Here is a 72,089-nt window from a genome sequence, read left to right as displayed (position 1 = left end):
AGAAAGGAGGTACATGGCAGGCAAGTCAGTTCACTAACTTCAAGGATTTTGAACATAAAGGAGTGAAAGTGTTTGATTCTGTTTGGGCAACAGGAAGGAACAGAGCTGAGGAGGACTGAGATGTGCAGACATTCCCCAAGAAAGATCTCACTGACATCAATTCTTCAGATGCATGCTGGTTGCCAGTGGCTTATGCCTGTAATACTACTCAGAAGGCTTAGATCTGAGGATTGTGGTTTGAAGCCATCTGGGATAAGAAAGTTTGTAAGTCTTTTATGTTTTACAACTCAAGAATATTCATATTTGTTGCTAATTGCAACCCAAGGCAGTGCAATAGGATACCAAGCTGAAGAAAATTAGAAAATACCAGACAGGTATAGAGAAAAAGAAAAAAAAATCAATGAGGACCTTGGGTACCAAGGCTTACTGGCACCTGGGCCCCAGGTCACACAAGCAATCATATTTATTTGAATTCATGCTGGGAATGTTACCATGGATACATGCAAAAATGAAGCTTCTATATTGCAATCAGAGCCACCACAGTGAGTGAGAAACACTGGTTCCCTTTTTGTTTTGAGAAAGGAGAATGCAACCCAGAGAAAATCCAGACATTTGGTCTATTTTATCTAGCTTCCTAGGTTAAGTTGTCAATTCTTTTACCTCCCAGGCTTCAAGGCCTTTAAAGCACTATGGAAGGGGGCAATAGTTTAACCCTCTCCAGAGCTGTGCTTTTTTGTAAAATTGTGAAAATACCATACAGAGGAGTACAATTACATTGGCAAGATAGTGAGTACATTTCTTATCAAGCATTCTTACCTCCTCCTTTGTTTCCCCTTACCATCCCTTCCCCTCTCAACCCCCCTTCTCTCCCTCCATCCCCCACCGAAGTTGTAAAGTTCGTTTTTCAACATAACATCTTATACATTTCATTGTTGTAATGGGGTCACCTGTAACCCTATTTATATATTTATTTATTGATTGATTTTTTTATTGTGAAAATACCATACAGAGGAGTTACAATTGCATGGGCAAGATAATGAGTACATTTCTTATTAAGCATTGTTGCCTCCTCCTTTGTTTTCCCTTCCTATCCCTTTCCATCTCCCATCCCTCCCCCCATCCCTCCCCACACCCCTCCCTCCCGCTCTTCCTACCCCCCCCAAGTTGTAAAGTTCGCTTTTCGACATAATGTGTTGTACATCTCATTGTTGCAATGGGTCCACCAGTATCCCTATTTAAACAATTTGTTTTTCTTCCCTTCCTTTCCACAAATTATACCAACATCAAATACAGTGAAAGCAGGGCTAATACCATGGGGGAGGTACATATAAAGCAACAAAGAAATCATTTTATAAGTATGTTGGAAACAATCTCAAGAAAGAAAAAAACTGAATCCTTATCTTGGGGTTCATTTCACCTAACATCAACTTGTCTGACAGTTTCTGTTTGTCTCAGACATATACTAGTTATTTCAAATAACTTTGGGCCTGGCTTACTTCACAGAGCTGTGTTTTAACCTTTGCATGGTCAGCTCTCAGCTTTCTGAGTACTATTGAGGTGGTGTTCCAACCTCTCAAACCTTTTCCAGGTTCAACAGCTCAGCTCGAGTCTCCTACACCTATTAATATTAATAGTATAGATTACAAACAGTAAAAAGATAAAAATAACATTATACATTTAAACAGAAATAACTGACTGCATTCATTTATCCAGGACAAAAAATTTAGCACTGCTGTTTAAGTCACTAATAACACTTTTTTAAGATATACTTTCATGGATTTCATAAAACTTCCTATATACTCCTTAGAGTGTCTTTTTACCTCCCATTTTTATTTATTGCATTTGCATAGTAGTATATCATCCTTAAAATCATATCACCTCATAATTAAAGTTTATCTTGTAAGTAAATACTTATGAGACTCCAATAAAATATCAAAAAAGCTGAAAGTGGATCTGTGGCTTAAGAGCTATAGTACAAGCCTTGAGCAAAAGAGGCTCAGGGGCACTGTCCAGGCCCAAAGTTGAATCCCTAGTGTCCACACATATACCCCCCACCCCCACCCCAGACCCCACACACAATCAGATGATAATGTCTATGAAGTTCTTCCTTAGGATGATCTTGGTGATGTCAGCAACTGTATGAAGTTTCTATCTCTCTTCCATGCATTTGTGGTAGTAGACAGCAGAGTCACTGTAGTATAACATGTGTCTAAGATGGCATTAGCAAAGGCTATCATGTAACATATGCAACATAATGTCCAGCTCTCTTGATGGTAGATCTGCACATCTTGAGACTTGATGTGACCCATGTACTCCTAAACTCGCTTTCCCATCCTCTGTGCCACCTGCTGCAATGATTCACTATCCACACCAAATAGGCTTTCATAACCTTTCCCTAATTATCTGAATACTGGATGCCAGAGATGTCATGGAGACACTCTGTGGCTATTCCCCTCCCCTGACAGTCCATTTTACCTCCTATGCTCTCCTCACAGATGTGGGCAATGGTCTCTGAGAGACTTCGTGCCTCATCTTGGAGAGATTTAGTTTCATTGTATCCATAAGCTTTGGGAAATCATGCAGTGAAGGGTCCAGGTTAGGAACATAGCTCCTCCTTCTGCAGGTTTTCCTGTATGTTCTCTTGGCCATTGAACAGAAGGGGGGTCTCTGAAAGGGAATTTATATGGTGTTCTCTGTCTGTCTTGGTCCATATAACATAGAACCACTTTCCCATCCCTTTAATGATTTAGACATGCTCCATGTGATTTGTGCTGCACTGCTCTCAATGTAGTAACAATGTAGAGGACACAACTGGATGTTGTATGGATAGCTGTCCATACTTGGGCATGAGTCCCCTTCCAGCCAGGGCCCATAACTCCATGCTGGGAAAGTGAGAGGAAGATTAGCTGGCTTATATCTATGTAGTCTGAATGACCCCAGGAGGCATTGAGGCCTCCTTTTCATGTCCATGGCCCCTCAGCATATTGATAAAGAATGACACACCATGCCCAATCATCACCAAAATGCTCACCTGGTCCTGGGCATTATCACCACCATCTCACCCACTTCTAGAATATTCCCTTTTTCAAGGCATTGCCAATCCTCCTCCTTGCATTCTCAGTTAAAATACTGCTGTCCATGAGTAAAGAGCAGAAGACAAGGAAGCAGCTACCCTAGGGAAAGTAAATACTGGACCTCTTCCATGGTGAGAAGATAATGCAACCTGCAACTATAAAATAGCGAAGGACTTAAGATGGTTGTGCACACAGTTTGTGTAGAAAAAATGCCAGACCTAGTATGCCCTGTTCAGAGTTTCAGTCCATAATCGTCTCTAACAAAGTCATCTCAGGTACAGATAAACCAAGTTCATAGTGTCTTTCCTTCTTTTATTCTGTGCCTTTCTGGGGCTTGCAATCAGGAAATGGATACTATACCTGTAGTTTGTTTTTCCCCTCAAGTCTACTGTTTTACCACTGGAGCCACAACTCTACTTCTAGATTTTTTTTGTACATAATTTGAGATAAAATTCGTATAGGCTTTCCTACCCAAGTTGGCTTCAATCACTGATCCTCAGCCTCATGAATAGCTAGGAGTACAGGCTTGGCCACTGAGCCTGGCAGCAATACTCTTCCTTTTTTATTTCCTTTTCTTTATTTTTTTTTTGTCAGTTATGGGCATGAATTCTGGGCTTGGGCACTGTCCCTCATCTCTTCAGATCAAGGTTAGTGTTCTACCACTTGAGCCACAGCGTCCCTTCCAGCTTTCTTTCTGCTTATATGGTACTGAGGAATTGAATTCAGGGCCTCATGAATGCAAGGCAAGCACTCAACCATTGAGCCACCTTCCCAGCCTCATTTTCATTTTCTTAAAAAATATTATTAGGAATATGATGTTCAGAGGGGTAACAGTTAAGTCAGTTAAATTAAACAGTTGTCAGGTAATGAATACATTTTTGGGGGATAATTACACCCCTTCCCTTGCTCTCAGTTTATCCCTCCCACTGTGGCTTTTTTGTGGTTAACTGGAGATAAGGGTCTTCCAGACTTTGCTGCCCAGGGTGACTTTGAACCACAATCCTCAGACATCAGTCTGCTGATGAGCTAGGCTTGAGCTTTAAAGTCAGGATGACTGTTCTGAAGGTTGTTCTATATTTTCTATGGGCTGTGGGCCTGAATGGACTTAGGCAGTGAATGCCAGGCAGGTCTGTCATCTGGAAGCATGTGTCCTACTTAAGCCTGACTGGCTCTCAGAACAGATAGGTGATGCTTTCAGAGCAAGAACCAGTGTGTACTAGCTCAACAGAAGTCCTCACTATATTTATCTCATTCAACAACTACTGGGTTGCTTATCTTATCAACACTTTTTCTTTCTTAAGAATATATGTATTGTAAGATTGCAGTAACTACAGATTTGTAATGGCCTAAGAATATATGTGTGTTATCATATTTAATATCCAAACTACATAACTGCTCCAAATCATGTTTTATTTATCTTAAAGTAGTTCTTGAATAATACTCTTTATTAGTAATGATATTATTAATATAAGTATTAAAGTTCTTCAAACATGTTTCTCTTATTAGATTAATCCTTACAGTGACATTGAAAACACCTTCTGGAGCAGCAATGGAAAAGATACTTGGTGAATACTAAGAATGAGGGATGAGAAGTGTGAAAAACTAAGAGACTTACAAGTGTGACTGGGAAACATCTTCCACAGAGCAGAACCCCAGACTTTTGAAGGTATGTCAGTGTGAGAATAGGTCTTCAACCAGTTCACATGACCACATGGGTGAGTCTCAATGTTGCCACATAGATTCCTATATGAAAGACTCATGTCTGATGGGCTTTCACAACGCCAGATTTATGAAAGTTTGCTGTCTTCTTTCCTTCAATATTACTTCATACTTTAGTATTGAGTGCATTTTTTCTTTAAAGCATGAAAAAAACACCATCTTTTGGACTGAGGTGTTTCCTGTCTCCCTAAGAATAGCTCTGGTATTTAAGAGGATTCCTGACAGGTTCCAGTGCCTCACTTCTTTAATACCAGCTACTCATGAGGCTGGGATTTGAATATCACAGTCGAAGCCTGCCTTGGTAGGAGAGTCCATCAGAATCTCATCTCCAATCAACTACCAAAAAAGCCAGAAGTGGAGCTGTAGAGAAGCCTGAGCCCCTGCCCAGCCTTCAGGCACACACACACACACACACACACACACACACACACACGTGTCTTCCTGCCAGGCTTGTCCATGGGGTCCCATGAAATTGTTGGAGACCTCTCTTCAAATGGACTCACCCTTGTATTCATGCCATTAATGTGGAAATTGACTCTCAGTCACCTATAGATCTATTGGTTCAGATTGTGTATTTTGCATCCCACTTCCTCTGCTTGTTTTCTGAGGTGAGTCTTATAGCTCAATACAGCTGTCCATACACTTCAAGATGCTGCTTACGATCTCAGGGCCTGCATTCACACTCCAAATGGAAAAATAAAATATAACCTGAGGGTCTTGTTTAAATAGGGATGCAGGTGGACCTATTGCAACAATGAGATGTACAAGTCATTATGTCAAAAAACGAACTTTGCAACATTGCTGGGGGGGGAGGATCTGGTAAGGGGTCAGGGAAGGTATAGGAAGAGATGGGAAGGAAAACATAGGAGGAGGCAACAATGTTTGATAAGAAATGTACTCATTATCTTGCCCATGTAATTGTAACCCTTTGTACAGTATTTTTACAAAACAAAAACAAAAACAAGAACAAAAAACAAAAAAACAAATCAGCAACTTGCAGATGGCTGCCGGTTTTACATTTGTTTTCTTTGCAAGGTGACCATACTGGGTCTGAATGACATGGCTGAAAAGTGTTTCTAACCTGGCATTGCTGAAGTCTGGCAGGCTACCAAGGAAGCCATAGGCCAACACGGCCACATAGGCCCTGTGTTCGAAGCCTGGTCCTGACCCCTACCAATGCAGGGAGATCCTAAGAGTCTGGTTCCTATACATAGGAATACCGATAGAAGGTTATGAATGTCAAGGTTGAATTAGTTGTTCCTTAATGATAATACTATAAAATTAAACAGAGTGATTTTAAGAGGCCAATGGATTTTAATGGATATATTTTGACACATTAAAAGAATACTATTAATTACATGGACACAATAGATTCAGGACAGTAGTTGATTTAATCAATATTTCATTAAGGATGGAAATGAAAATATTAATTACATGGAGGCATAATAAATACCCAAGAATTGCTAGGAATGTAGTTTATATAACTGAAGAATGTATAGACATCTCTGGCACTCTTTAAAGATCTATATTTATTTGTGTAGTACCATCTGCATGTCAATCTGTTCTTATTTTGTCAATCCCTGGGGCTTGATCTCAGGTGCTGGGAACTTCTTGTAAGCTCTATATGCCCCAGGCTGGTGTGCTGACACTCACCCATTCATGAATTGGGCCATGTAGGCTATGAGTGCAGATGCCAGCCCTCAGAAAAATTGAATGGTGGAGTAAGAAGCCTATGGTGACACATGTTTTCCTTTTCTGTGAAAGTCCTGGGTGTCAGGTGTGAAGTTTCATACATAGGCAAATCTATATCTTATGTAATAAATGTAGTAAATGTTTTATGTGTAATAACAGTCAATAAAAATAAATGGTAAATAAATAAAATAAAACAAAAAATAAAATGAATAACTACACTAAGTGCAATATGGAGTCAACATACAGGGCTCGATCTCAGGGCCTGGGAACTGCCTGGCAGCTGAATTGGCTAGAGGCTGCTGTGCTGGCAGGCACCCATTCATGAACTGAGCCTTCTAGGCCCTGAGTTTAGATACCAGCACTGCCAAAAATGTAATCATGGAGTGAGAAGCCGAGTGTGACACATTTTCCTCTTCTTTGAAAGTGCTCGGTGACAGGTAGGATGTATAAATTGTATGCAAATCTATATGCTATGCAATAGGATGTCATAAAGGTAAGAAATGACATAGGTGGAAGAAAAACAGATTGAATTAGTAGTGAATCATTCTGGGATAAAATTCAACGCAATTATTATAGGACTTGGATTAAGTTTAATTAATATTTTATTGAGCATTAAGAGAATAAAAATTACATGGAGACATAATTAAATACCTAATAATGGGTAGTAACACACGATGCATAATTTAATTTGTCTCATTTATAAAATATATGATTATATGTATGGATGTGTGTACATTTATGATAAATAATAACAGGATATTGAGTAATTATTAATGCTTTATTAATTGTTCAACTGGGACACATCATTAAATGGAGACATAATTTAAAACCTAATAATTGGTAGTAATATTATCTATAATTCAATAATATACAGACATCTATCTTTTTGTGTATATAATACTTATATACAGGAAGCTCTACCTATTTATACCTCGTTCACTCCTGGGGCTCGGTGGTTGAGTGCTCGCCTAGTAAGCAAGAAGCCCTGGGTTGGATTTCTCAGTGCCACATAAACAGAAAATCCAGAAGTTCTGCTGTTTTTCAATCAATTGAATGCTAGCCTGGAGCACCAACACTTAGGGACATTTTCTAAGCCCTTACTCAAGACCCAGGACTGCCGCCAAAAAAAGGTAGAATGTTCTACCTGCAATGATATAAGGACAGGACTTCAAATACATCAGCACAGAGCAAGCTAGGAGTCTGGTGCTGACAGCTGCCACCTAACCTGACTTAGCTATATGTAAACCGCTGCAACCCAGCTGCATGGAACCAGACACTGATGGCTGGCTTAACCCCATCATCCTAACTGTTTGGGAGCTTTAAAACCCAGCCCTGGTAGGAAGTCTGTTAGACTCTAAAATGTGGCTCCTAGTGGCAGAGCTCTAGCCCTGAGCAAATGTTATTAGAACAGTATCCACATGCTTTGAGTTCAAGCCCCATGGTTAACCCCCCACAAAAAAACACCCCTCTAAACCATTAGATGTGATCTTGTGTGGTTTGTGAAATGTTCCTCAAAGAGGGGTAATACTGATGAAACCACCCTAATTCTAATGACAATTTGTGGAATAGAGCTATGTGCTGAGCCCTTCATAGGGTGCTCTGTGCTGAGTCTTGCACAGGGTGCTATGTGCTGAGTCCTTTACAGGTTGCAGTGTGCTGAGTCCTGCATTGGGTGCTGTGTGTTGAGTCATGCAAAGATTGTCACGTGCTGTGTCCTTCATAGGGCACATTCATTCATCTGGTACTTGTAAGATCTCCACAACTGAGATGATTTTGCAGACAACAAATGTGATATATATATATATATATATATATATATCACATTCTATGCCTCCATAAGAAAAAATGACATTGCCACATTTGTTAGGAAATGGAAAGACTTGGAAAAAATTATATTAAGTGAAGTAAGACAGGCCCAAAGAAACATAGGTCCCATGGTTTTCCTTATTTGCAATAACTAGTATATGCCTGAGACAAGCAGAAAATGTCAGATATGTTGCTCTTAGGCGAAATGAACCACACCATAAGGATTCAAATGTTTTTTCTTTCATGTGGTTGTTTCTAACATATTAATAAGATGATTTATTTGTTGCTTTGTAGGTCTCTCCCCCACAGTATAACCCCTGTTTTCACTGTATTTGATGTTGGTATAATTAATGGAGGGGAAGGGAAAAATCAAATTGTTTAAATAGGGTGGACCCATTGCCACAATGAGATGTACAATTCATTATGTCTAAAAACGAACTTTACAACTTGGGGGGTGGGGAGTGAGGGGGAAGGGATAGGAAGGGGAAACAAAGGAGGAGGCAACAATGCTTACTAAAAATTGTGTTCAATACTTTGCCAATGTAATTGTGACCCCTCTGTACAGTATTTTCACAATAAAGAAAAACAGGAGTTTGATTAAAAAAAGAATATTGTGGCTCAGATGTGTCCCCATGGCATGGACAAAATTATGTATAACTGAAGGCTAGTGAGTTGTCTCATGCAGACAATTGTTTTGTTCTATTTTTACTCAGTCATGTACATTGAACTTGGGGCCTAGGCACTGACCCTTACCTCTGGGCTCAGGATAGCCCTCCACCACGTGGAGCCAAGGAACCCCTTGCAGCAGAGTGCCACTGCCTAGGGGTCTATAGCTGAGGTCTGTCATCCTGCCATCTCAGGATCTGGGGATCTGGGTTCCAAACTATCTCAGACACAAAAGGTCCCAGGAGACTATTATCTCCATTGACCACTAAGAAACCTGAAGTGAAGTTTGGTGTTTGTGGCTCATGCCTGTCATCCTAGCTACTTAGGCAGATGAGATCTGAGGATCATGGTTCAAAGCTAGGCTGGGCAGGAAAGTCCTTGAGACACTTAACTCCAACAAACCACAAGGAAACCTGAAGTGGTGCTGTGGCTCAAGTGGTAGAGCACAAGACTTGAGCTGAAGAGCTCAGGGACAGCACCCAGGTCCAGACTTTAACTGCTACAACAGACAACAACAACAACAAGAAAAACACAGAAACAAACTAACCAACCTGAAGCAGAGGGCTGGGAACGGGCCTTAGGGGTAGAGTGCTTTGCATATATGAAACCCTGGGCATGATTTCTCAGGACCACATCACTAGAAAAAAGCCTGAAGTGTCTCTGTGGCTCAAGTGGGAGAGAGATATCCTTGTACAAGAGAAACTAGGTACACTGCTTAGGTCCTAAGTTCAATCTCCAGGACTGGTGTATGCACGAATGCACATGGACACACACACACACACACACACACACACACACACACACACACACACACACACACACACACACACACACACACACACACACAGACCAGAAGTGAAGCTGTGACACCAAATGGTAGAGCACTGGGCTTCTGCACTGAGCTCATGTTCAGCACTCAGTCCCTGTGTTCAACCCCAAAACCTAGCCACCCAGTGCCCAACTAGGAGAGGTCAAATATTTCAAAACCTGATGAGTTTCACCAGCCCTAGATGACAAGAAGCGTTGTGATATCCGACATGTGCTTGATTTCCCAAGGTTCCAGAAACTTAGGAGAGGCATCATAGGCCCATCATTGCCTGCAATTAAACATTTCAATAGGTTCAGTGCCCTGGTTGTCAGCCAGAAGGACTCCTGAATTATATTGAACAATGTATCTGAACACCGGAATTTAGTCTCACAAAGGCAAGATAAGTGCAGGAAACTTGGCCTGCCAAGGGTGGTGGCATAAATGAAGGCTTCCTGTCAAAACAGAGCACGGGTGAGCGAGATAGCTTGTGGTACAAAGAGGCCTTTTTTTCCTGACTTTCAGAGCCTACCCACACTCATCCTCACTAATTGGCCCAGATGGAGTTGTTTGTTACACAGCTGTACAGGAGTGAGGCTTTTTGTCTGCCTGTCCAGACAATGAGAAACTTCTTCCAACAGGCCTGGGATGCAGAGAAACCCTCAGGCTACACTGGGAACAGTGAGGGGAGCCCTGGAACATGCAATGTCTTGAAAGCCCTGTCTGTGCTATGAAATCATTGTATTGAAAACAAATTTCCTAGTTCAGTGCATTCATCATAGCTACTCTGGAGATTCACCTATAGGGATACATCCATCCATATACAAATACATAGAGCTACACTGTCTTTTTCTTTTTTGGTGGGGGGCAGGTCCTGGGGTTGGACAGTAACCCTAGCCATTGTCCCTGATCTCCTTTTGCTCAGAGGTAGTGCATTAAAATTCACAGCCCCATTTCTGGGTTTTTCTCTGATCTCATTGATATAATAGTGTCAAATTTCCTACACTGGCTGGATTCAAACTAAGGTTTTCTACATCTTAGCCTCCTGAGGAGCTGGAATTACAGTCAGCAGCCACTGGCACCTGCCTTTCTTTTCTTCTTCATTTTTTACTCTGGACATCTGACTTCTTAACAGGGTCTTTCCAATGGTTTGAATTTATAAGTAAATACCCAATGTTCTTTATAGCTGCCTTCTCTGAGAAGGATTTTCTCTCCTTATCTTCCCCTCTGGCTACAGGTTTGAAGCCAAAAATGAGAAATGAGTGTCCCAGGATTTTGGAGCAAATGTCCACAGGCCATGCCAGTTCAGTCACTTAGCATTGAGCTGCAGTGAATTTACTGTCTCAGGACGAGAGGACTGAAAACTTGAGCGATTTTCATACTGTCTGCATTGCTCCTTTTGTCTATAAAATTATGAATGTTTTTTTTTGTCTACACCCTTAAGTATCTAGAACACACTTGAAGCATCTTTCTGTTTCTGTTTTTCTCTAGAACCTCTTGAGATTTAAACTAAATGTTTGTGTGGAGCGGCTTCTCAGTGAATCCCTAAGGAAAGCCGCTTAATCCTCCTCAGGAGATCACCATTCAAAGCCAGCCTAAGCAGGAAAGTCTGTGAGCCTCTTATCTCCAATAAACCACCAGAAAACCAGAAGTGGAGCAGTGGCCCAGAGGGTAGAGCTCCAGCTTTGAGAGATAAAGCCAAGCAGGAGATACTGTCCAGAGCAGGCAGTAAAGCCTGGGATGCGCTTATGTTCAATTATCAACCAGATGGCTGGAAGTGGAGCTGTGGCGGTGGTAGAGCCTCAGCCTTGAGCAAAACAGCTCAGGAATGCATTGGGCCCTGTGTTTAAGCCCTGGGATGCCCACAAAAAAATTCAAAAAGAGAAGGCCAAGTTATGTATCAGTGTCCTCCTACCAACTTATGTGTGTATATTACTTCCCTGAGTGCAAACAGACCCTATGAAATGCTTCTGCTTTTACTTACTGATTTATTTTTCAGATATGCTCATTGCGCATACTGCAGCATTCTCTTCATTTCAAGCCCACATCACTTTTCTCTTCCGGGGCTCCATGCCTGCATCCTTATATGATGCACACTTAAGCTCTCAGCAGCCTTTATTTACATTTTATTATGAGGCCAACACAGGAACAGTCACAAATCAGGCAGGGGAAGAGAAGATCAGGGTTCATATTTATTACAGCCATTCAGAAAAATTAACTTGGGGATGAAAAATGGTAGCATACTTATGTAAAAACTACCATTAAGAAAAAGATGAGGGGGCTGGGAATGTGGATTAGTGAGAGAGTGTTTGCCCAGCATGCAAGAAGCCCTGGGTTTGATTCCTCAGTAGCACATACACAGAAAAAGCCAGAATTGGTGCTGTGACTCAAGTAGCAGAGTGCTAGAGACAGTGCCCAGGCCTTGAGTTCGGCCCAAGAACTGCCAAAGAGATACCAGGTAGGTAGATAGGTAGGTAGACAGACAGACAGACACATAGACAGACAGACAGACAGAGAGATAGATAGATAGATAGATAGATAGATAGATAGATAGATAGATAGATAGATAGATAGATAGATAGATAGATAGATAGATAGATAGACAGACAGACAGACAGACAGACAGAGAGAGAGAGAGAGAGACAGACAGACAGACAGACAGACAGACAGACAGACAGACAGACAGACAGACAGACAGACAGACAGACAGACAGATAGATAGACAGATGATAGGTGAATCTGGTCTTGGATGTCAGTAGGAAAGAAGGGAACACTTCCCTACCATGAGGCCTTCTGCAGTATGCCAGGAAACCAGCATCACCTTCACATAACCACAGAGCAGGAAGACTGTCTCTCTCCCACTTCTCAGGCAGTGGAGGGCCCGAGAGTCAAGAGGGCAGAACCAAGTTTTAACTCACATGCTTGGAGGCAGAAGAGAAAGGGCCCTGCCTCTCTTTGGACTGGGGATGTACATTAATGATGTGGAGAATGAAGGAAGGAGAATGGACTGGCAGAGGTAGAAGGGCCTTTAAATCTGACAGATAGAGAGTCAAGAACCTACTCCCTAAGACCAAAAAGCAGTATTTTTCTACTCTGTTCCTCCCCTCTCCCCTACTAAACTGGTTCTCTATTGGTAACCTAAAGATAGCCTGAGGCTCCCTTCACCTGAGGGAGGAAGGATAATTAGTCATTGTTTGAAGAGGCTGAGAAAAGCCTGACCCTGGTGTGACTCTAACAAATATTTCAGGTTTCCCCCCATTGCTGGCTGTTCCTGGAATGAATGAAGTGGTTTTGCAGCTCACTTCCCTGTTGAGTGTGATACATTCTGCCTTCTAATCCTGCAGGCCTAGGTCTCTGCACCTAGCCTGTTTTTTTGAAACTGTTTCCTGTCCTTCAAATAAAGAGTTACATTGGAGTTCTTCCTGCTAGCAGGGCTAGGTCTTGGATCCTGAGAACTTCATTTATACCCAGGATGGGTCAATGATGTTTCTTTCCTGCTTTTATAGCTTGAGAACTCTAAGAACATTTAGAATGTAAGTAACTTCTGATCACCAAGGGAAACCCAGGAATTCTTGAACATGTGATCTTTCGGAAGCCCACTGGAGGACACAAGATGATTACAATCTTCACGTGAGTGGCTGGGCAGATGGATCTGCTACACTTGAACCTTGAACTCAGCCTGCTCTCCTAGTCCATGTCCTTCTTTGGTCCTTGTCCTGCTAGCTCCTCAGGAGCTTCCAAGATAGAAATAGATTGATCAAACCCAAAGGAAGTTACTTGCTTTTTCCTTCTTTTTCTGGGGCTTGATCTCAGGTCCTGGGAACGGCAAAGCTCCTTAGTAGCTCACAGGCTGGTGTGCTCACCATGTCCAATTCACCAATTGGGCCTGCTAAGCCTTGAGTTCAAATCCCAGTACTGCCAAAAGCTTCACCCTGATGTGAGAAGCCAATTGATCCATCTGTTTTCCTGTCCTGTGAAAGTCATGGGTCTCAGCGCAGATGGAGAATACTATATAGTCAGCTCTATAGACATGGGGATAGGTTGTCATCCATCATCACAGTTATATCTGTCATCATACTCAATAATCATGAATAAGACACAAAATAAAAAGAATAACTACACTGAATGCAAGTTGCATAACACACCTGTAGATAAAGAGAGATCCTATGTTTAAAAAAGGTGGGCTTATTATTTTGTCCAGTGCTGGGGCTTCAAATCAGGCCTGGGACCTGGCCTGACATTCTAGTCTTGAAGGATGGTGAGCTTCCCTTTCCACCACAATTCAACAGAGCTACCCAGACCTGAATTCACATCCCAACACTGACAAAAGTTTCATCCTGATGTCAGAATCCAGTCATTGCAAATATTTTCCTCTCCTGTGAAAGTCCTGGGTCTCAACTAGGATGGAGAATGAATTCATAGGCAACCCTATAACCATGGGAACAGCTTGTCATCCATGTCAGCACAGTTATACCTATAAGCAATAAAATACACAGTACCTCTATGAATTAGGAACAAAATAAGGAGAAGTGCACTGAATGCAAGATGCTGCCCACACATGTATGTAAATATAGATCCTATGTTTAAATTATGAATTTATGACTATCTGGCCCTCTCTGGCACTCGGTGTCAGGTCCTGGGAATGGCCTATCTCCTTCATTGCTCACAGACCTGTGTCCTCACATTGACCCTTTCCTCAATTGGGCCTGCTAGGCTCTGAGTTCAAACCCCAACACAGCCAAAATATGAATCCTGATGTGAGAAGCCAATCGATTCACATATTTTCCTGTCTTGCGAATGTCCTGGGTCTCAACTAGGATGGAGAATGCATAAGAAACCCTATAGACATGGCAATATGTTGTCAGCCATGTAAACACTGTTATATCTGTAACCATACGCAGTAAAATATACAATACCTCCATGGATAAGAAGTAGACCGAACACGAGATGCTGTCCACACATATATGTAAATATAGATCCTATGTTTAAACAATGAATTTATAACTATTGTGGCCCACCCTGGGGATCAATGTCATATCCTGGGAATGGCCTTCCTCCTTAGTTGCTCACAGGATGGTGTGTTCATATTGACCTATTTGCCAATTAGTCGTGCTAGGGTCTGAGTTCAGATTCCAGCACTACCAACAATTGGATCATGGAGTAAGAAGCTGAGTGTAAAACTTGTTTTCCTTTTCTCTGAAAGTCCTGGGTGTCAGGTATGATGGAGAACACGTCTACAAATCTAGATGCTATGTGATAGAATTAATGTAATAAACGGAATGGGTGTCATCATAGACAGTAAAATCAATGGTAAATAAATGAATACAACAATAAATACAAGGAAAAACCACACCAAACTTGTATGGACTGAACATCTATAGGTAAGTACAAAGCCTATCTTTATATAAATAGTATGTTTTCAAAGGCTGGGGCTTGAATTCAGGCCTAGTCAACAAGCCTGAAGTTCTTATCTTCAAATCCACTGCAGATTTACCCAGACCCTGAGTTCAAATCCAAAACCTGGCAGAATAAATGGTGGGAATTGCAAGGCAGGGAGCTAAATTTATTTTATTTTATTTTTTCCCAGAGTGGGGCTTGAACTCGGGTCGTGGCAACTCTGCTTCAGCTTCGATCACCCTAGGCTGAAGTGCAGCCACTGGACCCACAGCTGATCCTGGGATCCTAGATCCCTAGGCCTTGAAGGGGAAAAAAAAAATCACAGGAAAAATGTGGCAAGATGGCCTTTTTATGTTTTCTTCCTTTGTGAGGTGACCTTCCTAGGTCCAAATGACACTGTTGCAAAGGGTATTTTACCTTCCATTGCTGAAGGCTGGTGGACTATCGGGGAAGCCATAGGACTACGTGGCAACATAGGCCCTGATTTCAAATCCCCGTCCTGACACCTACCAATGGCAGGAGATACTAAGAGTCTCATTCCCATCCATAGGAATGTTATCAATGTCACGGTTGAATGAGTTGATCGTGAATGATTCTTCTATAAAATTAGACAAGATGATTTCAGGAAGCTGATTGATTTTATTTAATATTTATGAAACATTAAAAGAATACTATTATTTACAGGAATGCAATAATTTCAGGACACTGATTTAATTAATAGTTTATTAAGGATGAAAACAATAACATTAATTACATGGAGGCATAATAAATACCCAAGAATTTGTAGGAATGAGTCTATATAACTGAATAATGTATAGACATCTCTGGCACTCTATAAACATATATATTTATTAGTGTACTGTCATCCGCGTGACAATCTGTTCATATTTTGTCAACCCCTGGGGCTCGATCTCAGGTCCTGGAAACTGCCTGTCAGCTCAATTTTCCCCAGGATGGCTTGTTGACACTCACTCATTCATGAATTTGGTCTTGTAGGCCATGAGTTCAGATGTCAGCACTCCCAAACAATTAATCGTGGAGTAAGAAGCTGATGGTGACACATTTTTTTTCCTTTTCTGTGAAAGTCCTGGGTGTCAGGTATAAAGTGAAATACATATGCAGACCTATAATCCTATGTAATCAATGTTCTATGTGTCATAATAGTCAATAAAATAAATGGTCAATACAAGAAAAACAAAAATGAATAACTATACTGAGTGTAATATGGAGTGAACATTTGTATATGAATATAAATCATATATTTAAAATGTACATTAATAGGATGTTTTTTAGTGCTGGGGATCAATTTCAGGCCTAAGGAACAGACTTGAATTTCCTGACTTCAAGGAGGCAAGCTACCCCTTCCACACAGTGCAACAGAGTTATCCAGACAATGAGTTCAAATCCCAATCCTGGCAGAAAAAATTACACCTATGTGAGGTCCAATTCTTAGGTATTTCGTTCTGCCTCCATTTAATGAATGTGATTATTTAAATGTTTAATGAAGTATTAACTAAAATTGATCAGTGTCCTAGGATATAATTGTGTATAATTTGATCCTAGAATCATTCAAGAACTACTCATTCAATCTTGACATTGATCACATTCCATTGGTAATCTTATGGATAAGAATGAGTTTCTTAGGTTCCCCTGCCATTTGGAGGTGGCAGGACCAGGATTCCAACTGTGAGCTCCAGCTCCCACCACTTCAACCCCAGGATAGGGAACTCACAGGTCTGTGCCAGAACATCAGCAAGACCAATGATTAGGCAGGCACCAGTGGCTCTCAGCAGTCCTCCTTCATACTTACAAGGCTGTGATAGGAGGACAATGGTCAAAGTCACCGTAGGCAGGAAAATCCTTGAGACCCCTGTCCAATTTCAATGCCAACAAAGTCAGAAGTAGAGCTGTGTGGCTCCAGAGGTTGAGGGCTAGTCTCGAGCAAAAGCAGCTTACAGACTATGCCCAGATCCTGAGTTTAAGGTCCAGGACTGGCAACAAACAGACATACACAACGATCTAAAGCCGGTCACCCTCTTGTCCCCAACTGAATTAGACACAGTTCCCTGGGAAAGGGGCTGGGGAGCCACTGTCATCTTCACTCTGCCCATTCTGCCTGCATCACTGGATTCCGGCCATACTCCCATTCTTTCATGGTTCTTTCTGACCAATGGGATATAAGAATGGTGCTCACACCCCATTCCATGCTGCCTGATAGCACTGGGATTACTCTGTTGGTTGACACCACTACCAACAGTTGAGGAAGGTAGAGGTGGCTGAGTGGTCATCAAGACTCAAGCTGTAAGAGGAGAGGCCTTGCTCAGCCCTGCCACGCACCTGCCCACGCCCCGGTCCCCTTCAGCATTCCGCAGCACTGCATTTCAAACCTAGCACTGCTTGCTTGGACCCATGGTACCTCTTGGAGTCCTCAGGTGATGGCACACCACAGGCAGGCTTGTGGCCCTGACCTGGTCAAGGCCCCCCTGTCTCTGCTCCAGGCCTGAGTATTTGCCATGCTAATGCCTTCGCTGCTCGAACCCACCAGGAGCTGCCTCCAACAGCTTCTCCCAGCAGCACATGTGAGTGGCCTCCTCCTCGGCCCATACCCTATGACCCCCACACCATGCGATTCCCCCCCCTTCCCAACTGGACCTCCGGCTCCCCTATGCCCTACAGTCTGACCAGGGCGCTGCAACAAATGTGCCCCAGGGGTGGGGGTGGGAGTGGGTGTTGACCAGGGGATCCCATGCCCATCCCTAGCTGCCAGTGTCCCAGGAAACAGGGAAATGCAGGGATGGGTGAGGAGGAGGCACCACAGAGACCCTGGCTTGGAGCAGTGGGAACCACACAGCCACGCATCTACACCCTTCCTCTTCCTGGTGGGAACCTGGTGGCTTTAGTCAGAGGTGGGGAGCAGCACCTCCACACCTGCCTTCTTGGGTCTTTTCCTTTTTTCTGAGGGCTGGGGGTGTTGGATGCAGAAAATAGGTCTCTCTTGCTGTGTGAGCCCTTGTCCTCTGTGCTCAGTCACCCTTTCACCTGAAGAGAGGGTCCCAGAAGAGCCCAGTAGGGAAGTGACAGTGCTGGGGGTCAGAGCAGAATGTGAATATCTGGGAGGAACACCCCCCCAAACTCACATACACATACACCCAGCCTGTCCCTTCCCCCCAACTGTCAACAGTTCTCACAGAGTGATCACATTTCCCAGCTCTGCCAGCTTCTGCTGGTGCCCCAGTCTATCTGGTCTCCTTGTCCTTCCCAAGAATCTGCCATGTGGCCCAGAAGCATGTAGGCTGGAAGTAGGGAGTAAGTCCATGTATGTAGCCTTTAGGACCCCAACACCACCCCCACCTGGGGTCAGACACCCCTCTGGGGTCACCATGACCCCCTGCTTGTTTCCTCTCCTGGCTCTGAGGAGCCGCTTGTCTCGGGACTCCTTCACCCAGCGTCCTGGACTAGGGTTTTGTTGAATGGGGAGTCAAGGGTCTGGCCCTGGAGAAAGGGATAGGCAGGGTGGTGCTGCATCATTAGAGTGGTGCTCCCCTTGGGTTGGAGCTCCTGATTCCTCCAAGGGAAGCCCCGTGCACTAGCTTGTACATTGTCCCAGATGAGGAACCAACAAACTCTGGAGAGGCACTACTCTGAGTCTGTTTGTGTGTGTATGTGTGTGTGTGTGTGTGTGTGTGTGTATGTGTGTGTGTGTGTGTGTGTGTGTATGTGTGTGTGTGTGTCTGTGTGTGTCTGTGTCTGTGTGTGTGCATGAGAGAGAGAGGGAGAGAGAGATATCATCTTCCTCCTTGTATAACCTGACTGTGATCAGGTGAGTGATCATTTGGAAAATTGCAGGTGCTGCATGGATGAGTCTTCTGTCACTGGTCTGGATTTGTGTGTGTGTGTGTAGAAGTGGGTTGTAATAAGGTGGCTGGGTCCTTTGGTAACTTGTGCCTGATACATTTGGGGGATGCATGGGCTTTGTGGCTGAGGTCTGGGGGCCTAGAGTGAGACGCTTGAAGGGGACTCAGCAACATTAAATTATAAGACCAAGGGAACTGTGTGCCTTCGAGCTCTCTACTCCTTTAGGCCTGGTTGGTGGCAGCTGGAGCTTGGGAGGACCTGGGTATGGGGCCCACAGGGGTTGGCTTCCAAGGGGGACAGAGAACATGGCCAGCACTTAGTAAGGAGGTGAGCCCTGCTGGTATGGAGTGCACCAGCATATGTCAGACTCCGGGTTTTCTCATCTTGACTTCTGATGGGTGAGGCCAAACCTATTTTAAATCTTTTGCTGTGATCTTCATATCTCAGCCTCCTGAGTAGCTAGGATTATATGCATGATCCTCTGGCACCGGGACTCTCGTTCTTTTTGGTGTATTAGGGTTGAACTCAAGGCCTTAGGCTTGCCAGTCAGGTCTTCTACCACGGTAGCCAAGCCTTTATGTCTTGGGCATTTCCGAGATAGAGACTCACTCAATATGTGCTCAGGCTGGGCTGGATCGTGGTCCTCCGATCTGTGACAGGCATGCGCCACGAGGCCTGGTCCTCCTTAGTTGGGATGGTAGACATATAGCGCCATGCTCAGTCATCCATTTAGATGATTGTCCTAAACTTAGTTTACAGCAGCCGTAAAGCTCTGGGTTGGGCCTCCACCATTGTACCTCAGTCTCCTCCTGGGACAGTTGTGAGGAAACAAGGGATCAATATAGGGGGATCTCTGGAGCAGGGCCTGGCACAGAGGGAGCGGCTGTCAGATATGGTTCTTGGCAATTCTGGGAGCATATGACAGGAAGATAACTGGGAAAGGGCTCAGATGGGGCCTGTTATTAGTCATGTGACATGTACGGGATTATGAAACAAAACATGGTTCTCTTTCATCTTTATCCTATTCCCATGAGGAAGGAGATCCTTCACTGTGTTCAGTTTTGTAGCTGGGGAAAATGAGGCACGGAGAAGATAGGTGACCAACTCATGACCTCCAGTTGACAGAAAGCTCAGCCTGACTTCTCTGCCATGGTCCCTAGGAGAATGAGTGGTATTCAGTACACTTCTTGTGGTGGGAAGTCCACTTCTTGTCAGTCGTGGGGCTTGAACTCTGGGCCTGGGTGCTGTCTTTGAGCTCCTCAGCTCAAGACTAGCACTCTACCACTTGAGCCACAGTGCCACTTCCAGTTTTCTGGTGGTTCTTTGGATATAAGAGTCTTATGGACATTCCCGCCTGGGCTAGCTATGAACCATGTTCATCATATCTCAGCCTCTTAGTTAGGATTATAGTCCTGAACCACTGGCACCTGGCTTAATTGTAATTCTGGCTTTCTTTTTCTCTCTCTCTTTCTTTCACAGGAACTGGTTGAATGGGTGCTGAAGAGGTGGCCCAGTGTCCCCATGTGGCTGGAACCTAAGGTGGCCCTCTCATTCTGGAGGTGGGCTGTGGGTCAGGAACTGTCTCACTCAGCCTGTTGAACCAGCCCCATGAGGTAAGCCCCTCTGTGCCCTGGCTAGACCATCCAGCCTTATTGTCTATCCAGCCTTATTGGACTTAGTATTGTTTTCTATGTCCTTTTCTAGCAACTGGCCAAAATTATGATACATAGTTATGGAATGAAAATATAATACCATCTTAAGAAAGTCATTTAGAACTCTGGGAATGTGGCTTCATGGTACGGTGATTGCCTACCATGCATGAAAACCTGAGTTCAATTCCTCAGTACCACATAAACAGAAAAAGAAACACTGGAAGTGGTGCTGTGCCTCAAGTGGTAGAGTGCTAGCCATGAGAGAAAGAAAAAGCCCAGGAATAATTCCCTAGCCCTGAGTTTAATCCCCAGGACTATAGGACTGGCAAAAAAAACCCAAAAAACATTAAAAAAATTTAGTTAGTAAATGCAAAATAAATAATCCATACTTGGAATATATGTTGCTCCTTCCATACTAATACCTGACAATACTCCCTAATTCATGTACTTTACCTATATTAGGATACTGTGTTGAAAAAAAAGTTTTGTTCATTAGGTCACAACAATTAATGCTAGGAATGTGCTTAGATGTCAGGTGAAGATTATTTCTGGAAATTCAAAGATTCCAGGCTTTTGAGTGGTCACTGCTAATCACAATGAGAAGGATAGTCTAAGTGAGATTTGGAAATCTTTTTGGTCAGTCATGGCACCAAAAAGGCAGAGGCAAATTATCAGTTGGGACAAGAGAAGGAATAACTCTAAATGGAAGGAACAAATGATTGTAACTAATGCATACCAGAAATCATTCTAGGGAACCATTTTTGGTTATTGAAGAACTAGTTATCAACCAGGCTTATTGTTCATTGCCTTTAGCATTCTAAATCTCTTAGGCTAGTTCTTAATCTCTATGTGATAAATGTATCTCCTCTTATGCTGTTTTTCCATACCTGATCTCTTTTGCTTTCTAAAAATCACAGTCTTTCCTGATACTAAATACACCTACACAGATGGCAAGGGGTTGCTAATGTAAGGGTCCCATAGTTCATGAGTCATTAATGTAACAAAATGGAATGGGAGGACTTATTTATTGCTACCTCAATTTTTCTGAAAGCTGCCATGGATTTCAAAAGGCCTCTTTTTTACAACCTGATGGGGCACCAGATAGTATTTTTGATTTTTCCATTGCTAACCCCGATTATGATTATGCCGCCTACTTAAAACATAATTCATGAAAGTTTAATGGCTATGCTCCTGATACTCCCGGGGAACCCCTGAAAAGATGGCTCACTCCAGGGTGGGTGGCTTCCATTTTGGTGAGTCACTCTCCCTTTCACAATAAAACTGGCATTCAGCTGGATTTGTTCAGACTTTTTGCAGCAACAAACATGATTTTACTGAAAAAGCCCATAGAAACTAAGAGTACTGCAATTGGGGTAAGAGCATGTGTGAGTTATCCTATGGAAATTTTAGCTGGAAAACTAGATAATTTAATCATTATTAATCAAGGAAAATCTTATTATATTAGCTGTAAGGGTTGTATTTTTACTAATTGTCTTACTTCTTCTCTGGATAAAACATATTCTGTAATTTTTATTTTAAAAAGACCTTCATATGTAATGTTACATGTAGATCTATAAAATGACCCTGTGGATATTATGTTGCAGCCAAAACGCTTTGTTACGGCCTTGATTTTAGGAATAAGTTCTTTAATAACAATAATTAGCTCTTTAGCGATTTCTACAGCAGCCTTAGTAAATGAAGTAAACAATGCTCATTTTGTTACTGATTTAAGCAAAAATGTTTCATTAGACCTAGCAGAACAACAAATTATAGATAAAAAGTTAGAAATGAAAATAAATGCTCTGGAGGAAGTGGTTCTGGCTATAGGTCAGGAAGTTCAAAATTTAAAAACACAACTCTGTTAAATGTCATGCTAATTTTAAATATATCGGTGTTACTGCTCTAAAATATAACTTTTCTTTTAATTGGAATGCTACCAAAAATCATTTGTTAGGAGTTTGGAGAGATAAAGATATCTCTCATGTTATGGAGGCTTTACAAGACAAAATTACATCAATTAGTAAAGCTCATTTAGATGTAAAAAATTTACAATCTTTGGCAGAGTTATTTAAGCATAACTTGGAGGCCCTCAATCCTCTGGATTGGATTCATGTAATAATTATAATTGCCATTGTCAGATCAATTCTCTCAATTCTTATTCTTATATTTTGAGTCATTTTCAGGATGATCTTTGGATTTGTCTCTTCTGTGCACCAAGACATTCATGAGCTTCAATTAAAAAAAAAATAGGAAGAAATGCCATGACACCTCCTGCTGAATCTGCGTGAGAGATCATGCCAGACAAAGCATAAGCCTCATGGAAGCATGCCTGCAGGAAGCGGGTGTTGGCTCAAGGCTTCCTATACACTTGGCTGCACCTTTATTGCCTCTACCTTTATTCTAACTATATTCTTCTTGGCTGTACATTTGTTGCCTTTATTCTTGTTTTGGCTATTTTTCTATTGATCCACAAACAGAGCATGTGAAGCCACTTACCCTTGTGCCTGAACTCGCTCCTCTCTGCTCTCTCTATCTCCACTCCTCTCGCAGGCCGCCTCACACCCTCTGCGCATGCACACCTGCCCCTGCGAGACCCTGGCCACTGCTGCCTCCACAGTGCGGCCCCTGGGCCCTGCCTCCTCCTCCCCTCAGCTCAGTCCCCTTTTCCCCTTGGCTCCGACCCCTACCCTTGCCCACAAGAGCAGCCCTAACTGAGCCCTAAGGCTTCCAGGCCATGGGAATTACAGCCTCACCTCAGCTCAGCACTCCCCGCCAATTGTAGCACTTGCTCAGGGGATCAAATCTCCCTCAGCCCCACCACTAGAGGAGACTCTCCTCCAAGCCTCTCCACTCTACATATCAAGGGTGTGCACAGTGACCCAGTGAGAGAGAGAGAGAGAGAGAGAGAGAGAGAGAGAGAGAGAGAGAGAGAGAGAGAGAGAGAGAGAGAGAGAGAGAGAGAGAGAGAGAGACTGAGAGAGAGAGAGAGAGACTGAGAGAGAGAGAGAGACTGAGAGAGAGAGAGAGACTGAGAGATTTAGAAAGATTGTTGGGGAAAACTACCTCTCAAGGACTCAGAACATAGCACCCTTTGGGCTGACTCAGCACACAGCATACTTCAAAAAACAGCACAAAGCACCCTGAGTAAAAGACTCAGCACAATGTGCCCTTTGAAGGACTTAGCATATAGTAGCCTTTGGGATGACAGCACACAGCACCCTTTGAAGGATTGAGTCCATAGTAGCAGTGAATAGGACTCAGTGCATGGCACACTTTGAAAAACTCAGCACGTAGCACACTTTCCCAGGACTCAGCACATAGCACCCTCTGTTAAGACTCCATACACACTATCCTTTGAAGGGCTGAGTATATACCACCCTTGGTAAAACACTCAGTGCACAGCACCCTTTGAAAATCTCAGCACATAGCACAGTTTTGAAGGACTCAGCACATACCCCCTTGTGGAAGAACTCAGCACAGCACCATTTGAAAGACAGTACAGAGCACACTGTCTACAGGAGTCGGCACACAGCACTCACCTCATCCCTCTCTTCTCAAGGATGCAGCACATTGCACCCATTGGGATAACTCAGTACATAGCCATCTTTGAAGTACTCAGGAAAAGTACCTGTGTAAAGGACTGGGCCCACAGCACCCATTGAAAAACTCATCTGTCCCTCCCTTCTCAAGGGATCATCACATAGCACCATTTGGGATGAGTTAGCACACCGCACTTTTGAAGGACTCAGCATAAAGTACATTGTGTAATGGACTCAGCACACAGCACCCTTTGAAAAACCCAGCACAGCCCACTCTTCTCAAGGACTCAGAACATAGCACCCTTTGGGATGACTCAGCACAACAGCATGGTTTATGAAGACTCAGAAAAAACACACTATGTGGGAAGAAACCAGAAAACAGCATCCTGTGAAACATTCAGCACATACCTGTATGTCACAAGTTCAGCTGTCATTAGAGTTAGAGTGCTTTCTTCAGTATCATCATTCTTCAGAAACACTTCACAAATCCTACTAGTTCACATTTAGCTAATGTGTGTTTTATGGGGGAAGGTGAGCTGGGGGTCTTGAACTCAAAGCTTGGGCCCCTGTCTTTGAGCTCTTTGGTTCAATGCTAGAGCTCTACCACTTTGATTCACAGCTCCAATTTTGGTTTGTTTTTTTTGGGTTGTTCTTTGCCAGGCCTTATGGTGATCAGGAAGGCCAAGTTGGTGTGTCCATGGGCAAAGGCTCTTAGCTGGGCCTGGAGCTGACTTCTCACTTCTTGTGCCCGTGGAAGCAAGGCCTCCTGGAGCTCTCTTGGCCTAGGGTGGAACAGATCGGCTCTGGAATCAGCACTCAGGGTGAGCAAAAGTCAGGTTGGCCCCTGTCTATTCCCCAAATTGAACTCTAGAGGACAATAGTCCCCCACGATGGCACAGGGACATATGTTCCACGTCTGGCCACCAGGAGGCAGGAGTTGTCAACCATAGGGATTTTATCGAGTTGTGTTTTCTCTTGTTTCCCTGGGGACCGCATCATGCTTTGAAGCCACCCTGGACAGGAAAGTCCTTGAGACTTACCTACAATTAACCATCGAAAAGCAAGTGGGGCTGTGGCTCAAGTGGCAGAGCACTAGCTTTGAGCAAGAAAACTCAGGGATAGAGCCTAGGCCCTGAGTTCACACACACACACACACACACACACACACACACACACACACACACACACACACACACACACACACACACACTCCACATGCATGCAAAATCAAAGATTTCTACACTGCAATCTTTGGGTATTCTCTACTTTTTCCCCACTGAGTCTGGTGGCTATTGGCCTAGGTGTTTGATGCATCCAACACCACCTGGCATATTTAATTTTGGGGAACAGAATGGCTAGAAGGTCAGCCTTCCCCCATCTCAGCTCCTTGATTGGGTCAAGGTCTATCCAGGCTCTTTGGATCTCCTTTTACAGACTCGCCAAGATGCCTTCAAAAGGTATCAAATGCTGGGCACTGATGGCTCATGCCTGTCATCCTAGCTACTCTGGAAGCTGAGATCTGGAGGATCACGGTTCAAAGCCAGCCTGGGCAGGAAAGTGTGTGAGACTCTTATCATCGATGAACCATCAGAAAACAAGAAGGGGCCCTGTGGCTCAAGTAGTAGAGTGCTAGCCGTGAGAGAAAGAGCTCCGGGACAGTGACCAGGAAAAGAGTTGAAGCCCCAGAACTGGAAGAACAAATCTTTATTGGAGGCTTGTTTTCCCTTTGAAAACGATTTTTTCTTTGTGATAAGCATAACATGGGCCTCTTCCCTGGCCACCAATAGGCCATTAGATGTCCCTTGAATATGGACCACCTCTCAGCAGACTTTGCCCTACCCAACCCACAGTTAACCCTTCCCAAGACCCAGAAGATGGAGGCCTGAGAGAAAGGCCACTGGCCACCTACTTATGGTTGCTGCTGAGGCTTTGGAGAGTCATTATGTCACATAGTCATCATTTGCATCAGTCTAAAGAAGAAAGGGAGGGAGCACTCCTCACCTGAGCCCATGAGCTGTGGGTGGATCTGGATGTGGGGTAGCTGCAGCAGGATGTGCTTTGTGGGGGAGTCCTCTATGGGGTTGTGAACCTCGATCTCTCCTCTGGCAGTTTCCACACTGTGTTGAAGTGGCAATTCTTCAAAACCTTTCTGCTCCTCCCTCATTTTGCCCGCCCTGGAGCCTGGAGGCATTCAAAGAGGTGGCAGTGACAGAAGGCGCAGCCTGTGCTGGCATCTGGAGCCCGTTGTCCATGTCTTCCCCTGTGAGGAGTGACAGTGGCTCCCACAGCTCTCTCCTCTTCTCCATCTTTTCCTAGGACAGCTGGTACACATGCTCACGTTTCTTCTGTCACAGTTCAGCCAGAATGAACATCTGCTCTTTACATGCCATGAGGGACTCCTCAACAGTGTGATGTGTGCCAACAGCTGGCTGCATCTATGTTGAAGATCACCCGCTGGACTATGGAAGTCCATCTTATCAGGCAGGTCATGGACAAAGTAGATTTTCTTCTCGGACACCCATGTGTCCCGCTTCCCATCCCCACACAGGCTGTGGTGCCAGCTCACGGGATGGAGGGCCTGTGGCTCAAGCTTTCTCTGGCACTGAGCTGCCAGGTGAACCAGTTGCCCACAGTGGGCCTGCCACTCCTGCTGCAGGAGTTTCCCCCTGTGGATTTCAGCCACTAAGAGTCCTCACAAATCCACATCCCTCTCAGTTTGGGGAATGTCTCCATCCTCTGCAATGGTCATGTGGGGGGTGGGGGAGTTGACTCCTAACCTTGTGCTTCTCCAGGATTTTCAACTTCACCTTCCCCAGGGAAAGCCAGGAAACTCAGCTGGACCTGCAGCCGCTCCTCCTGTGGTCTGATTGCTTTCAGGCACTTGAGAGTGTCCTGCCACTTTGGGGACACCACCTGGTCTCCCCAGTTGGTCAGGCCATGCACTTGCTTCAGCTGCTCCAAGAGTTGGGTCTGCCTCTCTAGGTGCTGCTGCAGGGCCTCCTTCTCGGTGCTCAGCCGCTAATTGGAGGTGATGTGACACTCACAGGTGGCTCTGAGCTCCTGCAGCTGGGCCAGGGACTGCACCTGCTGGTCCTGCGATTCTTGGCTTTCTTTCTTTCTCAGCCACTTCTTTCCATTCCTCTATCTTCTCCTCTGTGTGGACCAGATGTTCCCACTAGTGTTTCTTCACCTGCTGCTCTGTGTCCAGGATGCTGGTGAGCTCCTCCTTCTCACCGCTCACCCTCTGGAGAGTGTCCCACAGCAGGACCAGCTGTTCCTCCAGCTGTCCATCACACACATATGCACATCATGGTGTCTCAGGGATCTCCTGCCAATCCTTGGCCTTCTCCTCCAGTCTCCACAATTGCTCCTGCTGCTCCACATTCTGGAGATGGAGACTCTGGTTTTCCTGGTCCGGGATGTGAAGTTATTCCTCCAGGTTTTTCAACTCCATCTGCGTGCAGTAGGCCTGGGCCTGCAATTGCCACTTGGCCTGAGCTGGGCCATGGTTCCTCCAGCCTGTTCTCTAGGCCAAACACCTGCCTCGCCCCTCGCTCCCTCTCCTTAGTCAGTTGGTTCACCCGCTGGGTCAGCTGCTGGGCCTCCTCCTTCCACGTGGACCTCTCAATGCTCAGGTCTTCTGTGAAGGTGTCTTTCTCGAGATTGGATGTGCTCACCAGTCAGCTCACGTTGTCCAGTAGTCTCTTCAGTAACTCATGCCCCACCAGTGCTTGTTGGACCTTGCAGATTCCTTTCTTCCTGTTGTCCAGAGCACTTCCAGCTTCTCCTGTAACTTTGAGTTCACTTGCTCCAGGTCATCGAAGCTTCTGGCATTTTACTTGAGCAGAAGGGTCACATCATGCAGCTGTTCAAAGAACATTTCAGTCTCATTCTGTGATCAGTGACCACAGAAGCCGACATCTCCAGCTCTGCCACGCACTGCTCTGTGGCCTGTAGGCAGCTGGTGAGAGCTTCATGCTCCCTTTCTGTGTCATCAGCCGCCTGCTGCATGCAAGCGAGTGCACATTGTAAATTGCTCTCTGCCGAAACCAACCTCTGTATGGGTGCCTTGTGGCTCTCTAGCTCCATTTTAGGTGCTGCCTGCACCTAGGCTATCTTCTCCCTCTCTTTCTCCCGTTGATCCTGCAGGTCAGTCTTTTCCTGCTTCAGTGGTTGGATCTTGGCATAGAGTGCCTGGTTTCTTCTTTTGCTGGGGTCCAGGGTGGGCACCACGTGTCGGTAGCACCTCTACAGATCCTTGGTGGTATCAGGACCATTGACACTCTGGAACCTCGTGGTTGTGACTGTGTCCAAATGCACGGGAGGCCCGTGGTGGGCATCACCTTTGGCCGGACCCTCCATTGAATCACTCTCCCTGGTGGTGTTTGTCTTGTGGATCCTTCCCTTTTTCATGTTCTTTGTTTTCTTGAATGTGGCAGGTCTGTCAGGAGGATTCTTCTACCGGTGTTCTGGCGGCAGTTTCAGGCCCACAGCTTTCTCATGGAGTTTTACTGCTTCAGACATCTGAGCGCTGGGATGGGAAAGATGGGCTGGACATGTTCCCAGGCTCTGGGAAATCCTCTATTCTCCCACTCACTGATTAGGATGTCAATTTCGTACTCTACTCCAAGGTCGCCTGGAGTCTCTTGCTCACCACTTAGCCACCTCTACCTTCCTCAACTGCTAGTAATGGTGTCAACCAACAGAGGGAATCCTGGGCAGCATGGAATGTGGGTGTGGCCGCCATTCTTGTATCCCATTGGTCAGAAAGAACCATGAAAGAATGGGGGTGTCAAATGTTTACAAACAAGAACACACTAAAGCTACCAACACAACTATGTTTATTGCAGCATTATTTACCAAAGCTAAGATATGGAACCAGCCCAGATGCCCCTCAGTAGATGAATGGATCAAGAAAATGTGGTATAGATACACAATGGAATTCTATGTCTCCATCAGAAAGAATGACATTGCCCCATTTGTTCGGAAATGGAAAGACTTGGAAAAAATTATATTAAGTGAAGTAAGCCAGGCCCAAAGAAACGTAGGACCCATGGTTTCCCTTATATTTGCAATATCTAGTATATGTATGAGTCAAGCGGAAAAGGTCAGATAAAGTGAAGTTAGGAAAATGAACCCTTAGATATGTATTTTAATTTTTTTCTTTCATGCATTTGTTTCTAACTCATTTATAAGATTATCTCTTTGTTGCTTTGTATGTCCCTCCCCCACAGTATAACCCCTGCTTTCACTATATTTGATGTCAGTATAACTTGTAGAGGAGATGGGGAAAAGCAAGTCGTTTAAGGATACAGGTGGACCTGTTGCAACAATGAGAAGTACAAGTTGTCATGTCGAAAACGAGCTTTACAACGTTGGTGCAGGGGGTGGGGTGGGATGGGGGGGAAGGCGGGGTGATTAGGTGGAGGGGTTGGGGGGAGGCTGGGAAGGGATGTGAAGGGTAAACAAAGGAGGAGGCTGCAATGCTTGATAAGAAATGTATGCATTATCCTGCCCATGTAATTGTAACCCCTCTGTACAGTGTGTCCACAAAAAAATAAAATAAAATAAGATAAAAATAAAAAAAAAAAGAATGGGGGTGTGACCAGAATACTGTGATGCAGGCAAAATGGGCGGAGTCAAGATGAGAGCAGCCGCTTTCCCAGGAAAGTCTGTCTAATCCAGATGGGGACAAGAAGGTGACCTGCTTTAGCTGGATGGCTGCACAGATTGTTCTGTATGTCTGTTTGTTGCCAGTCCTGGACCTTAAACTCAGGATCTGGGCACAGTCTGTGAGCTGCTTTTGCTCAAGGCTAGCCCTCAACCTCTGGAGCCACACGGCTCTACTTCTGGCTTTGTTGGCACTGATGTTGGACAGGGGTCTCAAGGACTTTCCTGCCTAGGGTGACTTTGACCATCATCCTCCTATCACAGACTTGTAAGTATTAAGGAGGACTGCTGAGAGCCATTGGTGCCTGCCTAATCATTGCTGATGTTCTTGGACAGACCTGTGAGTTCCCTATCCTGCAGATTGAATGGTGGAAGCTGGAGCCCACAGTTTGAATCCTGTTCCTGCCACCTCCAAATGACAGGAGATCCTAAGAAACTCATTCCTATCCATATCAATACCAATGGAATGTGATATATGTCATGAATGAATGGGCAGTTCTTGAACGATTCTAGGATAAAATTATACACAATTATATCCTAGGACTCTGATCGATTTTAAGTAACACTTCATGAAGCATTTAAACAATCATATACATTAAATGGAGGCATAATGAAATATCTAAGAATTGGGTGTCACATAGAATGAAGGTGCCATTTTTTCTGCCAGGACTGGGATTGGAATTCATGGTCTGGGTAACTCTGTTGCACTGTGTGGGAAGGAGAAGCTCACCTCTGAGAAGTCAAGAAATTCAAGTCTGTTCCTTAGGCCTGAAATCAATCCCCAGCACTAGAAAACATCTTTTTCATGTATATTTTATATACATTATTTATATTTACATACATATGTTGACTCTTTATTGCGTTCAGTGTAGTTATTCATTTTATTTTTTGTTTTATTCATGTATTGGCCATTTATTTTATTGAGTATTATGGCACATAGAACATTGATTACATTGATTACATAGGATATAGGTCTACATATGTATTCCACTTCATACCTGACACCCAGGACTATCACAGAAAAAGAAAACATGTCACCATCAGCTTCTTACTCCATGATTCATTGTTTGGGAGTGCTGGTGTCTGAACTCAAAGCCTACAAGGCCAAATTTATGAATGGGTGAGTGTCAGCACGCCATCCGGGACAAATTGAGCTTACAGGCAATTCCCAGCATCTGAGATCGAGCCCCAAGGGTTGACAAAATAAGAACAGATTGACATGTAGATGGTATTATGCTAATAAATATATATCTTTACAGAGTGCCAGAGATGTTGATACATTATTCAGTTATATAGACTACATTTCTACCAATTCTTGGGTATTTATTATGCCTCCATGTAATTAATGTTATTGTTTTAATCCTTAATAAACTATTAAGTAAATCAAGGTCCTGAAATTATTGTATCCCTGTAAGAAATAGTATTCTTTTAATGTTTCATATTAAATAAAATCAGTCTACTGAAATTATGATGTCTAATTTTATACGAGTAGTATTCACGATTAGCTCATTCAACTGTACATTCATAACATTCCATCCTTATTCCGATGGATGGGAATGAGTCTCTTAGGATCTTCCACTATCTGGAAGTGGCATGACTGGGATTCGAACTCTAGACCTATGTTCCTTTGCAGGACTATGGCTTCCCCAATAGCCCGCCAGCCTTCAGCAATGCAAGATGAAGTACCCTTTGGATCTCTGTCATTCAGACCCAGATGGTCATGGTGCAAAGGAAGAAAATGTAAAAATGCAATCATGCAACATTTTTTTTTTTGGTCGGTCATAGGGTTTGAATTCTGGGCATGGGTATTGTCCCTGTGCTCTTCAACTCAAGGCGAGCACTCTACCGCTTGAGTCATAGCACTACTTCCGTGTTTCTAGTGGTTTACTGGAGATAAGATTCTCACGGACTTTCCCGCCAGGGCTGGCTTTGAACTGCGATCCTCAAATCTCAGCCTCTTGTGTAGCTTGGATTACAGTTGTGAACCACCGGCGCCCGCCTCTGTCACTTTTACTCTGTGCATATTTTTCCCACTTGCAAGGTTTGGAGATCTAGGATCCTAGTATCTGCTGTGGCTCCAGTGGCTGCACCCCAGCGTAGGATGATGGAAGCTGAGGCAGAGTTGCCATGACCTGAGTTTAAGACCTTGTTTCTCAAAATAAATAAATAAATAAAAAATAGCTCCCTGGCTTGCAATTCACGCTGTTTTTTTCTACCAGGCTTTGGATTTGAACTCAGGGTCTGAGTAACTCTGTAGCACTGTGGAAGTTCACCATGCTTGAAGACAAGAAAGTCGGGCCTGGTCCCTAGGCCTGAATTCAAGCCCCAGCCCTGGAAAACATACTATTTATATTCATTATAAAGATAGAATTTGTATTTACCTATAGATGTTCAGTCCATATCCTGTTTGTTGTAGTTATTGATTGTATTTTTGTTTTATTCAACTATTTACCGTTTATTGACTGTGAAGATATGCATTCCATTTATTATACTGATGACATCCCATCACATAGTATCTCAATTTGTAGATGTGTTCTCCATCATGTCTGACACCCAGGACTCTCAGAGAAAAGGAAAACAGGTGTCACACTTGGCTTATTATTCCACAATCCAGTTGTTTGCAGTGCTGGGATCTGAACTCAGGACCTAGCAGACCCAATTCAACACAGCATCCTCTAGCCAAGGAAGCTGCCAGGCAGTTCCCAGACCCTGAGATTGAGCCACAGGGGTGGACAAAATAGCCATACATGGATAGGCAGGTGGCAGTATACCAACAAATATATATTTGTATAGAATTCCAGAGACATCTACTTAAGATTCAATGACATCAACTACATTCCTACCAACTCTTAGGTATTTATTATGCTGCCATTGAAGGAATAGTATTGTTTTCATGCTTAATTACCCATTCATTAAGATCAATCAGCATCCTAGGATCATTGCGTCCCATTTTAGATTAGACGATGCCCGCAGAAACTTATTCAATCATGAGTTTCCAAATATTCCATCGTTATTCCCGTGCATAGGAACAAGTCTCTTGGGAAGTCTCCCCACTGGTAGGTGTCAGGACCAGGATTCAATATCAGGGCCTTCGCTAACATATGGGCCTGTGGCTTCCGCAATAGCCCGCTAGCCTTGTCCAATGCAAAGTGAAGTAAACTTGTAGCCTTGTCATTCAGGCCCAGATTGGTCACCATGCAAAGGAATAAAATGTAAAAAATCCATTCTGCGGCTATTTTTCAGTGAGTGTTTTTATTTTCTCCTGCAAGGCTTCAGGGCCTAGGATCACAGGGTCGGCTATGCGCCCATGGCAGCCCACCAGCCTAAAGTGATCGAAGCTGAGGCAGAGTTGCCATGAACTGAGTTCAAATCGCTTGGGTGGCAAAAAAATAAAATAAAATAAAAAATAATAAACATCCGAGCTCAGAATTCACATCATTTTCTCTGCCACAGCTGGGATTCCAACTCAGACCTGGATAACACTATAGCACGGTGGGTGAAGGGGAAGCTCACCCTCCTTGAAGACTACAAGGTCAGGTCTGCTTCCAGGGCCTGAATTGAAACTCCCACACTGGCAAAAATCATATGCCCACCTAATTCAAACATAGGATCTCTATTTACATACATGTGTGTAATGCATCATGCATTCAATGTAGTTATTCTTTTTATTTATGTCTTAGTAAGGGATGCATTTTGTATTTTATTGATTATTATGACAGTTATAACTGTGCTGGCAGGGATGAGAACTAATTCCCATGTCTATAGCATTGCTTAAGCCTTCTCCATCCTAGCTGAGACCCAGAATTTTCACAGGGCAGGAAAACAAGTGGACATATTGGATTCTCACATCTGCATTCCTCTTTTGGAAGTGTTGGGGTTGGAACTTAGAGCTTAGCAAACCCAATAGGAGAAAGGGTCAAGGTGAGGACACCATGCTGAGAGCTAATAAGGAACTAAGCTCTTCCCAGGACCTGAGATCGAGCCCCAGGAGTGGGAGAGGGAAAGCACAATACTCATCCATTCATAAGCTGAAGGTAGTCAGCATATTTGTATACAGTAGGAGAGATGGTGACCTGTGATGGAATCCAATATACTCCATGACTACCGATTCTTGGATCTTTCCAGATGCCTCCATTTCATGACTGTGATGATTATGGTCAAGCTTTATCAACTCTTCATTGAAAATAATCGATACACAATGAATCTTGCCTATCATTTCCTGCCACGCCTACTCCGGTGGAGTCTGCTTAGCATGGCAAACCTGCTTTTAGATCTGAGAATGGGGCTTTAAAGAGGCCTACCTCCTGGAAAGGCTGCCAAGCCCCTGGGAAAGATGTGTTCCTGTTTTCCTTTTCCTCACTGTATAGGAGCGCCTATTAATCTTTTACTGTTCTTGCTGCTTGTTCTACATACTCATGTTCTACGTTCCCTTATTCAAGGCTCTTTTGTTGACGACTCCAACATCCGATGAGTGTCCTGAGGATATGACTAACTCACCAGAGTTAAGTGCTACCCTGAAAGCCCCTCTTATGGAGGCTAGTAGACAAGTCATAAGTAAATATAAAAGTATTGGGGGTTTCATGATGTCACTTCAGCAGAAGGAATTGTAAGAAATTTACAAGAAGCTGTAGGCACGGCTAGAGCAGAAAGAGTGTATGGCTATTGGAGACGTCCCTTTAATCCTGAAGCATATACAATAGACTCATATAGATATCCTGTGGATAAGAAAGATGTAGAGGGATATGTGGACCAAAAACTAAATAAGATTCCTAAAAAGTCGGTAGATGGAAGGTGGCAATGGCTTATCAAAGGAAAATGATGGGATCCTCCATTATCTAGAGGACCCCAGAGACTTCCCCCAGATCCATAGCCTTTTACAGTTGTGTATGATAAGGATGGCAATCATTGGGAGAACTACTTAGGAGAAAGAACTTCCTATTACTCTCTTCCATTTACTCAGAGACTTGCTAGATCTAGGCCTCTTTGGTACTTACTATCAAAGAAGGAATAAGAAAGATCTTATGAGCCAGTTAAGGCCTCTATGGAGAAGAGTAAACGATTATGTGAACGGGTTACAGAAAAGACACTGTGAGCTTAAATTTGATATATGGCCAGATTTAACTAAGTATACTAAATATCATGATTTGGGCCACAAATTGGGGACCCTCTAAAGAATGGCAAAGAAGCAAAATTGCTTAAAAAAGATTTGAATCATATAAAGTACAAAACTAAACAAAAGTAACTATGAAGTACTAGAGTTCATGCCTTTCTGTTCAGCCCTTGCCCATATGCTCTGGTTAATGGTTAATAGGTGATAAACATTGAAACCAATTGTATTTCTTAAAAATAGAGGTAAAGCCAAAAACAAGTGCCTATCGTCATAGTTCGTCATCCAAAAAACAAGATCAGGTGACCAGCTGGTGACCGATCACCCAAGAATGAAGCCTTACAACAAGATTGTGTAACCTTTTGCCCATTCTCATGGAGACTTTTGCTATAAAAGCTTGTTATCCTCTGCAATAAATCCCACTCAGCACTCACTCCTCTTGTGTGTGAGTTGTCTGCCATCTCCCCACCTATTCCAGTTATCTCCACTTGGTGTCCTCAGTTGTCCGACAGAGCTGGTCCGTGGCAATTTCCTAAGTTCATCCTGCAGAAAGTACTCATTCAAAGATGAGAATTCAACGACCCTTCCAAGTGCCAGAAACGAGTATATCAGGATCTTCCGCCATTCCCTCAATGGAGGGGGAATGACCTGGATTCGACCTTGAGGTCTCCGATACCCCGTTGCCCTTAGGCTTCCCCGAGAGCCAGCAGACCTTCAGTCACTCCAGGTCAACTTCACTCTGCAGGCCGCTGAGTTCGGACCCAGCATGGTCACCATGCAAAGGAAAATGAACATAAAAGGGCCAGGTGGAACTTCCTGCCACTTTTTTTTTCCCCTAGCAGCTTTTTTTTTTTTCCTGCAAGCTCTGGGGTCCTAGAATCTGATGATGGGTTGTAGATCCAGAGGCTACAGCCTAGGATGATTGGAACTGAAGTAGAGTTGCCACGACTTGAGTTCAAGCTCTGAGTCTGTTAAAAAATATTATGAAGGAAGCACCCTAGCTCCGAATTCGCCCCATTTTACTGCCAGAGCTCGGGTTTGAACTCAAGTCTGGGTAACTCTGTTGCACTGTGGGGGAAGGGGAAGATCACCATCCTTGAAGACTACAAGTTCAGGCCTGCTCCCAGTGCCTGAATTGAAGCCCCAACTCTGGCAAAAATCATATGCCCACCTATTTTACACATAGGATCTCTATTTACATACATGTGTGGAATGTGTCATGCTTTCAGTGTAGTTATTTATTTTATTGTGTGTCTTAGTCAGAGATGCATTTTGTATTTTATTGAGTATGATGACAGATATAAAGGTGCTGACATGCATGACAACCTATTCCCATGTCTATAGAGTTGCCTGTGCCTTGTCCATCCTAGATGAGACCCAGGACTTTCACAGGACAGGAAAGCAAGTGAACTGTTATACTGCTCACATCAGGATTCATGTTTTGGCAGTGTTGTAATTTGAACTCAGAACCTAGCAGGCCCAATTGGCGAAAGGGTCAAGGTGAGGACACTGGCCTGTGAGCAACTGAGGAGCTAGACTATTCCCAGAACCTGACATTGAGCACCAGGGAGGGCCAGTATAGGCATAAATTCATAATTTAAACATAGGACCTCTATTGATATACATGTGTGGACAGCATCTTGCATTTGGTGCACTTCTCCTTAACTTGTGTCTAATTCATGGAGGTATTGTGTATTTTACTGAGTATGGTGACAGGTATAACTGTGCTGTCTTGGATGACAACCTGTTCCCATGGTTATAGAGTTGCCTATATAGCATGCTCCATTCCTAGCTGAGAAGCAGGACTTTCACAGCACAGGAAAAGAGGAGGATCACTTGGCTTCTCACATCAGTATTCATCTTTTAACAGTACTGGGATTTGAACTCAAGGCTTAACAAACCCAAGTGGTGAATGGGTCATGGTGAGTATACCAGCCTGTGAGCCAATAGAGTGTTAGTTCTGTCCTGGGACCTGAGATCGAGCCCTGGTGGGGCCATTATTGATATAAATTCATAATTTACACAGATGATCTCTATTTACTTACATGTGTGGAATGCATCATGCATTCAGTGTAGTTATTCTTTCTATTTTGTGTCTTAATCAGGGATGCATTTTGTATTTTATTGCATATGATGACAGATATAACTGTGCTGACATGGATGGCAATCTATTCCAATGAGTATAGAGTTGCCTATATAGCATACTGTGTCCTACCTGAGACCCAGGACTTCACAGCACAGGAAAACAGGTGCAACAATGGGCTTCTGAAAGAAGCATTCATGTTTTGGCAGAGTTGGGATTTGAACTCAAAGCCTAGCAGGCCCAATTGGTGAAAATGTTAAGGGAAGGACACTGGTCTGTGAGCAACTGAGGAGCTAGGCCGTTCCCAGGACCTGACATCGAGCCCTAGGGAGGGCCAGGATAGGCATAAATTCCTAATTGAAACAGGATCTGTATTGACATATTTGTGTAGACAGCATCTTGCGTTCGGTGTACTTCTCCTTAACTTGTGTCAAATTCATGGAGGTATTGTGTATTTTACTGAGTATGGTGACAGATATAATGTGCTGACATGATGGCAACCTGTTCTCATGGTTATAGAGTGGCCTATACATTCATTCTCCATCCTAGCTGAGACCCAGGACTTCCACACGAGAGGAAAACAGATGCAACGACTGGCTTCTGACAACAGGATGAAACTTTTGTCAGTGCTGGGATTTGAACTCAAATCTGGGTAACCCCATTGCAATGTGGGGGAAGGGGAAGCTCACCATCCTTGAAGACTAGAATGTCAGACCTGGTCCAAGGCCTGATTTGAAGCCCCAGAACTGGACAAAATAACAAGCCCAACTCTTTCAAACATATCTCTACTTCCATACTGGGGTGGTATGCATCTTGCATTCATTGTAGATTTTTTTTTTATTTTGAGTCTTATTCATGGATGTATTGTGTATTTTATTGAGTCTGGTAACAGGGATATCTGTGCTGCCCTGGATGCCAACTGATTCCCATGAGTAGAGAGTTGCCTATATAGCATTCTCCATCCTAGCTGAGACCCAGGACTTTCACAGCACAGGAAAACAGGCAACGATGGGCTTCTCACATCAGGATGAATCTTTTGGTAGGGTTGGGATTTGAACTCAAGGCCTAGCAGGCCCAAGTGGTGGATGGGTCAAGATGAGCACACCAGCCTGTGAGCCACTAAGTTGATATGCCCTTCCTGGGACCTGAGATTGAGCCCCAGTGGGGGCCTTAATAGTCATCAATTCATAATTAAAACAGAGGATCTCTATTTCCATACATGGGTGGGCAGCATCTTGGGTTCGGTGTAGTCATTGTTTTTACATGGTGTCTTATTCACGACGTATTCTGTATTTTACTGAGTATAGGATGACAGATACAACTGTGGTGACCTGGATGACAACCTATTCCCATGAGTATAGAGTTGCCTATGCATTCTCCATCCTAGCTGAGACCCAGAACTTGCACAGCACAGAAGAACAGGTGCAATGACTGTTTTCTCACATCAGGGTGAATTTTTGGCAGTGCTGGGATTCGAACTTGGGGTCTAGGAGGCCCAACTGCCCAATGGGTCCATGTGAGCACACCAGCCTGTGAACAACTAAGAAGCTGGGCCTTTCCCAGGAACTGAGATCTAGCCCTAGGGAGGCCACAATAATCGTCAATGCATCATTGAAACATGGGATGTCTATTCACATCCATGTGTGGACTGCCTCCTGCAATGAGTGTAGTTATCCTCTCTATTTTGTGTGCTATGCATGGATGTATTTAGTATGTTCTTGAGTATATGATGACAGGTATAACTGGGCTGACATGGATGACAACCTATTCCTATGGCTATAGGGTGGCCCATGCATTCTCCATCCTAGCTGAGACCAAGGACTCCCACAAGAAAAATAAATAGGTGTAAACACTGTCTTGTCACATTAGGATGAATCTTTTGGCACTGCTAGGATCAGAAATTAGGGCCTAGTAGGCCCAATAGGTGATTGGGTCCACGTAAGCACACCAGCTTGTGAGCCACTAAGGAGCTAGGCCAGTCTTAGGACTTGAGATCGAGCCCCAGGGCAGAGGTCCTGGGGAGCACAATAGTCATCCATTTATAAGCTCAAGATATTATGCAAATAAGTACATATTTGTACAGTGTAGGAAAGATGGCGAACTGTGATGAAATCCAATCTACCCTGTGACTACCAATGGTTAGATCTTCCACTATGCCTCTATTTCATGACTGTGATGATTATGTTCATGCTTCATCAACTCTTCATGAACAATAATCGATACCCCATGAGTCTTGCCTACCATTTCCTGCTTGCATCCTGCAGGAACTACTCATTCAACCACATTCCATGACTCTTCCTAGGTCCGGAAACAAGTATTTCAGGATCTCCCGCCATTCCCTCAATGTAGAGGGGCTGTCCAGGATTTGAAATTGGGGTGTCTGTTGCCTGGTCAGCCTGGGGCTCCTCTGATATCCAGCAGGCCTTCATCCATGCCAAGTCACCTTCAATCTGCAAGCCATCAGGTTCAGACCCAGCAAGGTCACCATGCAAAGGAAAATAAACAAAAAAGCATCAGGTGGAACTTCCTGCCACGTTTTTCTTCTCATGTCCATTTTGTTTGTTTGTTTGTTTTTTTCCTGCAAGCCCTGGGGTCCTAGGATCCAAGGATGGGCTGTGGGTCCAGAGGCTGCATCCTAGGATGATCAGAGCTGAGACAGAATTGCCACAACTTGAGTTCAAGCCCTGGGTATGGAAAAAAATTAAAAATTAAAAAATTATGAATGAAGCACACTCGCTCAGAATTTGCGCCATTTTACTGCCAGAGCTGGGTTTTGAATTCAGGTCTGAGTAACTCTGTTGCGCTGTGAAGGAGGGGGCAGCTCACCATCCTTGAAGACTACAAGGTCAGGCCTGCTCCCAGTGCCAGAATTTGAAGCCCCAACACTGGCAAAAATCATATGCCCACTTACTTTACACATAGGATCTCTATTTACATACATGTGTGGAATGCATCATGATTTCTGTGTAGTTATTCATTTTATTCTATCTTAGTCAGGAAAGCATTTGCATTTCATTGAGTATGATAACAGATTTAACTTTGCTAACATGGATGACAACCTATTCCCATGTCTATAGAGTTTCCTATGCCTTGTCCATCCTAGATGAGACCCAGGATTTTCACAGGACAGGAAAACAGGTGGACTGATGTACTGCTCACATCAGGATTGATGTTTTGACAGTGTTGTGATTTGAACTCAGATCCTAACAGGCCAAATTGGTGTAAGGCTCAAGGTGAGGACACTGGCCTGTGAGCAACTGAGGAGCTAGACCATTCCCAGAACCTGACATTAAGCACCAGGGAGGGCCAGGATAGTCATAAATTCATAATTTATACATGGGATCTCTATTGATATACATGTGTGGACAGCATCTTGCATTCGGTGTACTTCTCCTTAACTTGTGTCTAATTCATGGAGGTATTGTGTATTTTACTGAGTATGCTGACAGCTACAACTGTGCTGACATGGATGTCAACCTGTTCCCATGGTGGTTGAATTGCCTATATAGCATGCTCCATCCTAGCTGAGTCCCAGGACTTTCATAGAACAGAAAAAGTGGAGGATTGATTGGATTCGGACATCAGTATTCATCTTTTGGCAGTGCTGGGATTTTAACTCAATATCTAACAGGCCCAAATGGTGAATGGGTCATGGTGAGTACACCTGCCCGTGAGCCACTAGGGGGTTAGGTTGTTCCTGGGATCTGAGATTGAGCCCTGCTGGGGGTCATTATTGATATAAATTCATAATTTACACAGATGATCTCTATTTACATACATGTGTGGCATGCATCATGGGTTCAGTGTAGTTATTTTATTGTGTGGCATAGTCAGCGATGTATTTTGTATTTTATTGGGTATGATTACAGATATAACTATGCTGACATGGCTGGCAACCATGAGTACAGAGTTCCCTATATAGCATACTCCATCATAGGTGAGACCCAGGACTTTCACAGCACAGGAAAACAATTGCAACGATGGGCTTCTCACATCAGGATGAATCTTTTGGTAGGGTTGGGATTTGAACTCAAGGCCTAGCAGGCCCAAGTGGTGGATGGGTCAAGATGAGCACACCAGCCTGTGAGCCACTAAGTTGATATGCCCTTCCTGGGACCTGAGATTGAGCCCCAGTGGGGGCCTTAATAGTTATCAATTCATAATTAAAACAGAGGATCTCTATTTCCATACATGGGTGGGCAGCATCTTGGGTTCGGTGTAGTCATTGTTTTTACATGGTGTCTTATTCATGACGTATTCTGTATTTTACTGAGTATAGGATGACAGATACAACTGTGGTGACCTGGATGACAACCTATTCCCATGAGTATAGAGTTGCCTATGCATTCTCCATCCTAGCTGAGACCCAGAACTTGCACAGCACAGAAGAACAGGTGCAATGACTGTTTTCTCACATCAGGGTGAATTTTTGGCAGTGCTGGGATTCGAACTTGGGGTCTAGGAGGCCCAACTGCCCAATGGGTCCATGTGAGCACACCAGCCTGTGAACAACTAAGGAGCTGGGCCTTTCCCAGGAACTGAGATCTAGCCCTAGGGAGGCCACAATAATCGTCAATGCATCATTGAAACATGGGATGTCTATTCACATCCGTGTGTGGACTGCCTCCTGCATTGAGGTTAGTTATCCTCTCTATTTTGTGTGCTATGCATGGATGTATTTAGTATGTTCTTGAGTATATGATGACAGGTATAACTGGGCTGGCATGGATGACAACCTATTCCTATGGCCACAGGGTTGCCCATGTATTCTCCATCTTAGAGGAGACCCAGGACTCACACAGGAAAGGAAAACAGGGCAATGATTGGCTTCAGACATCAGGATGAATCTTTTGGCACTGCTGGTATCTGAACTTGGTGCCTTGCAGGCCCAATAGGCAAATGGTTCCACCTGAGCACACCAGCCTGTGAGCCACTAAGGAGCTAGGCCATTCCCAGGACCTGAGATCGAGGCCTGGAGTGAGGGGGGCACAATCTTCATCCACTTATAAGCTGAAGGTAGTATGCAAATAAGTACATATTTGTATAGAGTAGAGAGATGGCGACCTGTGATGGAATCCAATTTACCCTGTGACTACCAATTCTCAGATCTTCCCCAATGCCTCCATTTCATGACTGTGATGATTATGGTCATGCTTCATCTACTCTTCATAAAAAAAAATGGATACCCCATGAGTCTCTCCTATCATTTCCTACTCGCATCTTGCAGGAACTACTAATTCAAGGATGAGATGATCACATTTCACACTTCCTAGGTCCGGAAACGAGTATTTCAGGATCTTCCACCATTCCCACAATGTAGGGGGTTTGACCGGGATTCCAACCCGTGGCCTCCGTTGCACGGTTGGCTGTGACTTCCCCGATAGCCAGCAGGCCTTCAGCCATGCCAGGTCACCTTCACTCTGTAGGCCACCGGGTTCAGACCAACATGGTCACTATGCAAAGGAAAATAAATTTAAAAGCATGAGGTGGAAATTCTGGCTACTTTTTTCCCCTTCTGGCCATTTTTTCTTTCCTGCAAGCCCTGGGGTCCTAGGATCCGAGGATGGGCTGTGGGTCCAGAGGCTGCAGCCTAGGATGATTGCAGCAAAGGCAGTGTTGCCTCGACTTGAGTTCAAGGCCCAGGTTTGGCAAAAAAAATTAATAATAATAAAAATAAATAAATAAATAATTATGAATGAAGCACTGTCGCTCAGAATTCATGCCATTTTACTGCCAGAGCTGGGATTTGAATTCAGGTCTGGGTAACTCTGTTGCACTGTGGGGGAAGGGGAAGATCACCATCCTTGAATACTACAAGGTCAGACCTGCTCTCAGGGCCTGAACTGAAGCCCCAACACTAGCAAAAATCATATGCCCACCTATTTCACACATGGGATCTCTATTTACATACATGTGTGGAATGCCTCATGCTTTCAGTGTGTGTCTTGGTCAAGGATGCATTTTGTATTTTATTGAGTATGATGACAGATATAACTATACTGACATGGATGGCAACCAATTCCCATGTCCATGGAGTTGCTTATGCTTTCTCCATCCTAGCTGAGACCTAGGACTTTCACAGGACAGGAAAGCAGGTGGATCGATGGGCTTCCCATATCATGATTCATGTTTCCGTACTGTTGTGATTTGAACTCAGAACCCAGCAGACCAATTGGCAAAAGGGTCAAAGAGAGAACATGGGCCTGTGAGCAACTGAGGAGGTAGGCCATTCCCAGGACCTGGCATCGAGCCCCAGAGAGGGCCAGGATAGGCATAGATTCATCCTTGAAACACAGGATCTGTATTGACATATATGTGTGGACAGCATCTTGCATTCAGTGCACTCCTTCTTATTTTGTGTCTAATTCATGGAGGTATTGTGTATTTTACTGAGTATGGTGACAGATATAACTGTGCTGACATGGATGATGACCTGTTCCCATGGTTAAAGGGTTGTCTATGCATACATTCTCCATCCTAGCTGAGACCCAGGACTTCCACATGAGAGGAAAACAGGTGCAACGACTGGCTTCTGACATCAGGATGAAAGTTTTGTCAGTGCTGTCATTTGAACTCAGTTCTGGTTAACTCCATTGCACTGTGGGGGAAGGGGAAGCTCACCATCCTTGAAGACTAGAATGTCAGGCCTTGTCCAGGGCCTGATTTGAAGCCCCAGCACTGGACAAAATAACAAGCTCATCTCTTTTAAACATAAGATCTTTATTTACATACAGTTGTGGTATGCATCTTCCATTCAGTGTAGTTTTTTTTTTTTGAGTCCTATTCATGGATATATTGTGTATTTTATTGAGTATTGTGACAGGTATATCTGTGCTGCCATGGATGACAACCTATTCCCATGGCTATATAGCATTCTCCATCCTCACTTAGGTGCAGGACTTTCACAGGACAGGAAAACTTCTCACATCAGGATGAATCTTTTGGCAGTACTGGGATTTGAACTCAGGGCCTAGCAGGCAAAATTGATGAATGGGTCAAGGTGAGCATATCAGCCTGTGAGCCACTAAGGTGCTAGGCCGTTTCCAGAACTTGAGCTTGAGCCCCGGAGTGGGGCTGGTGCACGATATTCATCCATTCATATGCTGAAACTTCTGTGCTAATAAATACCTATTTGTACAGAGTAGGAGATGTGGCGAACTGTGTTGGAATCTTATCTACCATGTGAGTACCAATTCTTGGATCTTTCCCAATGCCTCAATTTCCTGAATGTAAGTATTATTGTCACACTTCATGAAGTCTTAATTAAAAATAATCATTGTGCCAAAGATCTTGCATATCATTTCCTATGAGAATTATGCATTGACTTCTCATCTCCTCCCTAGACCTAAATTCAAGCACCAGCCCGAAAAACGTAACATTTATAGACATTTTAAATATATGATTTATACTTACATCTATATATTCAGTCTATATCATGTTTGTTGGAGTGATTCATTATATTTCATTATTGATAGATCGATTTAGCATTTATTTTATGGACTGTGAGTGTACCTATAACATTTATTATATTTATTCCAATCTATTCCATAGCATGTAGCTTTGCAGATATATTATGTACATCATACCTGACACCCAGTACTTGCACAGAAAAGGAAAACAGGTGTCACACATGGAATATTACACCAGGAAGAAACTTTTGGCAATGATGGGACCTAGACTAAGGGTGAGTGTCATCATGGCAGCCGCTAGCCAGTTCAACTGCCAAGTGGATCCCAGTATCTGGGATTAAGCCCCAGGTTTGGCCAAAATAGCAATAACTCTCTATGCAGATGATGGTATATAAATAAATATAAATTTAGATATTTAGATACTGTCAGAAATGTCTATCTGATATTCAATGATATATACTACATTCCTACAGATTCTCAGGTCTTTAGTGAGGACCCTATTTATTCGATAGTAGTCTTTTAATGCAAAATAAACTATGAATTTTAATCAATCTGTGTCCTGTGATTATTGGGTCTAATTTCATGCTAGACTGATTCATGAACTACTCATCCAACCATGACATTGATCACATTCCTCTGGTGTTCCTAGGGACAGGCAATAATTTTGTAGGCTCTCCAGCCCTTTGTAAGTGGCATAACCGGGATTCAAACTCAGGGCCTAGGTGTCCAGGTTGGCCTATGGCTTCGCTGACAGCCTGACAGCCTTCAGCAATGCCAGGTGAACTACAGGTTGCAGCCGTGTCACTTGGACACGGGAATGGTCACAATGAAAGGAAGGGAAACCTGAGAAACTACTGACCATCTGCAGTTCACAGTTTTTTTTTTTCAATGCCATTTTCATTTTGATTTCCTGTCAGGCCCAGAGGCCTAGGATCCCAGGATGGGCTGTGGGTCCAGAGGTTGCACCATCCCAGCCTAGGGTGATGTTAGCTGAGGCAGAGTTTCCACGACCTGAGTTCAAGCCCTGTGATTGGCAAATAAATAAATAAATAAATAAATGAGTAAATGAATAAATAAATAAATAAACCTAAAAATAGTAAAGGGACTAATGAAGCTCCCTGGCATGGAATTTGTGCCCCCCCTTTTTTTTCTGCTAGGCCTGAGATTTGAACTCAGAGTCTGAGTTAATCTGGAGCACTGTGGGGAAAGGGGAAGTTTACCTTCCTAGAAGATAAGAAATTCAGGACAGTTCTCTAGGCCTAAATTCTAGCCCCAATCCTGGAGAACATAACATTTATAGTAATTTTTAGTATATGATTTATACTAACATCCATATGTTCAGTCCATATCGTGTTTGTTGAAGTGTTTAATTATATTTTAGTATTTATTTACGTATTTACCAATTATTTTATTGATCCTGAGTACACCTATAATATTTATTACATTTATTCCAATCTATTCTGTAGCATGTAGCTTTGCAGACATACTATATACATCATACCTGACACCCAGCATTTGCACAGAAAAGGAAAACAGGTGTCACACTTGGAATCTTACTGCAAAATGAAATTTTTGGCAATGCTGGGACCTGAACTGAGGGCCAACGAGGCTCAATTCATGAATGGGTGAGGGTCAGCACAGCAGCCTCCAGACCATTCAGCTGCCAAGTGGATCCCAGGACCTGGGATGGAGACATAGGTTTGGCCAAAACAGCAATACCTTTCTATGCAGACAGTGGTATACAGATAAATATATATTTAGGTATTTAGATACTGTCGAGAGCCCTGCAGGGAGTCTATCTGCATGATAAGCTTGACTATCTCGCTGGAACATCTCTCAAGGCTATTTACAGAATCTGGTCTTTGCATCCTGCCCCAAACAAAGACCAGGTAGCTGCTATTGACCACCTTTTCACATTGCCCTAAGCAAGCATCCTGCAGCTGCTATGCCCAATGAAAAAGCTTCCTTATTCTAAGCATATAAATACCCCTGTGTGAAAAATAAAATTTGGCAGCTTGATCAGAATCCTTGTCTTGCTGTCCTTCTTTGTGTCTCTTGTCCCTTCATTCCTTCTCCCTTAGGTTCACTGCCCTGGTTGAAGTCCTGCGGGTCAGGACAACTGGCGCCCAACGTGGGGCTTGAGCCTCTGACTAAGGAAGGAACGCCGTCCTCCGGGAAAACTTGGCCAAGTACAGTCCGAGATCGAGAGATCGCCTCAACAGACCCCACTGAGAGACAGATCCAGGAGGAGAGTGGGGACGGCGCAAGGTGAATGACCCACCATGGGACAAGCAATGTCGTCACATGATCTATTTCTGTCAGACCTCAGGGAGGCCTTCAAGACATGGGGAACGCGGGTTAAGAAAAAGGATTTAGAATTATTTTTCTCATTCATAGAGGACTTGTAGGAATCATAGATGCAAAAAGATGGCAAAGAGTAGGAGATTGTTTAAAAGATTATTATGAAAACTTTGGTCCGGAAAAGGTTCCTGTTACCGCCTTTTCCTACTGGAATTTGATTAATGAAGTTTTAAAATGTTCTCTGTTTGATAGTGGAATTTTAAAACTTATAAAAATGGGAGAGGAGGTTCTCCAACAGGCCTCTCTGCCCCCCGCGGCTTGCCCATTGGTTGTATTAGATCTTGAACCTCCTTCTCAAAAGGTAGATGAATATTATTATCCTGTACCCCAGACTGCCCATTCCCCTCAGAATAATTGAAATCCTGAGGAAGAGGCCACCCTGGAAGAGGAGGCGGCCCAATATCATCAGCCTGATTGCCCCCCCTTACTCAGTCACCCCCTACCTCAGACTAAACCCTCTATCTCAAATATTCCGCATTCCTCCTATGCACCCCCTCCCTTTTGTGACCCGGCCTTTCAAGGGCCCACTGCCCCTCCAGATCCAGATGTTTTTTCTCCCCCCCCTTTACCTAACCTGGCACCTTTACGCGAGACTCTTCAACATAGGCGAGAACACCTTCAACTTTTAAAAGAACTGCGGTCCCTTGATTATGAACTCCGCACACTGGCCTTGGCCGATACGCCAAAACAGCCTGATAAAATTAAGGTTAGAGCAGGCCATCAATCAGTTCTCGCCTTTCCAGTAACTCGGAGCCAGACAGATAGGACCTCAGAGGGTGAGGAGGACGAATCAGAAGAGGAGGAAAAAGAGGATGAGGAACAGGATACTGGGGATGAAGAGGAACAACCCACCCAGGGAAAAGGCCAACAAGAGTATAAGAGGCTTAGCCTCCGGTATGGCCTGACTGCCCCTTATACGTTAGCCTTATTAGAAAACCAAAGTGCGCGCTGGCTCACCCCTAATGATTGGAAGTTTCTGGCCCGCGCCACCCTTAGTGGGGGTGATTTTGTTTTCTGGAATGCGGACTTTAAGGAACAATGTAGAGAGACCGCACAAAAAAATTTGGCTAAAACATCTTCAGAAACCTGGACCTATACTAAACTTTTGGTTAATGCGCCCTTTGATACCAATGCTAAACAGGCGTGCTTTCCTACCGGACTTTTGGCACAAATTCAAAACGCTGGCCTTTATGCTTGGAAGCGTCTCCCTCAAAAGGGATCGGCTACTACTTCCCTGGCAAAGGTTAGACAGGGGCCAGAGGAACCCTACAGTGACTTTGTCTCACGGCTTAACTTGGCTGCAGAAAGGCTTCTTGGGCCTAGTGAAAATGAAAGTGCCTTTGTTAAACATCTTGCCTTTGAAAATGCTAACCCGGCATGTCAAGATGTCCTCCTGCCACATAAAAACAAGGGTGACCTCTCTGAGTTTGTCTTAGTGCTGGAGTAGGGACTGCTCACATCATAGGCGCTGCTTTTACCAAGGCATTTCAAAGTTCAGTCCCGGGCTTGCTCGCTTACTTGCTTTAATTGTAAACAACCTGGTCACTTTGCACATGAATGTCCCTTCAGCAAACAAAGACAGGGGGCAATTCCCTCCCAAGCTACAGGTAGACCACTCCCTGCCACTCTTTGTCTTTGTCAAGAACAAGCAGCCCCAAGGTTGCTGCCAGAACGCTTGAAAACAGGTTAATGGCTTACCACAACCCAGGGGAAACCTTCCCCCTGAGGATGATTCCTTTTCTCTTGCAGATGCAGCTAGAACTCCAGACATGGACCATCCTGTTTGAATTTATTAAATAACAGATTAATCTCTTGGCTTCTAAGCCCATACAGGTTCATCACCATCGCCTTGATGTGGCAGACCATGGCATTGAGATCTAGGATTTACCCCAGGCTTTTAATTAGTGTTTTGCCATGAGCTTGTTCCAGTGGGAAACAGCCCGCCTTCTTTTTCTTATTTAGAAAACTCTCCTTATTCATAACTCCTGACCATTCAACGGGCAAGACCTATTGCCATAAGGGATAGGTTCACCCCTCCTCCTGTAGGCCCCTCCGCTTGGGGGAGGATGCACCTATGGGAGGAAGAAAAAATGCTCAAATCAAGGGTGCAGGTAAGACTGCAGGGGGATGGATCCGTGAGATCCCAAAACCCAAGACCCCTGAGTGGCAAGCTCTGGTGCATGACAGTTGGCATGCATACCCACAAGCCGTCTCCTCAAAAAACAAGCCAAGGCCTGTAAAATTCCCCTCCCTGAGTGAGGATGCTCGCTTGGGAGCGGAGAAAAACCCTGGCCCCTTAGAGGAACAGAGCCTCTGTCACTCCCTCAAAAAGAGCACCAACAATTGATGGTCAATTTTCTAAATAAGAAAGGGGGAGATGTCGAGAGCCCTGCAGGGAGTCTATCTGCATGATAAGCTTGACTATCTCGCTGGAACATCTCTTAAGGCTATTTACAGAATCTGGTCTTTGCATCCTGCCCCAAACAAAGACCAGGTAGCTGCTATTGACCACCTTTTCACATTGCCCTAAGCAAGCATCCTGCAGCTGCTATGCCCAATGAAAAAGCTTCCTTATTCTAAGCATATAAATACCCCTGTGTGAAAAATAAAATTTGGCAGCTTGATCAGAATCCTTGTCTTGCTGTCCTTCTTCGTGTCTCTTGTCCCTTCATTCCTTCTCCCTTAGGTTCACCACCCTCGTTGAAGTCCTGCGGGTCGGGACAGATACTGCCAGTGATGTCTATCTGGTATTAAATGACATATACTGTGTTCTTACGGATTCTCAGTCTTTAGTGAGGACTCCATTTAATGAATAGTATTCTTTTAATGCATAATAACTATGAATTAAAATCAATTTGTGTCCTGTGATTATTAGGTCTAATTTTATGCTAGACTTATAGATGAACTACTCATCCAGCCATAACATTGATCACATACCTCTGGTGTTCCTAGGGACAGACAATAGTTTCTTAGGCTCTCCAGACCTTTATACTGGCATGACCGGGATTCAAACTCAGGGCCTAGGTGTCCAGGTTGGCCTATGACTTCGCTACCAGCCTGCCAGCCTTCAGCAATGCTAGGTGACCTACAGGTTGCAGCCTTGTCATTTGGGCCCAGAATGGTCACAATGCAAGTAAGGAAAATCAAGAAACCACCATCCATCCACAGTTTGTAATTTTTTTTCAGTGCCATTTTCATTTTGTTTTCCTGTCAGTCCCCGAGGCCTGGGATCCCAGGATGGGCTATGGGTCCAGAGACTCCACCTTCCCAGCCTACGGTGATATTAGCTGAGGCAGAGTTGCCACGACCTGAGTTCAATCCCCGTGCTTGGCAATAAATAAATAAATAAATAAATAAATAAATAAATAAATAAATAAATAAATAAAATAATTAAAAAATATTAAAAATAGTTGGGCACCAAAGGCTCATGCCTGTAACCTTAGCTACTCAGGAGGCTGACATATGAAAATCGCGGTTCAAAGCCATTCGGAGCAGGAAAGTCCTTGAGACTCTTATCTCCACTAAACCACTAGAAAACGGGAAGTAGCAAAGTAGCACTGTGGTTCAAGTGGTAGAGTGCTCTCCTTGAGCTGAAGAGCCCAAGGACAGCTCCCAAGGCCAGAGTTCAAGTCCCATGAACAATATATAATGTATATACATACATACATACATATATATGTATATATATATGTATATGTATACATATATAAAACTAATGAAGCCCCCTGGCTTGGAATTCATGCCTTTTTTTTTTTTCTGTCATGCCTGGGAATTAAACTCGGAGCCTGGGTAACTCTAATGCACTGTTGGGGACAGAGAAACTTACCTGCTTTGAAGACAAGGCCTGTTCCCTAGGCCTGAATTCAATCCCCAGCCGTGTTAAAGTAATATTCATCCACATTTCAAATAATGATTAATATCTACATGTGTTTATTGCATATTGCATTGAGTGTATTTATTTTACTTTTTGTATTATTCATTCATTCATTATTTTTATTGACTATTATTATACTTATGTATTAAATTGATTACATCTTCTGAGAACTATACAGATTTACATATGCATTATATATCTTACTTCAGACGCAGGACATTCACAGAAATTCTATAGTAGATCATCCCATGCATAGAAAAACAGAATGAATACACCAACCAAAGTCTAATTTATCCCTAGGTACCCCAGTGGCTCACATCTGTAATCCCAGCTACTCAGAGGTGAGAAGTGGAAGATTAAGTTTTAAAGCTAATCCAAGCAGAAAAGCCTGAGAGATATCGTGTCCAAATAAATTGCCAAAAACCAGGCTACAGGGATGGCTGAATTGGTAGAAAATCAGCTATGAAAAACCAAGCCAAGAAAGAGCAAGCTGAGTTCAAATGCAGGGAAAGGGGGTTTGGGGCATAAAGGGGAGAAAACTCCTCCAAAAACAGAGAACAATCAACAGTACACAAATCCCACCTAATTTAGGGTACCAACCAAAGTGAAAAAAAAATCAACTTGTGCAGTTGAATAACTTTACATGAGCACATATGTTCTTAGGTACACTTCAAAGCTATGTTTTTAGTAATATATATGTATTTGTTAATAATGTATATATTATGTGTATATATATATATATAAATAATGTGTATATATATGTGAATAAACTAAGAAACCAGCCAATGAATAAATACTTCTGAATTAGTGTCTTAATCATGGCATTATAAATTATTTGTACTAAAATTATATTCCAAGTTTCCTTCTTCAGAATCAATCTTTAAGACGTTTGTTCATGTGCTAGGCGTTGGAGGCCCATCCCTATTATCCTAGTTATTCAGGAGGCAGAGATCTGAGGATGGTGGTTCAAGGCCTGATCTGGCAGGAAAGGCTGTGAAACCCTTATCTCCATTAAACCACTAGAAAACTGGAAGTGGCGCTATGGCTCAAGCGGTAGAGTGCACTCCTTGATCTGAAGAGCACAGGAATAATGCCCAAGCTGAAGAAAGAAGTTTGTTCATACAAACTTCTAACATTCGAAGGTTAAGAAACTTTTCTTCCAGGGTCTTATGCTCTTTAGGCAACTACTCCACTGCTGGGCTACATCAAAGTCCCAATGTTTTTGTTTTTCATTTTACAATCCAGTTTATTCCCAAAATGCTTACAGGTACCTACTCTCTTCACAGAAATGAGATTTTATTCACAAACCCAACCTTTTGTGGTATGACACCCCTAGTGTATTTCATGGTAGGCACTGAGGAAAACTCACACAACACAATTGCAGACAGTTTATAATTACAGAAATAACTTTAAATAGAAACAACATCAATTGCCAGGTGCTGATGACTCAGGCCTGTAATCCTAGCTACTCAGGAGGCTAAGATCTGAGAGTCACGGTTAAAAGCCAGCCCAGGCAAGAAAGTCCATGAGGCTCTTATCTCCAATAAACCACTAGAAAACTGGAAGTGGTGCTGTGGCTCAAAAGGTAGAGTACTCGCCTTGAACAGAAGAGCGTAGGGACAGTGCCCAAGCCCAGAGTTCAAGCCCCAGGACCAACTCCCCCCCTCAAAAAAAGAAATAACATCAACTGTCTCAACCTTCTAGGGAGAAATGATGTCCTTATTTTCATTCTCACTCTTCATGGCAGATGGCCAAAATAGAAACACCAATGTGCTATGCTAAAATGTAAAAGTTTAAACCCCTTTTTTGAAAAAACTCTCATGTTTTAAAATCAAAATGTATCAAATAAAGGCAAAGTGAACTTTAAAAAAATATTAAAAATGCTAATGAAGCTCCCTGGCTTGGAATGTGTGACATTTTTTGTCTGCAAGACCTGTGATTTGAACTTGGGGTCTGGGTAACTCTGTTGCACTGTGGGGAAACGGGAAGCTCCGTGTGCTTGAAGACCAGAAAGTCAGGCCTGTTCCCTAAGCCTGAATTCAGGCCCCAGCCATGGAAAACGTACTCCTTATATACATTTTAAAGATAGGATTGAACTTCCATACAGATGTTCATTCTATGTTATGTTTGGTGTGGTTATTCATTGTATTTTTTTTGTTTTTTTCATTTATTTTCCATATATTTTATTGACTCTGATGACACCTATACCATTTATTACATTGTTTACATCCTATCACATAGCATCTACATTTGCAGATGTGGTCTCCATCACGCCTGACACCCAGGACTCTCCCAGAAAAGGAAAACATTTGTCACACTCAGCTTCTTACTCCAAGATTAAATCTTTGGCAGTGCTGGGATCTGAAGTCAGGGCCTAGCAGACCCAATTCATGAATGGGTGAATGTGAGCACGGCAGCCTCTAGACAATGAAGCTTTCAGGTGGTTCCCACATACTGAGCTTGAGTCCCATGTTTGGCCAAAACAGCGGTACATGGATCACCAGATGGTGGTATACAAATAAATATATATTGGTAAAGAGTGCCAGAGCTGTCTATCTATTACTGAATGACCCTTACTACATTCTGACCAAATCTTTGGTATTTATTATACTGCCATTGAAGGAATATTATTCTTTCCATGCTTAATAAACTATTAATTAAGATCAATTGGGGGCTGGGAAAGTGGCTCAGTGGTAGAGCGTTTGCCTTGCATGCATGAGGCCTGAGTTTGATTCCTCAGCACCACATAAGCAGATAAAAGAAAAAAGCTGGAAGTGGCACTGTGGCACAAGTGGTAGAGCACTAGCCTTGAGCTGAAGAGCTGAAGGACAGTGCCCAGACCCAGATTTCAGGCCCCATGACCTCCTACCTTCCAAAAAAAGATCCATCAGCATCCTAGGATTATTGCATCCAATTTTAGACTTGACTGATGCACAAACTACTCTTTCAATCCAGTCTCTTGTGATCTCCTGCCATTGGTAGGTGTCGGGACTGGGATTTGAAAATGAGGCCTATGTTGACAGGTCGGCCTATAGCTTTCCTGATAGTCCACCAGCCTTCATCAATGGCAGGTCAGGTCCACTTTGCAACCGAGTCATTGCAGACCCAGGATTATCACCATGCAAAGAAAAAAACGTAAAACCCCCAGCTTTCTGCAGCTTGTGACTTTTTGTGCTGTCCCACTTTTTTTTTGTCCTGTAAGCCCTCTGGTCCTAGGATCCCAGGATCGACTATGGGTCTAGAAGCTACACCTCAGCCTAGGGTGATCACAGCTGCGACAGGGTTTCCACGACCAGAGTTCAAGCCCCATGGTTGTCAAAAATAAAAACAATAAATACAAAATTAATTAATTATTTAACTAAATAAAAAAATAAATCTCCCTGGTTTGAAATATCTGCTAGTTTTCTTTCCTAGCCTTGGATTTGAACTCAGGGTCTTGGTATATCTGTAGCAATGTGAGGGAAGGTTCAGAGTTGCCAATACTTGAGTTCAAACCCCATGCCAAGCCAAAAATAAAAAATTGTCACTGACCGTGGCGGGGGAGCAGTTGTCCATATTAGAGGGAAGGGATGGTAGGGGGAAAACAAAGGAGAAGGCAACAATGCTCAATAGGAAATGTACTCATTACCTTGTTCATGTAACTGTAACTCTCAGTACAACATTTTTACAATTAAAAACGTGCAAAAAAAGAAACAATGTAATGATCAGAGAAGCATTTAGGGGGTAAGGGAAGGATGTCTAAATAGCTGTACAAAATTCTACACTGCTTTGCTTTTAATGCTCAGTATGAAACTGAATAAACATAACTGCTTCCATTAAAAAAAATCAAGTCACTGTCTTGGAACTGGGCCAGTATTTCTGCCATTGCTAGGATTTGATTGCATCGCCCAGTAACTCTTTTGCAACAAGGGTGAAGGTGAAGCTCACTGAACTTGAGGAAAAGAAATTCAGGCTAGAGTTCCCAGGAACTAAATGAAGACGCTGCAATGGAAACAATACTTCCATACATGTGTAATATATGATATATACTTACATATGTATGTTTATTACATATTATTATTTTTATTATTGATTTTGTATTTATTATTTGATTCATTTATTGTTTATTGTATTTAGTGTTATTATACACATATTTTTACATGTTGTACATGTATTATAAAAATATACAAAATAAATTAGGACATTGACTCATTTTTCATTAATACTACATTAAGTGTTGAAACATAATACATAATTAAATGGAGATATTTGTCACAGTCTTAACATGTTTAGAATCTGTTCCCAGTATGAGCCTTGTCTTATTTATCTATGGCCATCTTCCTATACGGATTTCTTTACATGACTTATACTCAGAAGCCTTTTCTTGAGGATAGGCAAATTGAGGGATAAAATTGCAAGGGTGGGGTTAAAATATGGCTTAGTGGTAAAGAGCTCACTCAGCATGCATGAATGCCAAGGTTTGAATTCTCAGAGCCACATACTCAGAAAAAGCCAGAAACTGTGGAGTGGCTCAAGTGCTATAGCGCTAGGCTTGAGAAAAAGAATCTCAGAGACAGTACCCAGGCCCTAAGTTCAAGCCCCAGGACTGTCAAAAACAGTAGGCCAGATGCCAATGGCTCACTCCTGGAAACCTAGCTACTCAGGAGGCTGAGATTTGAACACCACAGTTCAAAGACAGCCTATGCAAGGAAAGCCTGTTAGACTCTTATCTCCAATGAACCACCAAAATACCTCACATGGCATTGTGGCTCAAGTGGTAGAGTGTTCACCTTGAACTGAAGTGCTCAGGGACAGTGCCCAGGCTTGATACAAGACACACAACTGGAAAAAAAGTGAGGATTAATTAAAGTACTTTTCCTACTTTCTAATTATGAGAACATTCTGTGGAAAATGAACACAGATGTACACTAGAATTGGAGTCAGAGCTCAAGGCTCAAGTGTCCACATCCATATACCCAGCCTCTCTGACTCTAGCATTATAACTTTGCATACTACAGGGTTCTGAAAGGTCCAATATTGAAGGGATTAATATGATCCCCAAGCCCTTTGTGATAAGCAGTTGACTTGTATTGTCAATTTCATTACAGTTCTGAAGCTAGCAGAGCACCAGTAGCTCACGCCCATCACCCTAGCATAGGAGGCTGAGGTCTCAGTATCACAGGCTGAAGCTAGCCAGAGCAGGAAAGTCTATGACACTCTGACTTCCTCTTCTGAAAGGTTAGATGTTCAAGAGCTTCCTCTGTTTCGCTTGGTGATGAGAAGTTACTCACACTCTAAATATTCTTAGAATTCTTGAGCTATAGAAGCAAGAAAGAAACATCATTGACCCATCTTGGGTTCAAATGAAGTTCTCAGGATCCAAGCCTTAGCCCTGTTGGCAGGAAGAACTCCAATGAAACGCTATATTTGAAGGACAGAAAACAGTTTTAAAAGCTGGACTAGGTGAAGAGACCTAGGACTGCAGGATTAGGAGGCAGAATGTACACACTCAACAGGGAAGTGAGCTGCAAAACGACTTCATTCATTCCAGGCACAGCCAGAAATGGGGGGAAACCTGAAATATTTGTAGACTTACACCAGGGTCAGGCTTTTCTCATCCTCTTCAAACAACAACTAATTAACCTTCCTCTCTCAGGTGAAACGAGCTTCAAGCTATCATTAAGTTCATAATAGTGAGCCAGTTTAGTGGGGGAGAGGGCAGGAACAGAGTAAAAAAAAACATGCTCTCTGGTCTTAGGGAGTGAGTTTTTGACTCTCCATCTGTCAGATTTGAAGGCCCTTCTTCTACCTCTTCCAGTCCATTCTCCTTCCTTCATTCTCCACATCATTAATTCAAATCCCCAGTCCAAGGAGAGGCAGGGCCCTTTCTCTACTGTCTCCAAGCACCTGAGTTAGAACCTGGCTGTGCCCGCTTGGCTCTGGGGCCTTCGGCTGCCTGAGAAGTGGGACAGAGACAGTCTTCTTGCTCTGTGGTTGTTTGAAGGTGATGCTGGTGTCCTGGCACACTGTAGAAGGCCTCACGACAGAATTGTTGCCTTCTTTCCTTCTAACGACCAAGACCAGCTTCATTTATCATCTATCTATCTATCTATCTATCTATCTATCTATCTATCTATCTATCTATCTATCTATCTATCTATCTATCTATCTATCTATCTATCTATCTATCTATCTATCTATCTATCAATCTATCATCAATCTCCATATCTACCTACCTACCTACCTAGCCAGCTAGGTATCTTTTTGCCAGTTCTTGGGTTGAACTCAAGGCCTGGGCACTGTCTATAGCACTCTACTACTTGAGCCACAGCATCAATTCTGGCTTTTTCTGTGTATGTGCTGTTGAGAAATCAAACCCAGGGCTTCTTGCATGCTAGGCACTCTCTCACTAATCCACATTCCCAGTCCCCTCATCTTTTCTTAATGGTAGTTTTTACTTAAGCATGCTTCCATTTCACGTTTAATTTTACGTTTAATTTTCTGAATGCCGGTTACTACTATGAAACCTGGTCTTCTATTTCCCTGCCTCATTTGTGGCCATTCATGCATTGGCCTCACAATAAAATGTAAATAAAGGCTGCTAAAAGCTTAAGTATGCATCATATAAAGACACAGGCCAGGAACCCCAGAAGAGAAAAGCGATAGGCCTGAAGTGAAGAGAATGATGTAGTATGCAAAATGAACATATCTGAAAAATAAATCAGTAAATAAAAGCAGAAGCATTACATGTGCTCTGTTTGCATTCAGGGAGGTAATTTACACACATAAGTAGGTAGGGCACTGATTCATAAACTTGGCCTCCTCTTTTTGAATTTTCTTTTTGGCCATCCCAGGGCTTAAACTCAGGGCATGATGCGTTCCTGAGCTGTTTTGCTCAAGGCTGTGGCTCTACCACCACCACAGCTCCAGCCATCTGGTTGTTAATTGGACATAAGCACCTCCCAGTCTTTCCTGCCTGGTCTGGGACTGTATCTCCCACTCAGCTTGTTCTCTTAAAGCTCGAGCTCTACCCTCTGGGCCACTGCTCCACTTCTGGTTTTCTGGTGGTTTATTGGAGATAAGAGTCTCACAGACTTTCCTGGTTGGGCTGCCTTTGGATGGTGATCTCCTGAGTGGGTTTCCAGTGGCTTTTCTCAGGGATTCACCGAGGAGCCTCTCCATACAAACCCTTAATCTAAATCTCAGGAGGTACTAGAGAAAACAGAAACATGCAGTTGTTTCTAGTATGCTCCAGATACTTAAGGTTGGAGACACAAAACACTCATAATTATTAGATCATTTTATAGGCAAAAGGAGCAATGCAGACAGTATGAAGATCACTCCAGCTTTGGTCCTCTCATCAATTCAGCTCAATGCTAAGTGATGGAAATGGCATGTCCTGTGGACATATGCTCCCAAATCCTGTGACACTCATTTCTCACTTTTGCCTTCAAATCTGTGACCAGAGAAGATGAGGAGAGAAAATCCTTCTCAGAGAAAGCAGCTATAAAGAATATTGGGGTAGTTTACTCATAAATTCAAACTATTGGAATGATCCTGTTAAGAAGTCAGATTGTCCAGATTAAAAAAATGAAGAAGAAAAGTAAGGCAGTGTCTGTGTAATCCCAGCTTCTTAGGAGGCTGAGATGTAGAGAATATTAGTTTGAATCCAGCCAGCATAGGAAAGGAAATGACACTTTTATTTCTAAGAGATCCCAGAAAAATCCAGAAGTGAGCTGTGACTCAAGATTAATGCACTACCCTTGAGCAAAAGGAGCTCAGGGACAATGTCTAGGCTCAATGTTCAACTCCTGGACCTGCCTGCCCCCAATAGAGCCTATACCTCCATGTCTTTGTGTATGTCTGGATGTATTCCTATAGGCAAAGCTCCAGAGTAGATATGATGAATGGCACCAAGTTAGGAAATTTGTTTTCAATACAATGATTTCATAACACAGAGACTACTTTTATGACAATGTATGTTCCAGGGCTCCCTTCACTGTTCCCAGTGTAGCCTGAGGGTTTCTCTGCATCCCAGGCCTGCTGGAAGAAGTCTCTCTCATTGTCTGGACAGGCAGACAAAAGGCCTCAGTCCTGTACAGCTTTGTAACAACTCCACATCTGGGCCAATTAGTGAGGATAAGTGTGTGTGTGCTCTGAAGGCCAGGAGAAAAAGGCCTCTTTGTACTCCAAGCTATCTCTCTTCCCAGTGCTCTGTTTTGACAAGAAGCCTTCATTTGTGCCACCTCCCATGGCAGGCCAAGTTCCCTGCACTTATCCTGCCTTTGTGAGACTATATTCCAGTGCTCAGATACAGTGCTCAATATAATTCAGAAGTCCTTCTTGCAGACAACTAGGGCACTGAACTTAATGAAATGTTTCATTGCCAGCGATAATGGGCCTATGATACCTCTCCTTGGTTTTCTGGAAGCTTGAGAAATCCAAGAACATGTTGGATATCACAAAGCTTCCTGTCATCTAGGGCTGGTGAAGATCATCTGGTTCTGAAACCTTTGACCTCTCTTAATTGGGCCTTGGATGGCTAGGTTTGGAGGTTGAACACAGGGCCTTGGTGCTGACCATAAGTTCAGTGGAGAAGTCCAGTGCTTTACCATTTTGTGTCACAACTTCACTTCTGGTCTATGTGTGTGTGTGTGTGTGTATGTGTGTGTGCGTCTGTGTGTCTGTGTGTGTATGTCCATGTGTGTGCGCGCATACAGTCATGGAGCTTGAACTCAGCACTGTATCTAATTTCTGTTGTACAAGGATAGCCTTCTCTCACTTGAGCCACAGAACCACTTCATGCTTTTTCTAGTGATGTTGTCCTGAGTAATCAAGCCCAGGGTTTCATATATGCAAAGCATTCTACCCCTAAGGCACATTCCCAGCTCTGTACTTCAGGTTTGTTAGATTGTTTCTGGTTTTGGGATTTTTTTTATGTTGTTGGTTGTAGGAGTTGAAGTCTGGGACTGGGTGCTGTCCCTGAGTTTTTCAGCTCAAGTCTTGTGCTCTATCTCTTGAGCCACAGCACCACTTCAGGTTTTCTGGTGGTCCATTGGAGCTAAGTGTCTCAAAGACATTCCTGCCCAGGCTAGCTTTGAACCATGATCCTTAGTTCTCATCCTCCTGAGAACCTAGGATGATAGTCATGAGCTGCAAGCATCAAGCTTCCACTTAATGTTTCTTAGTGGTGAATTGGAGATAATAGTCTCATGGGACTTTTTGTGTCTGGGATAATTTAGAACTCAGATCCTCAGATCTCAGCTTGCTGAGAAGGCAGGATGACAAACCTCATCTATCGACCCCTAGGCCATGGTAGTCTGCTGCAAGGGGATCCTTGGCTCCACGTGGTGGAGTGCTAGCCTTGAGCCCAAGAGGTAAGGGTCAAAATCTAGGTCCTGAGATCAAGGTTCATGACTGAAAAAACAAACAAACAAAACAATGGTCTGCAGGAGACAACTCACTAGTCTTCAGTTATACTTAATTTTTTTTCCTTCCATGGAGATATATCTGAGCCTCAATATTCTTATCTGCTTAAGCATCTCAGTTGTGGAGCTCTTACAAGGACCAGATGAAAGAATGCACCCTGTGAAGGACATAGCACATGACACTGTTTGAAGGACTCAATACACAGCATCATGTAAAAGACACAGCACCCAGAACCCAATTCAGGACTCAGCACACTGCAACCTGTGAAAGACTAAGCACATAGCACCCTGTGCAGTACTCAGCATAGAGCACCTTATGAAGGACTCAGCACATAGCTGTATTCCACAAGCTGTCATTAGAATCAACGTGTTTTCTTCAGTATCACCATTCTTTGAGGAACATTTCACAAACCACACAAGTTCACATCTAATGGTTTAGTGGAGTGTTTTTTTGGGGGGGAGGTTACCTATGGGGCTTGAATTGAAATGGGATACTGTTCTAATAACATTTGCTCAAGGCTACAGCTCTACCACTTGGAAGAGTCTCACAGACTTCCTGCTAGGGCTGGGTTTTAACGCAGGTGAGCAGCTAGAATGACTGAGGTAAGCCATCAGCGTCTGGTTCGGTGGAGCTGGGTTGCAGTGATTTACATCTGGATAAGTCAGGTTAGGTGGCAGCTGTCAGCACCAGACTCCTAGCTTGCTCTGTGATGAAGTATTTGAAGTCTTGACCTTCTATAGTTGCAGATAGAACAGTCTACCTTTTTTGGCAGCAGTCCTGGGCCTTTAGTAAGGGCTTAGCCACTCTCCCCAAGCGTTTGTGCTCCAGGCTAGTACACAATTGATTGAAAGAAAGCGGAACTTCTGGTTTTTCTTTTTATATGGTACTGAGGAATGGAAGCCAGGGCTTCCTGCTTACTAGGCGAGCACTCAACCACCGAGTCCCAGGAGTGCATGAGGTATAAATAGAGATTGCTGTATATAAATATTATATATACAAAAAGAAAGATGTGGGCTGGGAAGGTGGCTCAGTGATAGAGTGCTTCCCTTGCAAGCATGAGGACCTGAGTTCAATTCCTCAGCACCACATAAGCAGGAAAAAAAAAGCCGGAAGTGGTGCTGTGGCTCAAGTGGTAGAGTGCTAGCCTTGAGCTGAAGAGCTGAGGGACAGAGCCCAGGCCCAGACTTCAGGCCCACGACTGGACCCCCAAAAAAAATATAGAGAGAGATTTATGCATATTATTAAATTATAGCTAATAGTACTACCAATGTTAGGTATTAAATGATGTCTCCATTTAATTATATATCCCAGTTGAACAATTAATAAAACATTAATTATTACTCAATTTACTGTTATTGTTTATCATATATGTACACACATCCATATATATAATTACATATTTTATAGAATGAGACCTCTATTTATAATTAATTTATGCATCATGTGTTACTACCAATTATTAGGTATTTAACTATGTCTCCATTTACTTTTCATTCTGTTAATGCTTAATAATATATTAATTAAACTTAATCCATGTCCTATAATTATTTTGTCTAATATTATCCCAGAATGATTCGCTACTAATTCAATCTGTTTTTCATTTATTGTAGTGACCATTTTTCCACCTGTGACAGTTTTACCTTTATGACATTCTATTACATAGTATATAGATTTGCATACGAATTATACATCCTACCTGGCACAGAGAAATTTCATAGAAAAGGAAAATATGTGTCACTCTTGACTTCTTACTCCAAGATTGCATTTTTGGCTGGGCTGGGATCTAAACTCAGGGCCTAGAAGGCTCAGCTCATGAATGAGTGACTGTCAGCACAGCAGCCTCTAGCCAATTCAGCTGCTAGGCAGTTCCCAGCCAATGAGAATGAGCCCTGTATGTTGACCCCATATTGTGCTTAGTGAAGTTATGCATTTTATTTGTAGTTTTATTCATTTATTTACCATTTATTTTATTGACTGTTATTACACATGGAATATTTATTACATTTATTACATGGGATATAGATTTGCCTATGTATGAAACTTCATACCTGACACCCAGACGCTCACAGAAAAGGAAAACATGTGTCACCAGTGCTTCTTACTCCACGATTCAATTTTTGTGAGTGCTGGCATCTGAACTCAAAGCCTACAAAGCCCAATTCATGAATGGGCGAGTGTCAGCACGGCCAACCTGGGCCATATGGAGCTGACAAGCAGTTACCAGCACCTGAGATCCAGCCCCAGGGGTTGACAAAATAAGACAGATTGACATGCGGATGGTAGTACACAAATAAATATAGATCTTTATAGAGTACCAGAGATGTTTATATATTCTTCAGTTATATAGACTACATTTTTAACAATTCTTGGGTATTTATTATGCCCCCATGTCATTAGTATTATTGTGTTCATTCTTAATGAATTATTAATTTAATCAACCACTGTCACAGAACTATTGCATCCATGTAATTAATAGTATTCTTTTAATGTGTCAAAATATTCATTAAAATCCATCAGCCTCCTAAAATCACTACTTTTATAGTAGTATCATTCAGGAACAACTAATTTAATCTTGACATTCATAATCTTCTATCAGTATTCCTATGAATAGGAATGAGACTCTTAGGATCTCCCACCATTGGTAGGGGTCAGGACCGGGCCTCGATCACAGGGCCTATGTTGCTGTGTTGACCTATGGCTTGCCTGGTAGCCCACCAGCCTTCAGCAATGTCAGGTTACAAAACTTTTCATCAATGTTATTCAGACCTAAGATGGTCACCTTGCAAAAAAAAAAAAAAACAAATGTAAAACAGATAGCCATTTGCAAGTTGCCAGATTTTTATCCGTGTCATTTTATTTATCTTTTTCCTGTAAATCTTTGGGGCCCAGGAACCCAGGTTCAGCTGTGGGTCCAGTGGTTGCACCCCAGCCTAGAGCGATCAAAGTGGAGGCAGAGTTGCCCCAACCTGAGTTCAAGCCCTGTGCTTGACAAAATAAAAATAAATAAATAAATAAATTCATTAAAAATATTTATAAAATAATGAGGCTTCTTAGCTTGGAATTCACGCCATTTTTTCTGCCAGGCCTGGGATTTGAATTCAGACTTTGGGAAAATCTGCAGCATTGTCGGGGAAGGGGAAGCTCACCATGCTGGAAGACAAGAAAGTCAGGCCTGTTCCCAGGGCCTGAATTCAAGTCTTAGCACTCAAAAAATAATATTCATATACATTTTAAATACATGATTTATATTTGCATACCCATGTTTAGTTATATTGCAGTTAGTGTAGTTATTCATTTTATTTTATTTTTATGTATTTCTTATGTATTTTAGTGAGTATGATTACACATATAACATTTTTTACATCCTATTACATAGGACATAAATTTGCCTATGTATTATACATCATTCCTGAGACCCAGGAATTTTGACACCCATAAGGAAAACAAGTGGGACAATTGGCTTCTTCCACTAGGATTAAGTTTTTGGCAGTTCTGTGATTTGAACTCAAAACCTAGCAGGCCAACTTCATGAATGGGTCAATGTTAGCACACCAGTCTGATGCAAATGAAGTTTTCAGGCAAATTTCAGGACCTGAGATGAAGCCCTAGGAGTGGCCAATATATAAAAAGATAGATATGTAGATTGCAGTGTGTGTGTATTTACATATGAATATACATCTATAAATAAATGTATACAGAGAGAGACAGACATTTATGTAGAATCTAGTGTATAACTCTATATAAAGTGATGTCTACATCTTATTTTTATATATTCTATTACTACCAATTATATATTCTATTACTACCAATTATATATTCTATTACTACCAATTATTTGGTCTAATATTATGCCTCCATTAATTAATCATAATTATATATCATTTTTTATTTTATTTATATTTATATATTTATGCGTACAATATTATACTAGAAAGACTAGATAAATAGTAATTCAATTTGTACATGTCAAATATTCTATTAATGTTCCTATAGATAGGAACGAGTTTCCTAGGATCTTCAGCTGTGTGTAGGTGGCAGTCCGAGGATAGAACTCACGGCATAGGTATCTGGGTGGGGCTTAGGCTTTACCAACAATCTGTGAGCCTTTGGCCATGCAAGGTCACATACAATTTTCAAGCTGAGTCATTGAGACCCATGGTGGTCACAGTGCAAAGGAAACAAAGGTAAAACAGTTGTGTAATACTTGCTGGTTTTTTCCTCATCTATATTTTTGCCAGTGCTGGGAGTTTAACTGGGGTCCTAGGATGACTAGATCATCTGTGGGTGTAAATGCTGCAAACCAGCGTAGGGTAATCATGGGTTAAGACACAATATGGTGCTTCCTTGAGAAAAAGGAACTCAGGGACAGTGCCTGGGGTCACAGTTCAAGCCTCAGGACCTGCCACAAAAATAGAGCCAGTAACTCTATGTGTCTGTGTATGTATGCATGTATTTCTATCAGTGACCATCTAGAGTTGCTGTGAAGAAAGGTTTGAATGGAATGATTTCACAGCACAGGGAGTGCTTTCAAGACAGTGCATGTTCTGGGGCTCCCTTCACTGTTCCCAGAGTAGCCTGAGGGCTTCTGTGCACCCCAGGCTGCTGGAGGAAGTCTGCCTCATTGTTGGAACAGGTAGACAAAAGGCCTCACTCTTGAACAGCTGTGTAACAAACAATTCATCCGGAACAATTACTGAGGATGAGCAATGAATGAGGATGAGGGCAGAATCTGAAGGCCAGGAGGAAAAGGCCTATTTGTACCCCAAGCTATCTCTCTCCCTAGTGCTTTGTTTTGACAGGAATCCTTCATTTGTGCTGCCTCTCGGGGCAGTCCAAGTTCCCTGCACTCTTCCTGTCTTTGTTAGACTATGTTCCAGTGTTGAAACAAACTGCTACAATTAATTTAAGGGTCCTTCTGGCAAAAAACAAGCGAGCTGAACCTAATGAAAAGATTCCTAATTGGCAAAGGTGCCTCCCTAGTTTTCCGGATGCTAACTCTAAGCATTTGTGCAAAATCACAATGCTTCCTGTCATCTAGTGCTGGTGAAACTAATCAGGTTTTGAAACCTTTGCCCTCTCTTAGTTGGGCTCTGGGTGTTTATATTTTGGGGTTGAACACAGGGCCAGAGTGCTGACCATGAGCTCAGAGCAGAAGCTCTTTTCTTTACCATTTAGTGTCACAGCTTCACTTACTGTATCTTTGTGTGTGTGTGTGTGTGTGTGTGTGTGTGTGTGTGTGTGTGTGTGTGTGTGTGTATGTGTGTGTGTGTGTGTGTGTGTGTGTGTGTGTGTAAACACCAGTCCTGGAGCTTGAACTCAGTACCTCAGCTCTGTACCTGAGTTTCTCCTGTATAAGGATAGTGCATTACCACTTGAGCCACAGAACCACTTCAGGCTTTTTTTTTCTAGGGATGTAGTACCGAGGATTCAAACCCAGGGTTTCATACATGCAAAGCACTCTACCCCTAAGAAACATCCCCAGCACTCCACTTCAGGTTTCTTTCTTTCTCTCCTTGTAGTTGGAGGAGTTGAAGTCTGGGACTGGGTCCTCAAGTCTAGCACTCTACCACTTGAGCTACAGTGCCCCTTCAGGCTTTCTGGTGGTTCACTGGAGATAAGCATCTCAAGGAATCTCCTGCCCAGGCTGGCTTTGGACTGTGATTCTCAGCTCTCAGGATCCTGAGTAGCTAGGATGACAGGCATGAGTCACCAATGCCCAGCTTCCACTTCAAGTTTCTAAGTGGTGAATAGGAGATAATATTCTCATGGGACCTTTTGTGTCTGGGATTGTTTGGAACCCAGAACCTCAGCTTCCTGAGAAGGCAGGATGACAGACTTCAGCTAAAGACACACTTTGCTGCAAAGGTGTCCTTAGCTCACAGGTAGAGCACTAGCCATGAGCCCAAGAGGAAAGTCAGTACCTAGGCTCTAAGTTGAATGTTCATGATGGAGAAAACTAAACCAAACAATTGTCTGCAGGAGACAAGTCAGTAGAGTTCAGTATATACATAAATTTGACCCTGCCTTGGGGACATATCTGAGCTTCAACTTTCTCATCAGCACAATCATCTTACTTGTGGAGCTCTAACAAGGTCCAGATGAAAGAATACACCCCATGAAGGGCTCATAGCATAGCACCCTGTGAAGGACTCGGCATACAGCAACCCGTGAAGGACTCAGCACCCAGCATCCCAGGAAGGGCTCATTACATAGCTGTATCCCACAAGCTGTCATTAGAATTCGGGTGCTTTCATCAGTATCACCATTCTTTCAGAAACACGTCACAAACCACACAAGTTCACATCTAACAATACAGATGGGTGGTTAATGGGGGGGAGGGTCGTCCGCTTCGGGGATCTCACTCATAGGTTGGGGGTACTGTCCTAAGACCTTTTCCTCAAGGCTAGAGCTCTACCACTTTGAGCCACAGCTCAGAGTCTCACAGACTTCCTGCCAGGGCTGAGTTTTCAACCCACCAGTGTCAGATCTCATCCCCCAAGCAGCTAGGGGTGAGCCAGCAATGTCTGTCTAAATAGAGTTGGTTTGCAGCAGTTGACCTTTGGCTGTCAGGTTAGATGGCAGCCATGAGCTTCAGACCCTCGGCTTGCTCTGTTATGAGGTATTTGAAGTCCTAGCCTTCTATACTTTCAGTCAGCACGTTCTAACTTGATTTTTTGGTGCTGGAGTGACAGCACCACTTCTGGCTTTTCTGTGCATGTGATAGTGTGGAAACAAACCCAGGGCTTCATACATACTAGGCGAGCACTCTACCACTGAACCCCAGGAGTGACAAGTGGAGACTTAGATATGTAGATTGTTTTATATATACATATATATGCATAAAACAAGAGGGAGATGTCTGTATATTATTAAATTATATATACTATATTACTATTAATTATCGATAAATTATTTCTTCCTTTATTTAAGTATCATGGTTAAATACATAATGAAATATTTATTGAAAATTAGTCAATGTACTATGATTATTGTGTATAATTTTAATATAATCATACACTAAATACTAATGAAATTGTTACTTTTACAACATTCCATTCATATGGATGACTATTGAAATGTGTTTCTTAGGATCTCCTGCCATTTGTAGGTAGCAGTCCCGGGATCCGAACCCCGGACCTAGGTTGCTGGTTTAGGCTGTGACTTTCCTGATAGCCCACCAAACTTCAACAATGCAAGGTCATGTACACTTTTCGGGTCCTGTCATTTAGACCCAGGATGGTCACAATGCAAAGGAAAAAAACAATGTAAAATTGCCTTCCGGAACTTCCCAGTTTTATACTTCTCCTTTTTTCCCCGTCTTTTTTTTTTTTTTTGGTCTGTTGTGGGGCCAGAAGTCTGGGTCTGGGTGCTGTCCCTCAAATCTTCAGCTCAAGGCTATCGTTCTACCACTTGAGCCATAGCACCACTTCTGGCTTTTTTCTGCTTATATGGTGCTGAGGAATCCAACCCAAGGCCTTATGCATGCAAGGCAAGCACTCTCCTATTGAGCCACCTTCCCAGCCCTTCACTTTTTTTTTTTGCCAGTCCCGAGATTTAAACTTGGGTCCTGGGATCTCAAGATGGGCTGTGGGTCCAGAGGTTGCACCCCAGCCTAGGATGATCAAAACTGAGGCAGAGTTGCTACTAGTTGAGTTCAAGCCCCGGGCCTGGCCAAAAAAAATAAGGCACTGGTTTGGAATTTGCACCATTTTTTTGCAGGCCTGGGATTTGAACTCAGCGTCTGGGTATCTCTGTGGCACTCTGGGGGACAGGAAGCTCACCGTCATTGAAAACAAGAAATTCAGACCAATTTCCAGGACCAAATTCAAGCCACAGCACTGGAAAAAATAATATTCATGTATGAAATCTTTTTACATACATGGGTTTACCCCATATGACATTTATTATCCTTATCTATTTATTCTTTATTTTACTATTATTACATATATAATATTTATTTCATTAATTACATCTTTATCACATGGATATATTTGCACATGGATTTTACATCATACTGAGACCCAGGACTTTTACAGAGAAGGGAAAAAAAATGTCAAAATTCGCTTATTACTCCACCTATAAATTTTTGGCCATGCTGGGATATGAACTCGCAACCCACAATGCCCAATTCATGAAAGTGTCAGTTGTAGACAAAGCCTTTGGCAAATTGAGCTGCCAGCCAGTTCTGAGGATGTGTGATCAAGCCATCATAGTGGCCTAGATTTAGATATAGATATAGATAGATAGATAGATAGATAGATAGATAGATAGATAGATAGATAGATAGATAGATAGATAGATGTGTAGTTTGCTCTCTCTCTCTCTCTCTATATATATATATATGAGAGAGAGACAATATGAGGATATTGAATAATATATATTGTGAATTATTAGTTATTAAATTAAGCCTCCATTTAATAAAGTATCATTGTTTAATACTTATTAAAGCATTAATGTAAAAGTAGTCAGTATTCTTTAATTAAGAGAATCATACCATGGTGCTAGAATGAAAGACATAATCCAATACTTTTTGTGTGGCATTCTTTAGGAGAATCATGAACGACTGTGAAATTTAATTGTTACTTTTATGACAGTCCATTAAGCATTCCCATGAATAGGAATGATTTTTTCAAGATCTCCCTCCATTTGTAGGTATCAGTCCTGGCATTTGAACTCCAGGCCTCGGTAGTTTACTTCGAAATGCAAACCATTAGTATGACACTGTGAAGATTTCAGATTGTCATGATAAAACAAAGAACATCAAGAATAAAAGAAAGCCAGGTCTCAGAGGCTCATGCTTGTAATCCTAGCTCTTCAGGAGGCTGAGAGGTAGAGAATGGCAGCTTGAATTCAGTCGGGACAGGAAAGTTCAGGACACTCTTATTTCTAAGGGATCACAGGAATATAAACACCCAGGAGTGGGACTGAAACTCAAGGGCAGAGCACCACTCTTGAACAAAAGGAGCTCTGGGAGAGTGACTAGGCTCATAGTACAAGCCCCGGACCTGCCAAAAAAGAAAAAGTAGTAAATCCATGTCTCCCCATGTATGTATGCATGTATTTCTATTGGTAAAGATCCACAATAGCTATGTTGAAAGGCACTCAGCTAGGAAATTTGCTTTGAATAGAATGATTTCATAGCACAGAGACTGCTTTCAAAACAGTGCATGTTCCCGGGCTCCCGTCACTGTTCCCAGTGTAGCCTGAGGGTTTCTGTGCACTCCAGGCTGCTGGAGGAAGTCTGCCTCCAGGTCTGGACAGACAGACAAAAAGGCCCCCCTCCTGTAGAGCTGTGTAACAAACAATTCCATCTGAGCCAATTAGTGAGGATGAGTGTAGGCAAAATTTGAAGGCCAGGAGAAAAAGGCTTCTTTGTACTCTAAGCTATCTCTCTCCCCAGGAAGCTTTCATTTGTGCCACCTCCTGTGGCAGGCCAAGTTCCCTGCACTTATCCTGTCTTTGTTAGATTATGTTCCAGTATTGAAATAACCTGCTCCAATTAATTCATGGGTCCTTCTGGCAGACAATAAGGGAGCTGAACCTAATGAAAAAATTTCTAATTGGCAATGGTGCCTCCCTAGGATTCCAGAAGCTTGCTAAATCTAAGCACTTGTGCAAAATCCCAAAGTTTTCTATCATCTAAGGCTGGTGAAGTGCATCAGATTTTGAAACCTTTGACCTATCCTAGTTGAGCCCTGGATGGCTAGCTTTTGGGGTTGAACACAGGACCTGGGTGCTGACCATGAGCTCAGAACAGAAGCTCAGTGCTTTACCACCATTTGGTGTCACAGCTTCACTTCTGGTATCTGTGTGTGTGTGTGTGTGTGTGTGTGTGTGTGTGCATACACTTGTCCTGGAACTTGACCTCAGGACCTGAGCATGGTTCCTGAGTTTCTCCTGTACAAGGGTAGCACTCTACCACTTGAGCCACAGGGCCACTTCAGGCTTTTTTCTAGTGATGTGGTACTGAGGATTCAATTCCAGGGATTCATACATGCAAAGCACTCTAACCACTCCTCTTTTGGTTTGTTTGTTTCTTTTCTTTTCTTGTAAGTTGGAAGAGTTGAAGTCTAGGCCTGGGTGCTGTCTATCCTAGAGCTTTTCAGCTAAAACCAAGCACTCTACCACTTGAGCTACAGCACCCCTTCAGGTTTTTGGTGGGTCACTGGAGAGAATTGTCCATCTCAAGGAATTTCCTGCCCAGGCTGGCTTTGGACCATGATCCTCAGCTCTCAGGATCCTGAGTAGTTAGGATGACAGGCATTAGTCACTGGTGCCCAGCTTCCATTTCAAGTATCTAAGTGGTGAATAGGAGATAATAGTCTCATGGGAACTTTTGTGTCTGGGATAGTTTAGAACCCAGATCCTCACATCTCAGTTTCTTGAGTAGGCAGGGTGACAGACCTCAGCTACAGACACCTAGATCATAACTCTCTGTTGCAAAGAGCCATGGGGAATGCACTGAAAATTTGGGGGTACTGTTCTAAGGTCTTTTGCTCAAGGCTAGAGCTCTACTACTGTGAACCACAGCTCAGAGTTTCACAGATCAGCCCCCGAGTATCTTGGATGACAGTGGTGAGTGAACCAGCAACTTCTGGTTCCGTGGAGCTGGGTTGCAGTGATTTATCTCTGGCTAAGTCAGGTAAGATGGCAGCTGCAAGCACCAGACTCCATGCTTGTTCTGTGATGAGGTATTTGCAGAACTATCCTTATATTGTTGCAGTCAGAACATTCTATTTTATTTTATTTTTTTGGTGCCAGTCCTGGGTCTTGAGAAAGGGTCTAGACACAGTCCCGAAGCTTTTATGCTCAAAGCGAGTGCTCCACTGCCTAAGCGTCAGCACGACTTCTAGATTTTTCTGTGCACAAGGGAGTGAAGAATCGAACTCAGGGCTTTGTACATAGTAGGTGAGCAATCTACAAATGAGCACGATGACTGACAAGTGTATGAACACATAAATATGTAGATTGATAGATAGATAAATAGATGCATATATATATATATATATAGCAAGAGAGATATATACTAGGAAATTGCATATAAAATATTATTACAAATTATTGGCATTTAAATTATTCCTTCTTTTTTTAAGTAACATGATTGAATAAATAATAAAGTATTAATTGAAAATTAGTCAATGTAGTTTTATATAATCATACACTAACTACTATTTTAATTGGTACTTATTTTCTTTTATTTTACATTGTGAAAATACTGTACAGAGGGGTTACAATTACATGGGCAAGATAATGAGTAAATTTCTTATCAAGCATCGTAGCCTCTTCCTTTTTGTTTCCCCTTCCTATCTTTTCCCATTCTCTCCCCGCCCCTCACCCCCCCACACAATCATCGTTCCAAGCACCCCCTCTACCACAGTTGTAAAGATCATATTTTGACATAATGACTTGTACATTTCATTGTTGCAATGGGTCCACCTGTATCCCTATTTAAACAATTTGTTTTTTCCCTTCCCCTCCACAAATTATACCGACATCAAATACAGTGAAAGCAGAGGTTATAAAGTGGGGAGGGACATAGAAAGCAACAAAGAAATAATCTTATAAATGTGTTAGAAACAATCACATGAAAGAAAAAACACATTTGAATACATATCTTAGGGTTCATTTCCGGGAAATCAATTTATTTGACCTTTTCTGCTTGACTCAGACATATACTAGATATTGCAAATGAGGGAAACCATGGGACCTATGTTTCTTTGGACATGGATTACTTCACTTAATATAATTTTTCCAAGTCTTTCCATTTCCTAACCAATGGGGCAATGTCATTCTTTCTGATGGAGGCATAGAATTCCATTGTGTATATATACCACATTTTCTTGATCCATTCATCTACTGAGTGGCATCTGAGCTGGTACCATATCTTAGCTATGGTAAATAATGCTGCAATAAACATAGTCGTGCTGGTAGCTTTAGTGTGGTCTTGTTTGTGAACATTTGGGTAAATGCCC

The sequence above is a fragment of the Dipodomys merriami genome, unplaced genomic scaffold (genome assembly GCF_024711535.1).
Source record: "Dipodomys merriami isolate MVZ:Mamm:240054 unplaced genomic scaffold, mDipMer1.0.p SCAF_1775, whole genome shotgun sequence".
Classification (NCBI taxonomy): Eukaryota; Metazoa; Chordata; class Mammalia; order Rodentia; family Heteromyidae; genus Dipodomys; species Dipodomys merriami.
Note: the sequence above shows the minus strand (reverse complement) of the source record.